Raw genomic sequence first — 72,089 nt, 5'->3', positions numbered from 1 at the left:
AGGATCATGGGACAGGAGGTCCGGGAAGAAAGGCGGGGGGTGGGGGGGATAAGTGCCAGGAGGGAGATCAGTGGGGAGGGATGGGGGGCACGAATGGACAAGGGAGTCGCGTAGGGAGCGATCCCTGCAGAATGCGGGGGGGGGGGGGGGAGGGAAAGATGTGCTTACATTTCCTCCCTTACCACCAGTCAGGGTAAGCGGAACAAGTGCTACACATGCCCTTACACTTCCTCCCTTACCACCATTCAGGGCTCCAAACAGTCCTTCCAGGTGAGGCAACACTTCACCTGTGAGTCGGCTGGGGTGATATACTGCGTCCGATGCTCCCGATGTGGCCTTTTATATATTGGCGAGACCCGACGCAGACTGGGAGACCGCTTTGCTGAACACCTACGCTCTGTCCGCCAGAGAAAGCAGGATCTCCCAGTGGCCACATATTTTAATTCCACATCCCATTCCCATTCCCATTCTGATTTGTCTATCCATGGCCTCCTCTACTGTAAAGATGAAGCCACACTCAGGTTGGAGGAACAACACCTTATATTCCGTCTGGGTAGCCTCCAACCTGATAGCATGAACATCGACTTCTCTAACTTCCGCTAAGGCCCCACCTCCCCCTCGTACCCCATCTGTTACTTATTTTTATACACACATTCTTTCTCTCACTCTCCTTTTTCTCCCTCTATCCCTCTGAATATACCCCTTGCCTATCCTCTGGGTTCCCCCCCCCACTTGTCTTTCTTCCCGGACCTCCTGTCCCATGATCCTCTCGTATCCCTTTTGCCAATCACCTGTCCAGCTCTTGGCTCCATCCCTCCCCCTCCTGTCTTCTCCTATCATTTTGGATCTCCCCCTCCCCCTCCCAATTTCAAATCCCTTACTCACTCTTACTTCAGTTAGTCCTGACGAAGGGTCTCGGCCTGAAACATCGACTGTGTCTCTTCCTAGAGATGCTGCCTGGCCTGCTGCGTTCACCAGCAACTTTGATGTGTGTTGCTTGAATTTCCAGCATCTGCAGAATTCCTGTTGTCTGCTCTGATGGACTTGCTCAATAAAGCTACACTATCCAAGGGATATGTTGTTCCAAATCTCTCCTGTAGGAATCTGCATTTTTGCCTGTACCCTTTCTCATGTACATATATGGTAAGAAAAAGCAATATGGCAGCAATAGCATCAAGCATTGTTTAGTCAGATGCTCCTTACACACATTGAGCTATGCAACGTAAAATTTCAACATGCGCTGTGCTTGTTCTCGAGCCACTGCTTAAATTAAATCTCAATTTTGAGCTACAAGTCAGTTTTGCAGCATATGCTACATAGGTCCCATAGATCTTTGTATGTATCAAAGTCATTTCAATGTGATCTGATAAGTTCTTATGAAATACACTGAAATCCACTGCCAGAAGACCAAGCTTCCAAGGCTTGAAAATAAAAAAAAAGATTGGCAATGTGTTGCATGGCATAACAAAAGGATTGGCAATGTGATGCATGGCATAAAAACATCAATCTCCCTCCCCCACACAAGCAAAAAAAATCCTGCAATGGACAACAAAAAAAGGAGTGAAAACACGTCATATAAAAGCACAAAATCAAAAAACATATTTCACTTCAGCTCAGTGCTCATTATCTGATGGCCACCTTGATTCAAAATCACCTAAACTAGCAGCAAAAAAGGAACCACCAGAAACCAGAAAGCAGAACACAATACACTGTGCATCCAATCTACAAACCACGGTAATTAAACCTACTACCTTGAGGGATCATGGGCTCACGCCCCGTCTCCAGGCTTCCTGGCATCCATGCCTCTTGGTGCCTTCTTTGAGCCAGCAAAGCACCAGATCGCCCAATAGACCCAAAAACACAGCGCCAGAATGTACATAACAGACTCCAACAGTAGCAGAACCTCATCTGAAATAAAAAGAAGGCGTACAAGAAGTGAAAGGAGCTTTGAGTTTTGGGAGCCAGCTTGAGGATGTCACCTATGGTAACATTGTTCTCTGGCGCCATCTTCTTCCGGAACATTGAAGTGATTATGGATTTAATTCATGGAATTATGAAATTACGTGCAAAATTCAGAATGTATATGAGGTATTTAAATCCAATATTATGAGAAATAAACCCGCAAGCAAGTGGTAAAACAACCCTCAGCAGTCAAATATGATTAAAATTTCAGACTTATCTATTCAATTCCCTCTCCATGTATAGATAGTTAAATTGAAATTAATGCTTACAGTTTGACATTCTGTAATAGACAATAGGTGCTGGAGTAGGCCATTCTGCCCTTCGAGCCAGCACCACCATTCACTGTGATCACAGCTGATCATCCACAATCAGTACCTTGTTCCTGCCTTCTCCCCATATCCCTTGACTCTGCTATCTTTAAGAGCTCTATCTAACTCTTTCTTGAAAGAATCCAGAGAATTGGCCTCCACTGCCTTCTGAGGCAGAGCATTCCACAGATCCACAACCCTCTGTGTGAAAAAGTTTTTCCTCAACTCCATTCTAAATGTTCTACCCCTTATGCTTAAACTGTGGCCTCTGGTTCAGGACTCCCCCAACATCGGGAACATGTTTCTTGCCTCTAGTGTGTCCAATCCCTTAATAATCTTATATGTTTCAATTAGATCCCCTCTCGTCCTTCTAAGTTCCAGTGTATACAAGCCCAGTCGCTCCAATCTTTCAATATATGACCTTTCTGCCATCCCTAGAATTAACCCAGTGAACCTACGCTGCACTCCCTTCATAGTAAGAATGTCCGTCCTCAAATTTGGAGACCAAAACTGCACACAGTACTCCAGGTGGGGTCTCACCAGGGCCTTGTACAACTGCAGAAAGACTTCTTTGCTCCTATACTCAACTCCCCTTGTTATGAAGGCCAACATGCCATTAGCTTTCTTCACTGCCTGCTGTACCTGTATGCTTACTTTCAGTGACTGATGAACAAGGACACCTAGATCTCGTTGTACTTCCCATTTTCCTAACTTGACACCATTCAGATAGTAATCTGCCTTCCTGTTCTTGCCACCAAAGTGGATAACCTCACATTTATCCACATTAAACAGCATCTGCCATGCATCTGCCCACTCACCCAACCTGTCCAAGTCACCCTGCATTCTCATAACATCTTCCTCACATTTCACACTGTCACCCAGCTTTGAGCTATCTGCAAATTTACTAATGTTACTTTTAATTCCTTCATCTAAATTATTAATGTATTTTGTAAATAGCTGCGGTCCCAGCACCGAGCCTTGCGATACCCCACTAGTCACTGCCTTCCATTCTGAAAAGGACCTGTTAATCCCTACTCTTTGTTTCCTGTCTGCCAACCAATTTTCTATCCATATCAGTACCCTACCCCCAATACCATGTGCTGTAATTTTTCACTTATTTTGGAGAGAGAGCGCCTGTGGTATGTCAAATTACCAGATGTGTGAGTAGTCTTTAGAGTACTGTAAGTCTGTGTCTTTATTGATGCTTTGCTGCACGCTTGAGTGCCTGATGATCTTATCACTAATAAGATTTTGATTTAAAAATCAATCCCGGCTTTAAGTTAATTCCTGTTACACAATTGATTCTATTTTTGAAATAGGGAGGACAGAAGCAATTGCAGAATTCTATTGCCATTTCTTATTCTACATGATACTCTCTTCTCTTTTGGAAGTGCTCAATTATGAGGCCGGGCAAGATTATCCCATTTGTAACACCCAAAGACCGGTGGCCTCACACATATTCATTGTAAATGAGCTACAAGTGTTAATGTTCATTATTTTCCCAACATTAATATTCCATCAGGCTTATTATTTTACCAAAATTAGAAAAGTATGTTGATTTCTTCATACCAATAGATAATTGATTCCTGCAATTTTGTTTCTCCACTCAGTTGGAACATGACTGGTCTGTAAATGGGCATCTATTGACAGCATCATCTGAAAGAAAACCTCCACTTTAGTGTCATCACCAAAACAAAGATAAATTACTGTTGATGTAATAGAAACAGAAAATGGGGCAGATATGCAGCAAGTTTCAATAGGTATATTTAATGCCAGAGAAATGTATACAATATACATCCTGAAATTCTTTATCTTCACAAGCATCCACAAGAACAGAGGAGTGAATGACAGGTAAATGTTAGAACCCCAAAGCCCCGCCCCAGCCCCTCCCTCCCATGCACAAGCAGCAACAAAGCAACGAGCACCCCTCTCCTCCCCACCACCAAAAAATCATCAGTGCCATCCACCAGGCACTCAAGCGTGCAGCAAAGCATCAATAAAGACACAGACTTACAGTACCCCACAACTCACACACCTGGTAATTTGACGTACCACATGCTCTCTCTCTCTCTCTCCTAAATAAGTGAAAAAGCGATGTCCCTGTTTCACAGCGAGAGGGGAGACATAACAAACAACATTAAAAAAAAAGCTCAGGCAGCATTTCTGAGGAAAGGAACAAAAATGAAAATTTAGGTTAATGACTGCTCAGCACAACTAGAAAAAAGTTAATAATAAACAAGTGCTAAGGGAGCACAGACAGAGGGAAAACTGGAGGAAAGGATTCAAAAGAACGGGTCATCTTTAAGATGGAAAACAAGAGATGGAATAACAAATGGTGTAGGAGATAAGTGAAAGACAAACTTGGATGGCACACTGGTGCAGCAGATAGAGCAACCACAAAGTGGTCCCAGCAACTCAGATGTGATCCTGACCACTGGTGCTGTTAAGTGAGGTCTGCAGAGGTGACTGCAATGGTTTTTCCCTGGGTGGTCCAGTTTTCTCCCAGTCCCAGGAAACTGCTGGCTGTTCAGCTGATTATCTGCTGTACCATCGTCACTATTAGAAAACCTATAGCACATTACAGGACCTTCGGCCCATAAAGCTGTGCCAAACATGTACTTACTTTAGAAATTACCTCGGGTTAAACATAGACCTCTATTTTTCTAAGCTCCATGTAGCTATCCAGGAGTCTCTTAAAAGACCCTATCGTATCCACCTCCACCACCATCACCAGCAGCCCATTCCACACACTCACCACTCTCTGCGTAAAAATCTTACCCCCGACCTCTCCTCTGAACCAACTTCTAAACACCTTAAAGCTGTGCCACCTCGTGTTAGCCATGTCAGCCCTGTGAAAAACCTCTGATCCCTGCCTCTCATCATCTTATACAGCTCTGTCAGGTCACCTCTCATCCTCCGTCGCTCCAAGGAGAAAAGGCCAAGTTCACACAACCTATTCTCATAAGGCATGCTCTCCTATCCAGGCAACATCCTTGTAAATCTCCCCTGCACCCTTTCTATAGTTTCCACATCCTTCCTGTAGTGAGGTTACCAGAACTGAGCACAGTACTCCAAGAGGGGTCTGATGAGGGTCCTATATCAGTGGTCCACAACCTCCGGGCTGCGGACCGATACATTGCCACGAGGTATGCAGTAGTGCAGCGGTAGTCGGAACGCACCCAGCACATCTTTAAGAAAAAAAAGCCAAAATAAACAAGATAATTAATTAGGTGCCGCCCGGCACGTAAATATCAGCCAGATCAGAGGCAATGCGTCACCTCTGATCTGGGCTGACATTTACGTGCCGGGCGACACCTAATTAATTAGCTTGTTTATTTCGGCTTTTTTCTTAAATATGTGCTGGGTGCATTCCGACTACCGCTGCACCACTGCATTCTTCACGGCAATGTATTGGTCCGCGGCCTGGAGGTTGGGGACCACTGTCCTATAGAGCTGTAACATTACCTCTCGGCTCTTGAACTCAATCCCACGGTTGATGAAGGCCAATTCACCATATGCCTTCTTAACCAGACTGTCAAACTGCGCAGCAGCTTTGAGTTTCCTATGAACTGAGAACTCAAGATCCCGCTGATCCTCCACATTGCCAAGAATCTTAGTATTAATGCTATATTCTGCCAGCACATTTGACCGACCAAAATGAACTACTTCACACTAAGCTGGGTTGAACTCCATCTGCCACTTCTCAGCCCAGTTTTGCATCCTATCAATGTCTCGTTGTAACCTCTGACAGTCCTCCACACCATCCACAACACCCCCAACCTTTGTGTCATCAGCAAATTTACTACCCCATCCCACCACTTCCTCATCCAGGTCATTTATAAAAATCACGAAGAGAAGGGGTCCCAGAATAGATCCCTGAGTCACCCCACTGGTCACCAACTTCCATGCAGAATATAACCCATCTACAACCACTCCTTGCCTTCTGTGGGCAAGTTAGTTCTCGATCCACAAAGCAATGTCCTCTTGGATCCCATGCCTCCTTACTTTCTCAATAAGCTTTGCATTGAGTACCTTGTCAAATGCCTTGCTGAAATCCATAAACACTACAGCTATTGATCTACCTTCATCAATGTGTTTAGTCACATCCTCAAAAAATTTAATTAGGCTCATAAGGCATGATGTGCCTTTCACAAAGCCATGCTGACTATTCCTAATCATATTATACCTCTCCAGATGTTTATAAATCCTGCCTCTCAGGATCTTCTCCATCAACTTACCAACCACTGAAGTAATACTCACTGGTCTATAAATTCCTGGGCTATCTCTACTCCCTTTCTTGAATAAGGGAACAACATTTGCAACCCTCCAATCCTTTGGAACCTCTCCCATCCCCATTGATGATGCAAAGATCTTTGCCAGAGGCTCAGCAATCTCCTCCCTCGCCTCCCACAGTAGCCTGGGGTATATCTCGTCCGGTCCCAATGACTTATCCAACTTGATGCTTTCCAAAAGCTCCAGACCATCCTCTCTCTTAATGCCTATATGCTCAAGCTATTCAGTCCACTGTAAGTCATCCCTATAATCACCAAGATCCTTTTCCGTAGTGAATACTGAAGCAAAGTACATATCATTAAGTACCTCTGCTATCTCCTCCAGTTCTAAACACACTTTTCCACTGTCATATTTGATTGGTCCTATTCTCTCACATCTTATCCTCTTGCTCTTCCCATACTTGTAGAATGTCTTGGGGTCTTCCACAATCCTGCTCACCAAGGCCTTCTCATGGCCCCTTCTGGCTCTCCTAATTTCATTCTTAAGCTCCTTCCTGCTAGCCTTATAATATCTAGATCTCTATCATTAACTTGTTTTTTGAACCCTTCATAAGCTTTTCTTTTCTTCTTGACTAGATTTTTCAGCAGCTTTTGTGTAACATGTTTTCTGTACCCTATCATCCTTTCCCTGTATCACTGGAATGTACCTATGTGGAACACCATGCAAATATCTCCTGAGCATCTGCCACATTTCTGCCTTACATTTCCATGGAAACACCTGTTCCCAATTTATGCTTCTGAGTTCCTGTCTGATTGCTTCATATTTCCCCTTACTCCAATTAAACGCTTTCCTAACTTGTCTGTTCCTATCCCTCTACAATGCTATTGTAAAGGAGATAGAATTGTGTTCACTATCTCCAAAATGCTCTCCCACTGAGAGACCTGACACCTGACCAGCTTCACTTCCCGATACCAGATCAAGTACAGCCTCTCCTCTTGTAGGCTTATCTACATATTGAACCTTCCTGAACACACCTAACAAACTCCATCCCATCTAAACCCCTTGCTCCAGGGATGTGCCAATCAATATTGGGAAAGTTAAATTCTTCCATCACAACAACCCTGTTTTTATTGTACCATTCCAGAATCTGCCTCCTTGTCTGCTCTTTGATGTCCCTGTTACTATTGAGTGGTCTATAAAAAACTCCCAGTAAAGTTATTGACCCCTTCCTGTTTCTAACTTCCACCCACAGAGACTCAGTAGACAATCCCTCCATGACTTCCTCCTTTTCTGCAGCCATGACATTATCTCTGATCAGCAGTGCCACGCCATCACCTCTTTTGCTTCCATCCCTGTCCTTTCTGAAACATCTAAAGCCTGGCACTCTAAGTAGCCATTCCTGCCCCTGAGCCATCCAAGTCTCTGTAATGGCCACATCATAGCTCCAAGTACTGATCCACACTCTAAGCTCATACGCTTTGTTCATGATACTCCTTGCATTAAAATAGACACATCTCAATCCATCAGTCTGAGCGCATCCCCTCTCTATCACCTGCCTATCCTCCCTCTCACACTGCCTACAAGCTTTCTCTATTTGTGAGCCAACTGCCTCTTCCCCAGTCTCTTCAGTTTGGTTCCCACACCCCAGCAATTCTAGTTTACACTCTCCCCAATAGCCTTAGCAAACCTCCCTGCCAGGATATTGGTCCCCCTCAGATTCAAGTGCAACCCATTTTTTTTTATACAGGTCATGCCTGCACCAAAAGAGGTCCAAATGATCCAGAAATCTGAATCTCTTTCCTCCTGCTCCAATCCCTCAACCACTCATTTATCCTCCACCTCACTCTATTCCTATACTCACTGTCACGTGGCACAGGCAGTAATCCCAGGAATACTACCTTTGAGGTCCTGCTTCTTAACTTCCTTCCTAACTCCCTGTAGTTTGTTTTCAGGACCTCCTCCCTTTTCCTACCTATGTTGTTGATACTAATATGTAACACAACCTCTGGCTGTTAACCTTCCCACTTCAGGACATCGTGGACACAATCAGAAACACCTCGGACCCTGGGACATGGGAGGCAAACTAACATCCGTGTTTCTTTCCTGTGTCCACAGAATCGCCTGCCTGACCCCCTAACTACAAAGTCCCCTATCACTGCTGCCGTCCTCTTCCTTTCCCTACCCTTCTGAGCCACAGCGTCGGACTCTATGCTAGAGGTGCAAACACTGTTGCTTCCCCCAGGTAGGCCGTCCCCCCCCAAAAGTACTTATTGTTAAGGGGGACAGCCACAGGGGCACTCCCTATCATCTGACTCTTGCCCTTCCCCCTCCTGACTGTTATCCACTTATCTGTCTCCGGAGGCTGCACTGTGACGACTTGCCTATAGCTCCTCTCTATCACCTCCTCACTTTCCCAGACCTGATGATGGTCATTGAGCTGCATCTCCATTTCCCTAACGTGGTCCCTAAGGAGCTGCAGCTCAACGCATCCAGTGTAGATGTGACTGTTCGGGAAGCTGGGAGTCTCCCAGACATCCCACATCTGAAACCCAGTACAGAACACCCGCATCGCAGATGTACTTTCTATTCCTATTCTTCACAAGTAACTTACTTCATCTCGACCCATTGAGCCAAAGCCCTTCTACTCTGACTCCCTCAGCTCTGATGCAGGCTCTATAAAGCTGTCTTCTTTTTAAGTTCTTCCCACCGGTCTAACTCGTTGACATCTATGTACCTGTGCTGCTGTGCCTGGATCAAACTGCTGAAGAAAAAATGCATTCCTTTTAAATTCTTCCCGCCGGTCTAACTCGCTGACGTCCACACACCTGTGCAGATGTGCCTCGATCAACTGCAGCGCCCTGTTCCAATTAGTCCACAGAGTCAGTTGCGACCTGACCTGTGGTGAGCCCAATCCTACTGATAGAAAAGTAAAGAGGGAGTTAATGGACTTCTGTGAAAAAGGAAGGAAATGGGATTGATTGTATTGCTCTGAGAGCCATTGTGTAGTTTTGATGGACTGAATGGCCTGCTTCAATGTTACTGTGAAATATTAAATAAAACATGGATTTAGACAAACATATACTTGACAGGAGCAGGGTCGTTCACAATACAGGTGACCCCCACTTTCCAAACGTTCGCTTTACGACATTTCGCTTTTACAAAAGACCTACATTAGTACCTGCCTTTGCTAACCGAAAGAGGATTTTCACTTTTACGAAAAAAGACGCCTGCTTTAAACTTGTGTTTACCCCGCGAAAGACAACCATGACCATAAAGCCTTGCGTGGGCAGGTATGTGCATGTGCGTGCACATGCGTGTACGTGCCGATTTTTTTCTACAAATCGCTTTTGGCTCAATCTTCCCGATTCTGTTAAGTGAAACTACACAGTACATACATTATTTCTACTTTATATAGGCTGTGTATTTATCATATCATTCCTTTTACTATATGTTAGTGTTATTTTAGGTTTTATGTGCTATTTAGTATGATTTGGTAGGTTTTTTTGGGTCTGGGAATGCTCAAAAATTTTTCCTATATAAATTAATGGTAATTGCTTCTTTGCTTTACGCCATTTTGCCTTACAAATGGTTTCATAGGAACGTTTTACCTTCAGATAGTGGGGGAAACCTGTATATGCAAACTGAAAAATTATTTGGTTAATAACCCGGGACATGACCTCTTCTCATTGTTACCACCAAGCAGAAGTGTAACAAGAAACCTTGATGAGGGTGGTTTGTACACCAATACTGAAGTACCCGAGGCTAGGATCGAGACACAGTTTCAAACTGGATCGAGAATCTGAACTCAAAACTAACACTCGACAAAATCACAAGCAGACTTACAGTTTAGCTCCAAACCTCAGTTCAGGTGCTTCTTAAATGTTGAATCCTTGTCACCCAAAACATGATTGCCAATTAGCAGGAATATCCTGAATCTTCAAAGGAGCCATGCTAGCTATCCATACTCCAGCAATTTATAGTGTTTAAACCTCAAAAGCTGGCATGGATGATTGCATGTTGTAACAAGGAGTTACAGGAGCTTTAGGAAAAGCATCTCCCCACTGCCATCAGATTTCTGATTGGACGATGAACCTATGTAGACCACCTGACTATTTTTTTTCTCTCTCTTTTTGCACTACAATTCTGAATTCTGAAAGCAACTGGCCCCTAGGATTTCGGATAAGGGATTGTGGACCTGTACTTAATTAATTTAATTTTTATTTATATATTTCTAATTGTAATTTATAGTATCTATTGTTATGTATTGCAACATACTGTTGCCACAAACCAACAAGTATCACAACATCTGCAGTGATATTAAACCAGATTCTGAATTATTATTTGAAAATGGATTTCCACATAGGTTACGATTAGTTAAATTTGTAAACTTATTGAGCTCAATTGCTTTCAACCAAATGAGGTCTGAACTCATTTCTGAAAGCCAATTTTCTCTGTAAAAAGTGAGTTACATCCCCATTTCCTTTCCTATTCAACCTCTTTATTTGTTAAATCCTTTAAGAAACTTGAGCCATTGACTCTTCTAATCATAACAGTTAACATTTTATCTTCCATTTGCCTTTCATCTCCGTCTTTAAATATTCCAAGTCTTCATTTTGAATATACCCTGTCACTTGGAGATCTGCACCCATCTTGCCCTAAAGCAGCCTTCTCACAAACACTACCCAGAGTGATAAGCACCTTGCTTCTTGATCATAATCACAGCACTTTATCTTTTGTTGCCCTCATCGAACATCCATGGGATTTATGCTGACTTCTTGTTAATCATTTTCCTCATCTATTATGAGTGGTTCATATTCATCCTTGCCCACCTCTTTTAGCAAGCCCAACATAGACAACATGCAGCCCTTTGCCTGTTTCTTTGTCATTTCCGGACAGAAACTAATTTGATCTCCACGGGAGGAAATTGATCTAACAAATAATTCCAGGGAATGAGAATAGAGAGCCATAGGCTTCCATGAATGCTACGGAAATAGGCATGATTTTATTTTTAATTACCTGTATGAGTTTGCTTTCCTTAAGGACACAGTCAAGAAAATAGCTCCATTTATTTCTTAACATGAACTATGTTTTCATTCTGGATAATGGTTACGACTTGCATTGTGCTCTGGATCAACTATTTCCCCCTGGGAGCAATAAAGTATGACTATGACTATGCTTTTCTGCTCAGGGAATCAATAAGATAAGAATATACAACTTGGGAGTAGGAGTAGGTCACATGGCCAGCATCTGTTTTGCCATTGAGTAAGACCATGGCTGATCTGAATGCAACCTCAGCTTGATATTCCTGCTCACTCATGGTAATCTTTCACTTCCTTGCTCTTTTATTGTATTGAGTACCCCTAAATATATTCTATCAAGTGTCCCAAAAACTTTTAAAGACTTTGCTTCATTGCCCTTTGAAAAAGAAAGTTCATCTTTAAATATGCACACTCTAGATAAAGTCTCACTAATTCTATATATAATTAAAACCGAACAACACTGCATTTGTTTTCAACTCCCTCAGTAATAAACAACAGTACTATTGCCTTTACTTGTGGCTTGCTGCACCTGAAAGCTAGCTTTTTTTGTGAAAGTTGTGTAGCACTAGTACCTTGGAGCTCTGCATTTAGACACAATTCTTTTATATTTATCTTCTAAACTGGACAGTCTCACATTTTTCCACCCTCCCCCTTGGATTCCATTAACAAGATTTTTATCTATTTAATTAAACCCTCTATATCTCCCCATTACCTTTACTTCCTACCCATCTCAGTGTCATGAGCAAATGTATCTTCACTGAAATATCTTCAATGCTTTCATCCAAGACCTTTCTACAAGTTGAGGCTGCAGTACCAGTCCCATGACATGTGGCTGTTTGCTCCATGCCAACAAATCAAAATTTCCTTTTTATTCATACTGCCTGTTTCCTGTTTTCCAGCCAATTTTCCATCCACACCAAGATGTTACCTCCTACTCACATGCTTTTATTTTCAGCAATAACCTTTGATGCAACACATTATAAATGCCTTCTGAAAATTTATGGATAGAATACCTAACCATTCCACTTCATCCACATCATGTGTTACCTCTCCTAAGAAATTCAATGAATTTGTGAAATGTCATTTCCTTTTCACAAGATCATTTGATTTAGCCTATAACATCTATTGTAGAAACTTATAACATTTTTCCTCTGACAGGTACTAAGCTAATTAACTTGTAGTTTCTTTATTTCTGTTTTGCTCCCTTTTTTATATAAATGAGTTACATTTGCTACTTTCCAATTGAATGAAGCACTCCCACCTCAAAATCTAAGGAATTTTGGAAAGTATGACAATGCACCAATTGGCTTTTATTCTACACTCTTGCGATCATGGAATAAAGATATCAGCACACAAAGATCTATCAGTCAGTAACATCAACAATTTGCTCATTTAGAGGGCCTTTGTGACTAGTTTTTCCCAAGTTCCTTCATCTCATCCAATTTCCAATCTACAGCACTGGGAGGTTACCAACGTTTTTTATACTGATGCAAAATTCTTGTTTAATTCAAAGATTCAAAGTACATTTATTGTATGCAGTATGGATGCAGTACACAAGCTGAGATTCGCCTTGCCCACAGACAGCCACGAAACAAAGAAAACCTTGGAACCCATTCAAAAGAAAGCATCAACCCCAGCCCCCATGTACAAAAAAACATGTAAACTACAACAAAATAAATAAGTAAAGTACATGGGATATAAAACACAAAATCAAAAGAGTCCAAGCATAATTCAGTTCAGCTCAGTGTTTGTTATCTGCAGTCCGCCCTGATTCAAAGTCACCCAAAATAGCAACACAAAAGGGAGCAACCAGAAACCAGAAAACATCATGGTAAGTAAAATGAAAGAGCAGATTATTGGAAGGAAAAATAAAAGAGCAAACTATTATTTAAATGGTAAAAAAATGGCATCAATCTACTCTGCGGAGGGACTTGGGAGTGTTCGTGCATGAATCATAAAAGGTTGGTTTACAGGAATTTATTTATTTAGATCTTACATCAATCCCACAATGTGAGGGAGTAAAAATCTTGGTGTAATGACTCTGTTGCAATATACAGACATGTGAATTTAAAAGGCAATGGCTTGTAGACAGAAGCTGTCCTGTAGCCTGTTGGTTCTGGCTTTAATGCTGTGGTGGCATTTGCCAGATGGAGGCCGCAGAAAGCAGTTTATGATTGGGGTGACTGGTGTCCCCAGTGATCTTTCAGGCCTTTTACTGCACCTGCTGCTATAAATGTCCTCAATGGAGGGAAGTTCACATCCACAGATATGCTGGGTTTCTCCATACCACTCTCTGCAGTGCCCGGAAATCAAGGTTGGTGCAGTTCCTATACCAGGCGGTTATACAGCCAGTCAGTATGCTCTCAATGGTGCCCCTGTAAAAGGTCTTATGGATTTGGGGGCCCATGCTGAAGTTCTTCAGTCGCCTGAAGTGGAAGAGACGCTGTTATGCTGTTTTTTGCCACAAAGCCAGAGTGTATAGTCCAGGTGAGATCACCGGTGATATGTATACTGAGGAACTTGAAACTACTCACCCTCTCAGTTGCAGACTCATTGATGTTGATCGGGCCGAGCCTGTCTCCGTTCCTCCTGTAATCCACAATCAGCACTTTTTAGTGTGTCAGGGTGTCAACTTCTCCTTTGCAGGCTGTCTCATTCCCACTAGAAATAAGGCCAATCAAAGTTATGTCATCTGCAAATTTGATCAGCAGATTGGAGCTGTGTGTGGCAGCACAGTCATAGTGTAAAGGGAGTAGAGGAGGGGACTCAGGACACAACCCTGGGGGACACCTGTGTTAAGGGTCAGGGAGGCAGAAGTGAAAGAGCCCATCCTTACCACCTGTTGGCGATCCAATAGGAAGTCTAGGATACAACTGCACTGGGGGTGGGGGTGCAGGCTGAAGTCTCTGAGCTTCCTGTCAAGTCTATGGGGAATTATGGTGTTGAATGCTGAACTGTAGTCCAGGAACAGCATTCTAACATATGTATCCTTCTTCTCCAGGTGAGTGAGGACAGTGTGTAGTGCTGAGGCTATGGCATCATCGGTAGACCGGTTCTTTTGGTAAGTGAGTTGTAGGGGGTCCAGTGTGTGTGGCAGATGTAGTCTTTAACTAACCCCCCAAAGCATTTGCTTATAATTGAGGTGAGTGCGACAGGGCACCAATCGTTCAGGCATGCTACCTTGGTTTTCTTAGGTACAGAGACAATGAAGGATGATTTGAAAACAGGAGGGCACTACACACTGGGAGAGGGAGAGATTAAAAACATCCGTAAACACACCAGCCAGCTGTTCAGCACACACTCTAAGGACACGCACTGGGATGCCGTCCGGCCCCACTGCCTTGCGGAATGTTCTACATACCTCAGCCTCGGAGATGAGGTGCAAGTCTCATTGGTGGCTCTCCTCAGGGGTTCAGTCCAATCAACCTCATCCTATCAGGTGCAGTCGGCTATCAAGAAGACAAATGGAAATGCAAATAAGGTGCTGCATAAAAGACTTATCCATACGATAAGGATGCATAGAGTTGGGGGTGATGTATTAGCATGGATAGAAGGTTGATTAACTAATAGAGATCAGAGAGTTGGGATATATGGGTGTTACTCTGGTTGACAATCAGTGGTGAGCGGTGTGCCGCAGGGGTCGGTGCTGGGCCCGCAACTGTTCACAATATACATTAACAATCTGGAAGGGGGGACCAAGTGTAGAGTGTCTAAGTTTGCTGATGACACTAAAGTGAATGGAACAACAAATTGTGCAGAAGATATAGAGAGCCTGCAGAGAGATATAGATAGGTTAAGTGAGTGGGCAAGTGTCTGGCAGATGGAGTACAATGTTGGTAAATGTGAGGTCGTCCACTTTGGAAGGAACAATGAAAGAGCAGATTATTATTTAAATAGTAAATGATTGCAGCATGCTGCTGTGCAGAGGGACTTGGCAGTACTTCTGCATGAATCACAAAAAGTTGGTTTGTAGGTGCAGCAGACTATCAAGAAGGCAAATGGAATATTGGCCTTCATTGCTAGAGGGATTGAATTTAAGAGCAGGGAGGTTATGCTGCAACTGTACAGGGTACTGGTGAGGCCACACCTGGAGTACTGTGTGCAGTCCTGGTCTTCTTACTTGAGGAAGGACATACTGGCTTTGGAGGTGGGGCAGAGGAGGTTCACCAGGTTGATTCCAGAGATGAGAGGTTAGACTATGAGGAGAGATTGAGTCACCTGGGACTGTACTCACTGGAATTCAGAAGAATGAGAGGAGATCTTGTAGAAATGTATAAAATTATGAAAGAGATAGATAAGATAGAGGCAGGGAAGTTGTTTCCACTGGTAGGTGATACTAGGACTGGGGGACATAGCCTCTAGATTCAAAGAAGTAGATTTAGAATGGAGATGAGGAGGAACTGCTTTAGCAGAGTAGTGAATCTGTGGAATTCTCTGCCCAATGAAGCAGGGAGGGTACTGCAGTAAATATATTTAAGACAAGGTTGGATAGATTTTTGCATAGTAAGGGAATTAAGGGTTATGGGAAAAGGTAGGTAGGTGGAGATGAGTCCATGGCCAAATCAGCCATGATATTATTGAATGGCAAAGCATGCTTGACGGGCCAGATAGCCTACTCCTGCTCCTATTTCTTATGCTCTTATGTTCTTATAATGTGATCTGCAGCTCATTCCACAAACCACAGACCCAGAACTTTGACAGCATCCTCCAAAAGCCTCAAGGGAGAGAGAGACAGACAGACAGACAGAATATTTGAACACGGAGACTTCCCTTTGGGAGCAGCGAGTGAGAGGGAGAGAAAGACCATCACACGCAGACATCTTATGCAGTTCCTGGTTTTCCATTGGTAATTTTGCCAAACATTATCTATAACCCCAGTACTCATTCTACTTACTCCTTTTAAAATATCTGTAGAAACATTTATATCTGATTTGATATTCCTGCCTGGTTTTATCCTATAATGTAATTTTTCATTCCATATAGCCATTTTTTCTTCTTATATTCTGTCTTTGCAAAATAATATTTATTGTCTTTGTTTGATACTGTCTTTGATTTTTTTAGTTAATTACAGATGTTGGGACCCTCCGCTAGGAATTTTATTTTAGCGTTGTATGCATTTATACTGTGTATTCTACAAGATCTCCATAACGCTTACCATAACATCTCAACAGACCAGTTCTGCAAGATAATTTTTTTAACTTATTTATCTAGCTCTCTTTCATTCCCTCATGATTGCCCTTACCTACATTTCAAATACTAATGTTGGATATATTCTTCATTACTTCAAAATGAATGTGAAATTCAATCATATTATGATCATTGCCCAGGATCATTATTTAAACCTATCTCATTGCACAATATCAAGACTAGTACAGACTGCTCAATTGTTAGTTCCTAAACTAGCTGTTCCAAGAAACTATCTCAGAAGAACACCATGAACTCCTTATTTAGGCTAGGTCTGCTCATCTACTTGAGCACTTGATATTTTCTTGAGTACTGGATGTTCTTCCAAATAATAATCTCAGATATTTTATTTCATTCTCTGTTGTGAGGTGCTACACGGTCATATGATAAAAATTCCAGCAAACTCAATAAGTTTAAGGGGAACATGTGAAATGATGCCATGCTGAGCTTAAAGGGAGGATGGGATCAGCATTGGTGAGCCAGGTACCAAACCAGCAGGATATCCAAACAAGTGAAAGTGCATTATCAAAGTTAACCTGTATTTGCTCAGACTGCAGAAGCAGCTTGACACAGAGAAAGAAAGGCACCACCTGAACAACAATCAGTTAAATGCTTCTTAGTCCTACCATGTCCAGTCATGAATGACAGTAGACAATTAAGCAGCTTATGGGATAGAACATAGAATAGTACAGCACAGTACAGGCCCTTCGGCCCACAATGTTGTGCCGACCCTCAAACGCTGCCTCCCATACAAGCCCCCACCTTAGATTCCTCCATATACCCGTCTAGTAGTCTCTTAAACTTCACTAGTGTATCTGCCTCCACCACTGACTCAGGCAGTGCATTCCACGCACCAACCACTCTCTGAGTAAAAAACCTTCCTCTAATATCCCCCTTGAATTTTCCACCCATTACCTTAAAGCCATATCCTCTTGTATTGAGCAGTGGTGCCCTGGGGAAGAGGCGCTGGCTATCCACTCTATCTATTCCTCTTATTATCTTGTACAACTCTATCATGTCTCCCCTCATCCTCCTTCTCTCCAAAGAGTAAAGCCCTAGCTCCCTTAATCTCTGATCATAATGCATACTTTCTAAACCAGGCAGCATCCTGGTAAATCTCCTCTGTACCCTTTCCAATGCTTCCACATCCTTCCTATAGTGAGGTGATCAGAACTGGACACAATACTCCAAGTGTGGCCTAACCAGAGTTTTATAGAGCTGCATCATTACATCGCGACTCTTAAACTCTATCCCTCGACTTATGAAAACTAACACCCCATAAGCTTTCTTAACTACCCTATCCACCTGTGAGGCAACTTTCAGGGATCTGTGGACATGTATCCCGAGATCCCTCTGCTCCTCTACACTACCAAGTATCCTGCCATTTACTTTGTACTCTGCCTTGGAGTTTGTCCTTGCAAAGTGTACCACCTCACACTTCTCCGGGTTGAACTCCATCTGCCACTTCTCAGCCCACTTCTGCATCCTATCAATGTCTCTCTGCAATCTTTGACAATCCTCTACACTATCTACAACACCACCAACCTTTGTGTCATCTGCAAACTTGCCAACCCACACTTCTACCCCCACATCCAGGTCGTTAATAAAAATCACAAAAAGTAGAGGTCCCAGAACAGATCCTTGTGGGACACCACTAGTCACAATCCTCCAATCTGAATGTACTCCCTCCACCACCACCCTCTGCCTTGTGCAGGCAAGCCAATTCTGAATCCACGTGGCCAAACTTCCCTGGATCCCATGCCTTCTGACTTTCTGAATAAGCCTACCATGTGGAACCTTGTCAAATGCCTTACTAAAATCCATATAGATCACATCCACTGCACTACCCTCATCTATATGCCTGATCACCTCCCCAAAGAACTCTATCAGGCTTGTTAGACACGATCTGCCCTTCACAAAGCTATGCTGACTGTCCCTGATCAGACCATGATTCTCTAAATGCCTATAGATCCTACCTCTAAGAATCTTTTCCAACAGCTTTCCCACCACAGACGTAAGGCTCACTGGTCTATAATTACCCGGACTATCCCTACTACCTTTCTTGAACAAGGGAACAACATTCGCCTCCCTCCAATCCTCCGATACTATTCCCATGGACAACGAGGACATAAAGATCCTAGCCAGAGGCTCAGCAATCTCTTCTCTCACCTCATGGAGCAGCCTGGGGAATATTCAGTCAGGCCCCGGGGTCTTATCTGTCCTAATGTATTTTAACAACTCCAACACCTCCACTCCCTTAATATCAACATGCTCCAGAACATCAACCTCACTCATATTGTCCTCACCATCATCAAGTTCCCTCTCATTGGTGAATACCGAAGAGAAGTATTCATTGAGGACCTCACTGACTTCCACAGCCTCCAGGCACATCTTTCCACCTTTATCTCTAATCAGTCCTACCTTCACTCCTGTCATCCTTTTTTTCTTCACATAATTGAAGAATGCCTTGGGGTTTTCCTTTACCCTACTCGCCAAGGCCTTCTCATGCCCCCTTCTTGCTCTTCTCAGCCCCTTCTTAAGCTCCTTTCTTGCTTCCCTATATTCCTCAATAGACCCATCTGATCCTTGCTTCCTAAACCTCATCTATGCTGCCTTCTTCCACCTGACTAGATTTTCCACCTCACTTGTCACCCATGGTTCCTTCACCCTACCATTCTTTATCTTCCTCACCGAGACAAATGTATCCCTTACATCCCGCAAGAGATCTCTAAACATCGACTACATGTCCATAGTACATTTCCCTGCAAAAACATTATCCCAATTCACACCCGCAAGTTCTAGCCTTATAGCCTCATAATTTGCCTTTCCCCAATTAAAAATTTTCCTGTCCTCTTTGATTCTATCCTTTTCCATGATAATTATAAAGGCCAGGGAGCGGTGGTCAATGTCCCCCAGATGCTCACCCACTGAGAGATCTGTGACCTGACCCGGTTCATTACCTAGTACTAGATCTAGTATGGCATTCCTCCTGGTCGGCCTGTCCACATACTGTGACAGGAATCCATCCTGGACACACTTAACAAATTCTGCCCCATCTAAACCCTTGGAACTAATCAGGTGCCAATCAATATTAGGGAAGTTAAAGTCACCCATGATAACAACCATGTTATTTTTGCACCTTTCCAAAATCTGCCTCCCAGTCTGCTCCTCTGTATCTCTGCTGCTACCAGGGGCCCTATAGAATACCCCCAGTAGAGTAACTACCCGCTTCCTACTCCTGACTTCCACCCATATTGACTCAAAAGAGGATCCTGCTACATTACCCACCTTTTCTGTAGCTGTAACAGTATCCCTGACCAGTAATGCCACCCCTCCTCCCCTTTTTCCGCCCTCTCTATCCCTTTTAAAGCACTGAAATCCAGGAATATTGAGAATCTATTCCTGCCCTGGTGCCAGCCAAGACTCTGTAATGGCCACTACATCATAATTCCATGTATGTATCCAAGCTCTCAGTTCATCACCTTTGTTCCTGATGCTTCTTGCATTGAAGTACACACATTTCAGCCCTTCTACCTTACTGTCTTTACACCGTTTATTCGGCTTCTCTTTCCTCAATGTAGAGGTTTCATCCTGAACTATGGTGGACCTCAACATGCAAGTGTCAAGGTCAAGGTTGAAAACCAAGCTGCAGATACATCCCCATTTCCTCCAGTAGTTCCCATCACAGCGGTTATTCTTCAGCTAATTCAGTTCACTCCATGTGATATCAAGACTTTCATGAGAATTCTGGTTAAAGGAAAGGCTATGGGATTATGTAATATCCCATCCGTGGCACTAAAGGCACTTCTCTCTCCAAACTGTAAAAGTGCAGATACAATACTGGCATCTAGCCAGCGTTTTGAAAATTATCCATTTAAGCCTTATTCTAAAAAGATGAAAGAGAACAATTAGACTAATTACAGCTTAGAATAAAGTGATGGCAGGTGTTATCCACAGTGCTGTCATGGAGCACGTATTCACTCGGAACCTGTTCACTGATTCTCAACTTGAGTTTCAGTTACTTGGCTTCAGATCTCATTACAATCTTCAATCAAACATGAACAAAAGAGCTCAATCCACAGATGAAGTCAAGGTATCAGTTAACCAAGTGAAGCATTATATAACCCAGGTAAAGCTGAAGTCAATGGGAAGCAAGGGAAAATTTTACTTTACATTCAGAATGATACTTGTGGTTGTTGGAGGTTTCTCAGTTCACATCTAGGATTATGCTGCAAGAATGCTTCAGGGCAGTGTCCTTAGCCCAGCCAATTACAGCAGCTTCATCAACAAAGTTGTTTTAATCACAAGAAAGAAAGATATTTGCTGATGATTGTACAAGGTTCAATTTCATTTTCAATTCAAGTCAATTCAAGCTATATGAAGTACATGTGTATCATCAAACAAGACAATGTTTCTCCGAACCGGGGGTTAAGCAGAGAAGTACGCATAACACACATAACATAAAACAAATTATGAAATTAAGAATAAGATCTACAGATGAATTTGGCATAAGTAAACAAATTGAAGTGCATACATTAAATATTGTAAGGTACAGAACAGATTAATCAGTGACACTTCGAATGTGATGCAGCAGGGAGTTCAGAAGCTGAATGGCCTGAGGCAAGGAATTCTTTCTCTTCCTGGCCGTTTTTGTTTTTATGCATTAGAGTCTCCTGCCTGATGGTAAAAAGTCAAAAAGGATGTTGGATGGATGGGCAATACTAAGGAGCCTGCGTACACAGCACTTCTGATAAAGGTCCCTGATCGGTAGTAAAGAGACCCAAATGATCCTCCCTGTTGTTCTCACAGTCCTTTGTAGGGACTTCCAGCTCATTGCTTGGCTGCTCGCATATGAAATGGAGATGTAACTTGCCAGGACACTCTCAATGGTGTTCCTGTAAAATGCAGTTAAGATGGGTGTAGGGGGGGGCTCGTTTGCCTCAGACTCCTTAGGAAGTGGAGACACTGCTGTGCATTCTTGTTCAGGGAGGTGATATTGAGGGACCAGGTGAGGTCATCCATGATGTAAACTGCTGGGAACTTAGTGCATTTGACTCTCTGTATGGAGGAGCCATGTATTTGCAGAGGGGGATGGTTCATCTGCACCTTCCTGAAGTCCACAATGATTTCCTTGGTCCTCTCCATGTTCAGACTTATCACCCAGCCACTCTGTACTCTGACTCATCATCGTTGTTGATGAAGCCAACCATTGTGTGTCATCCATAAACTAGACGACATGGTTTGAACTGAATCCTGCAACACATTCCCCACCTAATGGAACTGCTCAACACCTCCAAGCAGCAAGACCTAGACAACATTCAGACATCGTTTGCCGGGTGTTAAAGATAAAGTCGCTTCAAATGAATCACATGTGGTGACAACTTCCAATCAAGAAATGTCTAAGCACCAATCTATGGCATTCACCTGCATTATCAAGGCCAGATCTCCCACCATCAATATACTGGGAATGTTCTTTGATCACAATTTTAATTAAACAAGCTGCACAAATATTGTGACTATAAGAGTAGATCGGAGAATGGATATTCTGAAGCAAATGATTCAATTACTACTATCTGAATGAAGTGTTTTCACCACCTACAAGGCACGGGCATGGAATGTGATGGAATACTTTCCGTAAATGCTGCTTCAGTTTCATTCAAGAAGCTTGACACAGTCCAGAACAGAATCACGTTACTGTCTGGTAAACTCCATGCATCATTATAAACATTCATTACATCCGTTATCAATACGGCTCATCTGCATGTTTATCATCTACATGCTGTCTCACACTCCATACCTTTACTCTGACTATCCCATTCTCCTCTCTCTGAAAACAAAAGAGCAGGTACTACGTTGTGGTATCACAGAGCTGTGGCTGAAAGAAATTCACAGCTGGGACACATAATATCAAAAGGATAGGCAGGAGGGCAGAAGGGTATAGGGTGGCTCTGTTGATAAAAAAAACTGAAATCAAATCCTGAGAAAGAAGTGATATAGGATCAGAAGATGTAAAATCTTTGTGGGTCGAGTTAAGAAACCGCAAGAGTAAAAAGACCCTGATGAGACTTACATACAGGCCTCCGAACAGTAGCCAAGATGTGGAATATAAATTACAAAAGGAGATAGAAAAGGATGTAAAAAGAACAATGTTATGATGGTACTGAGGGATTTCAAAATACAGGTAGATCGGGAAAATCAGGATGGTGCTGGATCCAAAGAGAAGGAATTTGTAGAATGCCTACAAGATGGCATTTTAGAGCAGTTTGTGGTTGTGCTCACTTGGGAAAAGGCAATTCTGGATTTGGTGTTGTGCAATGAGCCCTGCAGTTTGAGAGGGAAAAGCTAAGATTGGATATGTTGGTATTACTGTTGAGTAAAGGTAAATACAGAGGCCTGAAAGAGGAGTTGGCCAAAGTTGATCAGAAGGGGACAAGAGCAGAGATGATGGTAGAGCAGCAATGGCTGGAGTTTCTGAGAGTACTTTAGAAGATGCATGATTATGTCATCCCAAAGAAGAAGGTATTGTAAAGGGAAGGTGAGATGTCCATCAACTCCATTTCAAATCATTCCCCTGGTGGAGCAACATGTAGATGATGATAGTGTCTCTGACAATCTTGTCCTTATTGGTGACAGAAATAGAAAGTTTGTGAAGTTGTGTTAGAATATTGTCTCTGCTTGCTCCTGTCCCAAGAAACTTGTGTCCACATACCTCAACTCCATCCTATCCCTCTTGGTTTAGTGCCTTCCCACTTACATCTGTGACAATTCACATGCTCTCAATCTCAATGACTTTCAATTCCCTGGTCCTGATCACCTCATTTTGACCATGGATGTCCTCTCCCTATACACTCTATCCACCATCAAGAAGGCTTGAAATCCCTCCACTGCTTTATCACCAAAAAATTCAATCAGTTCCTCTCCACCACCACACTCCTCACTCTGTCTGACAGAACTGGCCCTCAGCCTCAGAAATTTCTCCTTTGGCTGCTCCCACGTCCTCCAAACTCAAGGCGTAGCCATGGGCACCTGCATGGGTCCCAGCTATGCCTCACTTCATTGGCTATGTAGAACAGTTCATACTCCAAACCTTCTCTGGTAATACTCCCTGTTCTCTTTCTGTACTGTATCAATGACTAGATTGGTGTTGCTTCATACACCCATGCGGAGCTCATCAATTTCATCAACCTTGTCTCCAATTTCCACACTGCCCTTAAATTTACAGTCTATTTCCGACACCTTTTTCCCTTTCTCAGTCTCTCTGGTTCCTTCTCATGAGGCAAACTGTCTACTGGCATCTTTTATAAACCTACCAACTCCCATAGGTATCTTGACTACCTGTATACCTCATCCCTTTCCGTCTTCTGTAAAAAGCCTATCCCTTTTCTCCATTCTTTTGTCTCCACACATCTGTTCCCAGAATGAATCTTTCCTTTCCAGGATATCAGAGATGTCCTCCTTCAAAGAATGAGGTTTCCCACCACCTCCCCATTCTCTATTTTCCATACATATCACTCCATCCATGATTCCCTTGTCCATTCATCCCTTTTGACTAATCTTCCTCCTGGCACATATCCCTGCAGATAACAGAAATACTACAGCTGCCCATTCACTGCCTCCCTTACCTCCATTCAGGATGCAAAATAGTCCTTCCAGGTGAGGCAACAATTCACCTGTTAATCTGTTGGGATCATCTATGTGTGGCCACTGGGAGATTTTAATTCCACATCCCATTCCCATTCTGATATGTCTATCCACAGCCTCCTCTACTGTAAAGATGAAGCCACACTCAGGTTGGAGGAACAACACCTTATATTCCGTCTGGGTAGCCTCCAACCTGATGGCATGAACATTGACTTCTCTAACTTCCGCTAATGCCCCACCTCCCCCTTGTACCCCATCCGTTGTCTATTTATATACACACATTCTTTCTCTCTCTCTTCTTTTTCTCCCTCTGTCCCTCTGACTATACCCCTTGCCCATCCTCTGGGTTCCCCCCCTCCCCCTTTTCCTTCTCCCTGAGCCTCCTGTCCCATGATCCTCTCATATCCCTCTTGCCAATCAACTGTCCAGCTCTTGGCTCCATCCCTCTCCCTCCTGTCTTCTCCTATCATTTTGGATCTCCCCCTTCCCCTCCCACTTTCAAACCTCTCACTAGCTCTTCCTTCAGTTAGTCCTGACGAAGGGTCTCGGCCCGAAACGTCGACTGTACCTCTTCCTAGAGATGCTTCCTGGCCTGCTGCATTCACCAGCAACTTTGTTGTGTATTGCTTGAATTTCCAGCATCTGCAGAATTCCTCGTGTTTGCGAGACTCTACAAATGTATGTCATTGCCCAAACTATCCTGTTTTACCTTCCTTAACCTGTCTTTAAACAGAATTTTCAAATAAAATTACCTAATAATTCTTTCCCTTTCTAAACTTTTATTATTCAGAGAATTCATTGTTTGTATGTAAATAGATAAAACACATTTAAATAATTTAGATTAGAATTTGAATCTAGAAAATGTGAAGACCTGGATTGATTTTCTTTTTCTTATCTCCGGTAAAATGACATGGTCTTCACAGCAGAAGATTGAGTTATCTTCAGATACCTGGTATGCTATACTCCTGTTGCCATAAAGTTGAACACAAAGCAACATACAGTATGCTCTATGTTTGTTGTCGTTATTATAGAGCTGTAAAGTTTCATGTATTAGTGAGGAAGATGAATCTCAATATATACTTTGATAATAAATGTACTTTGAATCCTTGAATCCTTTGAATTAGTCATGAACTTAATGGTTACCTATTTACTTCTGATTTTTTGTTGTTGCAGATCCATGCTATTGAAAAACTTGTCAAATTAAGCCAGTCACTATACAGCCAAGAAAAGATCAGAATGGCATTGATCCATTGATTGGCCCAATGTCAGATAATGGAGTGAAGAAAATACTGCATATTATTACATATGCCCTTATACATCAAAATTCATGAGAGAAAGCAAGTAACTATTTTATATGCATTCCCTTGGTAAATGCACCATTCTGTTAAAAAAGCTTGAATGCAATTTATTATGAACATAACGATAAATTTGGTGAATAATTTGTGAAAATTCTTCTGAATAACATCAGCTTGCATTTATATTGTACTTCCAATCGTCAAAACAAAAATCCAAAGTCACTTGATATCAAGTCACAGGATGAGATATTCAGAAATCTAGGCAGGTTATCTCCAGTATCTTCTCAACAATGTTTGATTGGTAAATTGTCATAATCTGTGCTTTGAGAAAAAACAAGAGATGCTCAAAATGCTCTCAAAACCTTGATCTACAAGCAAATTTTGTTGAAATTCATTTTCAATAATAACATCTTTAACATTTAAGTTGTTAACTGGGCAGTAAATTAGAATGGGCAAAGAAGTGGCAGATCAAATATAGTGTAGTGTATGGTCATGCACTTTGTTGGAAAAACTCGAGGTTAGACAGTTTTCTAAATGAGGAGAAAATTCAAAAATCTGAGGTGCCAAGAGACTTGGATATCCTACTACAAGATTCCATAAAGGTTAATGTGCAGGTTGAGCCGGTGGTTAGGAAAGTAAATGCATTATTAGCATTCATTTTGAGGGGACTAGAAAACAAGAGCAAGGATGTGATGCTAAGGCTTTCATAAGTTATTGGTCAGACTTTGAGTATTGTGAGCAGTTTTGGGCCCCTTATGGAAGAAAAGATGTACTACTACTGGGAAGAGTACAGAGGAGGTTCACAAGAATGATACTGGGAATGAAAGGGTTAATGTAAAACAAGCATTTGAGTTCACAAGAATGAGGAGGATCTCATTGAAACCTATTGAATATTGAAAGGCTTCGATAGAGTGGATGCGGAGAGGATGCTTCCTGTAGTGGGTGAGTCTATAACCATGGAACAGAGCCTCAGAATAGTGAGATATCCATTCAAAACAGAGATGAGGAGGAATTTCTTTACCAAGAGAAATCTGTGGAACTCATTGCTATGTACGGCAGTGGACGCCAAGTCATTGAGTATATTTAAAGCGGGTGTTAATTGGTATTTGGTTAGTCTGGGATTCAAAGGTGACAGGGTGAAGACAGGAGAGTGGGATTGAGAGGGATAATAGATCAGCCACAATAGAATGATGGAGCAGACTCGATGGGCCAAGTGGCCTAATTCTGCTCCTATACATTATGGTCTTATTATGGTCTTCTCTGTTTGTGACCCACGGCGCTGCAAATATTCTCACCCTAATGTCCATTCAATTCTCCGCTGAAAGTTCTGATAGTTTAGTTCCAATTCCCTCACCAATTGAAAGTGGTAAATTATAGATTCTAACCATTCTCTGTAATAAGAAAGCTTTTACAATGTTCATATTAATGCCTCTATGCCTAAAGGGGAAAAAATAATTGGAACAGATCACAAACCAGTGCAATTGGTGGAATCTTGCATTACAGTTTGGAGACATTAGTTCTTTTGAGAAGGACCAATTTGAGGTGATTTATATTTGGGATGTCGCTAGAAAAAATATTTCACCGGAATATTCACGAATGAGGCTGCTTGTGGAAATCAACTAATTTTTCAATTCCTCAACACTTTGCACTGTTTCTACAGATACCAAAAACAAATTTCTGGAGTCTCAGGAATAAACTAATAGATGCATGCAGATAATTACTATCAATGAAATGTTAATTTGCCAATTAAGAGGAAGAGCGGGTTGATTGTTGAAAAACCTTTGTATTCTGCACAAACTGTGAGCTGTATCCTTCAAGCATTCACTATGAAAGGGGGAAGGTTCTAGCCAAGTTAAAGGGAGTAAAGTTCAAAGACAAACTTTATCTTATTCAGGATGAATAATTGATTAGTGAGCATTAGACTCCTGTGATTCTAGAGTATGTTATGACAGCAGGTTGATAACCAATTAAAACCTTCAGTTGCTGCCCCACTTTAAAGAGTAATTTATTCCAATCAAGAGTCTGCTGGAATATAAATGGATTATGCTGAGACTATTCAACAAGTTGAACAGCATTTGCCAATTTATCATGCTAACCTTTCTTCAGAACCTGCAACAGATTTAAAGCAAATATTAAAGATGGGGAAATAAAGGAAGTGGGTAAAATAAAAGGAAAAGTCTTTGTTAAAGGGGAGTGCAGGAGAGGTTAGCAAAAAATTTGCAACACCATTTGTTGTTGACTGGGATAAAATATACCCAAAATAATGGTAAAATCAGCTGTTGTTTGCTGCAAAGTATAACATCTGTGGTATCTCTTCACCCCAGTAGCTATGATGGCAGTGTAGTCAATCATGTGAAAAAAACTCCTACAGTAAGAAACACACACAGAATGCTGGAGGAACTCAGCAGGCCAGGCAACATGTATGGGAAAAAGTACAGTCGACGAAACCCTTCAGCAGGACTGGAGAAAAAAAGCTGAGTAGTAGATTTGCAAGGTGGGGGGAGGGGAGAGAGAAATGCCAGGTGATAGATGAAACCTAGAGGGGGAAGGATGAGTAAAGTGCTGGGATTTCATATGGTCAAAGAGTTGGAGAGCAGCAGGGATAACAGCAGGGGTGCAAAGAGAGAGAGTTTTACTGAACTCCCATGGAAGGGAAGATTTAAACTTCTTCAGGGTAGGCATCCCTGGAAGAGACTTCACACAGTAGTAGTCAAATCACAAACAAGAGAAAATATACAGATGCTGGAAGTCTGAGCAACACACACAAAATGCTGGTGGAACTCAGCAGGCCAGGTAGCATCTATGGAAAAAGTACCACAAATTAAGATGAACTTTAATTAACATTTGGAGATTTTAGTGCTAAATAAACATCATAAATAACTTAAAAGCTGAAATATCATAAAAAAAACAATTTAAAAGTCATGAGACCATAAGATATAGGAGCAGAATTAGGCCATTTCATCATGGCTGATCCATTTTTCCTCTCAAACAACAGGAATTCTGCAGATGCTGGAAATTCAAGCAACACACATCAAAGTTGCTGGTGGACGCAGCAGGCCAGGCAGCATCTGTAGGAAGAGGTGTAGTCGACGTTTCAGGCCGAGACCCTTCGTCAGGACTAATCGAAGGGTCTCGGCCTGAAACATCGACTGCACCTCTTCCTACAGATGCTGCCTGGTCTGCTGCGTCCACCAGCAACTTTGATGTGTGTTGCAATTTTCCTCTCAGCCCATTTTCATGCCTTTTCACTGTATCCCTTCATGCCCTGACCAATCAAGAATCTATCAACCTCTGCCTTAGATATATGTAAAAACTTGGCCTCCACAGCTGCCTGTGGCAATGAATTCCACAGATCCAGCTCTCTCTGGCTTTAAAATCCAATCAGTGTTAAAGTATTTATGCAAGGAAATTACAATGCAAATGCATAATATCACTTCTTTTTAATGGCAAGATAGTTTCTTAGGTGACAACTGTGTTTAGAATATCATGCAAAAGATACAGACCACAGAAACTATGTGAAATTTTGTAATGTATTTTACTTTAAGGCTAATTTGCAAGAAACACAAATCCATGTCAGTTCAAGTGATTTTAGCTTGACTGTGCTAGAGAAGTCTAAAAACAGTACAGCCTTTGAAGGTGTACTAGATTGTGACAACACAGATAACAATATATGCACATAAATCTCTTGCTGTAGTTACACAGAGCAATGATGAAGTATTACTCATCATTACTCAGTAAAGTTTACTGCAAAATCTAGGTCATTAAAAATAATAGCCTTCATGGTGCAGGCAAAAAAGTAGTTGGTAAAAATAGCAAATAAAGGAGCAAAAGATAAATTGAGATAAGTTGAATAATTACCAGTGTCTGCTTTCTGAAAATATTGCAGAAGTGATGATGATCTGGAAAAGTTTGGTAAATTGCTTTTGTTTTCTAGGATATTTAGCAGGTAATTTCTAGGATAATTCTTTCCAAAAAGACATGAGGAGCACATTATTGCATTACAGTATGCTATACAACCTAACTTTGATTGCAAATGAAAGGTATTTGAAAATCGGGGACTTCACACAAGTTACATGGAATGTGAGTTTCTTTTTAGTTCGCTGCATGTCCTACACACTAGTGTACAGAAGACCAGAGTCTTGTGCAATAACATTCAGCAGCATAACCCTTCTATAACTTTAGTCATACTGTGCAGCCCATACCAATCACAAGCTGCAACTGCAGCTTTCTCAACACCTCTGACGCATACATCTACGCAAATTAAACAAACTTGATTAAACAAATACCAGTGTGGTATTCACCTTAACTTAATATCTTCCTATTTGCAAACTTACCAACTCTCCTCACCCCACCCTTGGCCATCTACGTTCAAAGGTACTACTAGATTTGAACCAAACAGAAAATACTTCAACATACGTATATGTCCATTCAGCAGGGCATGGTACTATGACTTTAAAATTCCTTTCAATATCAATAGGGCCATGAACATTTTTTTATATGTTCTGAGGATTATCTGATTAAAGCACTGATAATTTTGAAATGTCAGTTTGAATTCTATCTTATAAATGGGAAGGAATGAAATGTCAAGCTCTGTAATAAAATAGGCCTAAATCATTTACCATTTTTTAAAGTTTAACAATTTCGCTTTGGAGAAGAATGCAGTAGAAGGTGACTTACTGATGTTAGGCAAACTGCTTTAGTACCTTTTGCTTTCTGAAGGTTTGAACCTCTGGTCAGCCTCCCAGGAGTCAGTTTGAAGTGGCAGAGAAGAGTGCCCGCGTAGTTTCAATTCAGTCTGCAAACGCCAGGGTATCCTTCTTTTGTAAGTGGTGCAGGCCATGATTAAATGACATTTCTGATGTCTAATTGTCATCACTACTCCCAAATTACAAACTACCAAGCTGCCAATAAACAACAGAAATTACAATGGTTGCTTGAGCAATATTAAATGAATGAGGCATGAGCACAAATTTCTCATAGCCTCTCCCTCCTATATTCAAGTCATGATGCACTTTTGATCCAGAAATGAGTGTATGTTAAATTTCTTTTCCTTTCTTCTTCTAATACCATGAGAAATTCAATAATATAAGCAGTGATTGAATTTACAAACAGATTATTTTAGTGAAGTACTACTGCACTTTTGAATAGCAAGTGTTCATACAGTTGCTAAGTCTCACTAGTAAGCCTCGTGTTTACTTTGAAGTGAAGCAAAAAAGCTTAAAGAAAATAGCATTTTTAAAGATCATGGAAGCTAAGGAATTAAGGGAAATGAATAGTATTGGAACATATCCAAATTACAGTGTTGGAAGAGATTGATTGAGATAGAGCATGAAACAGCCCCTTCCAGCCCTTTGAGCCACACCGACCAGCAACCCCTGATTTAACCCTAGCATCATCATGTGACAACTTACAATAACCATTTAACCTACCAACCACTGACAGTCTTAAGGCATAATAAGGTGGATAAATCCCCAGGACATAATCAAGTGAATCCAAGGGCATTATAGAAAGCCAAGGAAAAAATTGACAGAGTTATTTGCAAAATCTTTAGACACCAGTGAGAATTGGAAAACTGGAGGATTGCTCATGTTGTGCATTTATTTGAGGAGGTCTGCAGAAATAAGCCTGGGAACAACAGGCCAGTGATGGGAAACTTAGTGCTGAGTATTCTGAGGGATATGATCTATCAGCACTTGGTAAGGCAAGGATAGTCAGCATAGCTTTGTGCATGGAAAATTGAAGACTGTGTGCCTTCTGGACCTTAGTGAGATCTTGATAGACTACATGAAAGGCTAATCTGGAAGGTTAGTTCACATCGGGATTCAGGCTAAGCTAGTCAAATGGATCTTAAAAAAATGCTGGTGGAAGGAATCTTAAACTATAGGGCATAGATTAAAGGTGAGGGGAAATATTTAAAAAGGACCTGGGAAGCAACTTTTTCACACAGAGAGTGTTGGGTACGTGGAACGTGCTCCCAGAGAAAACAGTAGAAGTGGGTACAATTATATTTAAAATGTTATACATGGATAGAAGCATGTAGAGGGATATAAGCTAAGCACAGGCAAATGGAACTGGCTTCCATAGATATTTTGGTCAGGATGGACAATTCAGCTGAATATCCCATTGCTGTGGTGGAAACTATATACCAGCTCAAGATGCTAATTAGAACATTTGTTCTTCTATATATTTGGAATATCTATTTAAAAATTGTAGGAAGTACAATATTTTTCCATTAATTTATGCCATGAGTTGAACTATCATAACCAATAGAAGCAATGCGAATTACTAAGAAGCCTTAATGTGCATTAAGATTTTTGATGATGAGGAGTCTGCACACTAATGTTACAGAATTTTCAAAAAAAAAAGCATGTGTTTTATGGCAGCAGTACAGTGCAATACATAACCAAATTACTGTAAGTTAGAATAGGAAATGTATAAAAAATAAAGTGGATAAAGACAGCAGACTAAAATAAGACTATGGTGATGATATCAATTATTAATCCACTAGTAGCAGTGGTTTACGGCAATCAAGGATGCAGAGATGCAAATAGTGGTATGCCATCCATGTATTTCAACTGACTTAGACTTGGAAGACAGGGAATCAGTGCACTGCTCTGCAATTGCATCAACACCCTAAATTTAGCACCTGTGCAATGCCAACAGAAATTGTTTCCTGCTTTTCACAAAGCCCTACAATGCCATTTTATACTCATTTTGATTTCTTTTCATTGCATTGTTTGTGTTTGCATCATACTTTAATCTCCAGATTTTTAAAGTATTTTCTCAGTTCAGTTTACCAGTCAGAAGAATTTCTCTGTGACATGCAATGGCACCTCAGTAAGAAGAACACTCATTTTGAAATTCTTTTTTCCTCTCAGGAAGCAAGAGGCCAAAGAAGATTTCTAGCAAATTTTTCAATAGAAATACTGCCGACGCTAAAGGTGCATCGGCAGACCCACCATTATCCAATTAGACAGTCTACAGACCTTGCAATATTTCACTGAAGATATGTTTTCCCCATGTCATGCCAGGGAATGCTTTAACATATGCCATGATTGTCCCTCTATTCAAAACAAAGTGTAATTATTGCAATTGAAGGGTCAGCTAGAGAGCTTGGAGAAAGTGAAATAGTCTGCATTGACAAGAATGTACAGAACATAAACACCCAAATTGGATGTCACTTTGTATCAACATATTATGTATTTAGGTCTCTCTAAAATTAGCAGGTTATTCTTACATGCTGCAATATACTTGCAAAGCTGAATTTTACTTCTACAGTGTAAATGGAAAATGTGGCCTCATTAGGAATAGGCATTATAAGATACAAAGGAATACCCTTAAGTTTTATAAATCTTGTGACACATTCAATAATAGTCTTGGCAAGGTTTATTATTTACATTAATAATTGTTTATTTTACCTTCCATTCACAGATAGATGAAAGGAATATTTTCAGAGTTAATAATGGGAAGTTTTTTTATAGGCATCCGTTAGTCTCGTGAGACCATGGATTTGCGCCTTGGAAGGTTTCCAGGGCGCAGGCCTGGGCAAGGTTGTATGGAAGATCGGCAGTTGCCCATGCTGCAAGCCTCCCCTCTCCACGCCACTGATGTTGTCCAAGGGAAGGGCATTAGGACCCACATAGCTTGGCACCGATGTCGTCGCAGAGCAATGTGTGGTTAAGTGCATTGCTCAGGGACACGACACGTTGCCTCAGCCAAGGCTTGAACTAGCGACCTTCAGATCACTAGACGAATGCCTTAACCACTTGACCACGTGCCAACGATGGGAATTTATTCATGTGTATATACCTGTACTTCAGAAAACTGCAAAAGACTTACGTTGTGATTTTTTTCCCTATTTTTTCTCAGGATTGTAGTTTTAATGCAAAATAGCATCCGGCTGGAATATATATATAATATACATAATTTGTAGATTTAGATAGTAGTTTTGTAAAACTTCTAATGGCATACTGTCACTGATAAGTTGTATGTCTCTACACTTCTAATTTTAGAATCTAGCAGATTTAAAAGAAGTACCTAAAACTTAGATCATTTCATCCATAAAATACCCTTGCAATATGTTGCATGCAAAGCTAGGCAGAGAGTTGAACACCTTCTCAAAAATCATCTGAGCTGGAAAGTTTCTTGAGTGTTTTTAATAAGAAAACTTTTTTGAAAAGATATTGATGATTGAAGGGCAAGTAAAGAGTGGATGGAGATTGATGCCTTTCTACTACATGTGCTATAGGGTGAAATCCATATTAACCCATATAGGAAATGATAACAGCTTATGAACAGGAAGTGATATTTGTACAAAATGAACCTGCATACAAAACGAATAGCGCCTCTAGAGGCAGAACACTGAATAACGAATGCACAGAAGGTAAGCATTGCTTTTCAGTAAATGAAAATCAAAATCTGTACATGCTGGAAATCTTGAGATCAAAATGGAAATATCCAGCAAGTCAGGCAGCATCTGTGGAAAGATATACAGAGTTAACATTTCAATTAGATATTTCGAAGACTAGAGTCTGCGTTGCACACTTTGTGTATATTAAAGCCTTTCATCCATTAGCTCTGCTATTGTTTGGGCGATGCTCAGTAAGTCTGTGGAATGAGTCAGAAATTCATTTAAGGATGTATGAGGATCTTGAGGCTGGATTGAACTGTCAGAGCTTGTGTGAGGAAAAGCGACTGGCTGGTTGAAGGAAGTGAGGTCAAATTCAAGACCAAGTCAAGTGGGTAAAGGATCTTGAAGAAGACCTCAATGTGCCTGTGTGTAGGACAATGGTGTTCGATGAAAGAATGAAGTAGAAAACCTATCTGTATGTAAGTCTTATATGCAAAGAGAATTCAGAATCTGTTTGATATCCTACTTGTTTAGTAAGTGGTTTTTTGTCTAAAAGTATCCTTTGAGAGTATTTCTAGCCCCTAACTCTTACGTTTTAGCCGGCTGGTGGTGTAGTGGCATAGTGGCTGGTGGCAACTCCAGGGCAAGTAGTCCCAGGTTCGAATCCAGCCAGCTCCTTGCATGCTTTCTATCTGTGCTGGGTTGAGCTTTGAGCTAGCAACTTGGCCTTGTAAAAACTGAAGAAATGACAGGGTTGCCACCTGGTGCACAACAAGGCACGGAAAGGAACAACAATACGAACTTTTACATTCTAATCATGTTGTGATAATAGTTAACATACCATTAGCCTTAATACTTGCTTTATGCCTTTTATCTAATCCTCTACAGTTTTGTACAGCAGCTAAATTCCACTGAGTTAAAATGTTTTCTAGTTTCTTAATGTTTCTGCCAAAAATATTCAGCTTTTCTTTTAAAGTGGAATATTTTACATCTGCACATTACATTCCTTCTTCCAGCTTATTGCCTGATTATTTAATTAATTTGTATCCAATTACAAAACGTTCATATCTTTCTTTTCCATTTAACTTTGTGCTATGAGCAAGTTTGATATACCATCATCGCCCAAGCTTTCAAATCATTAAAATGGATGGCTGAATTCAAAAGAAAAGTTAGCCTGTTAGGTCTTTAGTTTTCTTTCCATTAACAAATTGCCAATAATACTAATATATTAATCCCAAATCTGGCAAGCATTAATTTTGTGAACAATGTGCTTTGCACCAATCTATCAAATGTCTGAAAAATCCTAATTTACTATACTCATTGATTCTTCTTCATTTGTCCTGCCCATTAAATTCTAATAGATTGTTCAGACTCTATTTCTCTTCCATAAAAATATATCAATTCTGCCTCAATGTACTTTGATTTCCAAATAGGCTGTTGTTAAATTTATCATTTTCCTTATTGTTCAGGTTGGAGGAACTGGCCTAGAGTTTACTATTTACCATTTTTTCTTGAACTTTGGGGTAATTGTTTAATTCTCCAATCAATGGACACTTGCAGAAATCTGAAAGTTTGAAAGAGGTGCATTTAATATTTATTTATGTGTGGAATTGGCCCTTCTGGCCACACAACCCTAAATCCCCCAATTTAACCCTAGCCTATTCATAACACAAAATTGCAATGACCAACAACCTACCAACCAGTACATTGGACTGTGGGAGGAAACCAGAGGACTCGGAGGAAACCCACTGGGTCACGGGGAGAACGTACAAATCCCTTACAGACAGCGGTGGGAATTGAATTTGAGTTGCCTGTTCTGTAAAGCACATGCTACCTCTATGCTACCATATATCTCAGGAATATTTTGTTTGTTAATCATCTCTATCATTTTCTTATCTCCCATTATAATTTCACCTCTGTCCATGATAAACAGACCCATGTTTATTTTTGTTAAACTTTTCCTTTCTTACATACTTTCAAGTGTTCTTTCAAATTGTTTTTATATTTTTTGCTAATTTATTTTCAAAGTCTACTTCCGCTTTATTAATTTTCGGTTTTTGTTTCCAAACATTTATTTCCAAACTTCTGGCTTATCTAGGCAACATGGCAAGCTTTTTCTTTCTCTCCATTTCTGTGTTCAATTTCTTTTATCTGATTTGTTCCGGTACTTTCCCAGTGAAGTTTATATTCCTCAGAGAAAAGTGTCTTAGTCAACAGTTACATCTTCACACAGTTTCATCTAATTACAAAATCTATCTCTGAAAGTCATCTCATACATCCATTGGTTGCTTTGTTTGAATTAAAAGGCCCTAGTTTCAGATTTAACTACATCACTCTCAAACTTAATGTAACTGGGTGACCGTTGGATCTTATTCAGTATCATTAAAAGTGTACTTAGGCATCCATCCGGGTAATACTAGAATAGTTGTCTGTGCCTTTAAGGGAGATGGTGATGTCACTATGCACACGCGGGATAGTGGGGAGACCATTTTGCTTTCTGCTGAAGACATGGTAAGACGTTGGAATTGAGTTCTTCCCAAAGTGTGCTGGGCATGGTGAGGAAAGGTGAGCATTAATTGACAATATCCATGTGAATTCGTTTATGTTTGTTGGCGGATTGAGAATATCAGTAATTTGACATGTTTTACATGTGGATGCTTTAGATTTCCATGAGTGAAGAAATCAACGCTGGGTAGCATGGCTTATGCAAAGTTCCTCACCATCCAAGAAAGTCAGTCTTCCTGTAATTTAACTACCAGGCAATCCCTTATAAAGGTTGTGCCAAAGTGAACCTTTTGTCTAACTTTCTTGTATCGGGACTGATTGTGCATGTAACTGCGTAATGTGAATGTTTCGTCTCTGTTCGGAAGTTCAGCACATGTGTACGTCTTAGATGAGACGTATCCGCTTACATTTTTCACTGTTATGTATAAGATGCAGGGTGGGTAGGATTCTAATGTTGTTTGTATTGTGTTCCTACAGAACTGCCACTACCGTATTAGTTCTGGTATTTTTCTACTACATAGGCAATTCTGTCCATACACGAGGGTATGGATCGAAAGTTAAACTGAGATTGTAATGGCAAGAACTGGTTGTAAATTTGTTTGTTTGTTTCGCGACCCTCTTCTGGCACTTAAACATCTAAAACAGATAAAGGAATTAAAACTCGAAAAAGTCTTTGTTGTCCTGAGCGTGTACTTTTCCCCAGGCTACAAAATCTACAAAACCAGGAGTGGGGCTAATTCCAAGCCAGTTGAGAGGGTCTCTGGTTGTTGTATGCAGTATAACATACGGTGGTGGTGAAGACAGGACCAAGTTCCCTTCGGGCAGAAGGAGAGAGCGCGGTAGAGCCTCGTGGAGAGCACGCTGGAGCCTGAGAACTGGCCGGGACGTCAGCGACTGACGTCAGGACGGAAGGTGGTGACGTGGGCCCAGGGAACTGCGGGCCGTGAAGTCATCATGTTTGCAGCAAAGGACAGCAGCAGCTCCCTTTTGCGGGATTGTGTGAACTTTAAAGACTTGAGGTTTTACTATGTCACGTCCAGAGGACACACTTGATTTGAATGAACAAATTAGGGAATTGCATAGTAGGTATGATGAAGCCTTGGCAACCATAGAAAAATTAAGCAGAAGGTCCTATGTATATGTCCCAAGGAAAAGACACACTGTTCCATTTATGGGAGATGTTGAAAAAGATGGGAGGTCTGTTGATGACTTTATTGAAGAAGTACAATATGCACTTAATAGTAGAAATCAGTCTGACCAGGATCAGTATGACTTTGTTATGTCCCTGCTCAGGGGTGCAGCCTTAGAGGAAGCATGTATGTGCAGTGATGCTGGGGAAGACCGCACTGATGACTTGTTCACCTATCTCAGGGAAGCTTTTAGAGACAAGCCTAGTGCACCCCAGCTGTGGCATGGCTTCTACAGTCACAAACAGCGTGAGGGTGAAGATGTAAGAGAGTTTTCACATGGCTAGCCCACGCTCTTAACATGATACTGAAGCACTCCTCTGATGCCGTGACCAATGAGAGGGTGGTGCTAAGAGATCAATTTATAGAGGGAATCAGAGATCCTTCCCACAGAAGGGAGCTCCACAGATTCATGCAGGACACCCTGAGTTCTCAACGATAGAAGTGAGGGAGGAGGCTCGTCTGTGGCTTGTAGAAGAGCCCCTGGGAAATACAAAGTCTGGAAAGTCAAAGTGTAGCAGAGGGATTTTACACGCGCTACTAGTGGAAGATGTAATTTACAGCCCAGGTTCACAGAAGATGGGCAACCAATATGTTTCGAGTGTCAGGTGGGAGGGCATTTGGCCAAGAATTGCCCACGGAAGCGGGGTGTAAGGGAAGGGGAATCTGCATTCTCCTCCCCTCAAGAGGTTGGGAGTCGGGCAATTCAGCAGAACCTCATAGATGCAGATAATGTACAGCTACCCCGTGACCAGTTGCTGCAACGCACCATAGGGACACGTCCAGTTGTGGAGCTTGAAATATCAGGTGTCGCTGTCCTTTGTCTGTTGGACACAGGTAGTCAGGTGAGCACCCTGACCGAGCAGTTATTTTGAGAACACTTGAATGGAGAGGACGAGGATATGTTGGACACTGCTGGCTGGCTTAGGCTAACAGCTGCAAACAGATTTGATATTCCTTACCTTGGGTATCTAGAGCTAGAGGTTCAAGCAATGAGCATGAAGATACCAAATTGTGGCTTTCTAGTAGTCAGTGATCATGTTAGCACTGAATCACCTGTCCCATGTATTGTAAGCATGAACATTATCAGCCAGTGTAGGTAACTTGTCTACGCAGTGTTTGACACAACCCTAGAAGGGAAGCTGGATTCTGATTGGGGACATGTTTTCCAGAAAGTGCAGATGCACACTACCGAAAAGAAAGCAGTAGTCCAAGTATTGGGAAAAGACACTGAGCACATTCCTGCTGGATCTGTAGTCACTATTGCGGCTAGCAAGGCCACTGGCAATGCTGGTAGTGACCATAAAATGTTACTTGAGCCATCTCCTGGTATCATGGATTCTTGATTACCTGACTGGCAGACCACAGTACGTGTGCTTGCAACACTGTGTGTCCGACAGAGTGATCAGCAGCACTGGGGCTCCACAGGGGACTGCCTTGTCTCCCTTTCTCTTCACCATTTACACCTCGGACTACAACTACTGCACAGAGTCTTGTCATCTTCAGAAGTTTTCGGATGACTCTGCCATAGTTGGATGCATCAGCAAGGGAGATGAGGCTGAGTACAGGGCTACGGTAGGAAACTTTGTCACATGGTGTGAGCAGAATTATCTGCAGCTTAATGTGAAAAAGACTAAGGAGCTGGTGGTAGACCTGAGGAGATCTAAAGTACCGGTGACCCCTGTTTCCATCCAGGGGGTCAGTGTGGATATAGTAGAGGATTACAAATACCTGGGGATATGGATTGACAATAAACTGGACTGGTCAAAGAACACTGAGGCTGTCTACAGGAAGGGTCAGAGCCGTCTCTATTTTCTGAGGAGACTGAGGTCTTTTAACATCTGCCGGACGATGCTGAGGATGTTCTACGAGTCTGTGGTGGCCAGTGCGATCATGTTTGCTGTTGTGTGCTGGGGCAGCAGGCTAAGGGTAGCAAACACCAACAGAATCAACAAACTCATTCGTAAGGCCAGTGATGTTGTGGGGATGGAACTGGACACTCTGACGGTGGTGTCTGAAAAGAGGATGCTGTCCAAGTTGCATGCCATCTTGGACAATGTCTCCCATCCACTACATAATGTACTGGTTGGGCACAGGAATACATTCAGCCAGAGACTCATTCCACCGAGATGTAACACAGAGCGTCATAGGAAGTCATTCCTGCCTGTGGCCATCAAACTCTACAACTCCTCCCTCGGAGGGTCAGACACTGTGAGCCAATAGGCTGGTCCTGGACTTATTTCATAATTTACTGGCATAATTTACATATAACTATTTAACTATTTATGGTTTTATTACTATTTATTTATGGTGCAACTGTAACGAAAACCAATTTCACCTGGGATCAATAAAGTATGACTATGACTATGACTATGACTTAACACCCCTTTAGCAGGATGTATCGGAGTCATTCCTACGCTCATTGACTCGGGTAATCGTATAGTGCCAGTACAGATTTTAAACCTCCCTCGAGAGGATGTATGGCTCGCACCTAGGACCCGGCTGGATATCCTGTCAAAGGTGGAGTGCGTGGACAGTGATCCACAATGTGCAGTAAGATTTCTGTGGATTTCAGCGGATCTCAGCTGGTGTTGATCACGTGACAGTGGGTGTAAAGGAGGAGTGTAATAATCACAAGTTAAAGTCAATTCTAGACAAGCTCGATATTCGGGGTAGTGAAGGACAACAAGCTCAGCTAAGAGGTTTACTGGTTAAGTACCTGGCTATCTTTGCAGTTGAAGAGGAAGACCTTGGGTAAACTGACAAGGTTAAGCATGAAATTCAGTTAATTGATGACGAGCCTGTTTCACAGCCATACCGTCACATTCCTGCCAAATCAGTACAATGAAGTGAAAGAGCACATCTCAAAGTTGTTGAAGAAGTGTGTGATTCAGGAGAGCAATAGTGCGTATGCCTCACCTGTGGTGTTGGTCTGGAAGGCTGATGCTGGCATAAGACTGTGTGTAGATTATCGGAGACTGAATCTTAAGACCAGAAAGGACGCGTTCCCGCTCCCGTGTATTGATGAGAGTTTTGTCGACAATAGACCTCGCGAGTGGTTACCACCAAGTGGCGGTGGAGGAGCGTGATAGGCACAATACTGCTTTCTCGACCCCGTTTGGTCTGTATGAATACCTTCGCGTGCCGTTTGGGGTCTGTAATGGACCGGCAACTTTTCAAAGGCTCATGCAGGCAACCATAAATGACTTAGTTTTCTAAATCATGCTTGTGTACTTGGATGATATTCTGGTGTTTTCACAGACTTTCCAGGAACACTTGGAGAGGCTGGACACTGTGCTTAAGCACCTCAGGGAGACTGGTCTGAAGGTAAAATTGGAGAAGTGTCACTTTCTGCAGTCAGAGATCAAGTTCTTCAGACACCAGATATCAGCCAAGGGGACAGGCACCGATCCTGAGAAGGTCTCAGCTGTTTAGCAGTGGCCAGTACCATCGACAGTTAAGGACTTAAGATCGTTTCTTGGCTTTTGCAGTTATTATCGACGATTCAGCAGCAAGACCCTGTGTTAGGTGTCCTAAGAGACTTATGAGATCAGAAAAGAAACCTGAGTGGCCAAGAGCGTAAAACTTTCCCTAAGCCCGTTTTGTTAAGGCACTGGGACAGTATCAGGGAGCGTAAAGGGTTACTGTATAGGGTAGTTGAGGATGAGAAGCTTGGGGAGTGTTACCAGCTTCTGATAGCTAACAGCTTGAGGAGCAAAGTGTTAGAGTATGGACATGATTCTATGGGCCATCAAGGCATAGAACGTTGTTGAGAAGCCAATGTTTTTGGGTGGGCATACACGAGGATGTGGCACGGTGGGTCAAAAATTGTCCACGTTGTGTACTAACTAAGATGCTGCAGCCTAGGATCCGCCCCCACATGAGGTTATTTCTGGCTCCTAGGCCACTTGAAGTTGTAGCGGTAGGTTTCACTGTGTTGGAGCCGGCAACTGACGGGCATGAGAATGTCTTAGTGGTCACGGACGTTTTCACCCAAGCATTTCTGACTCGGGATCAAAAGGCGGATACCACAGCAAGGGTGCTCTTGAGGGAATGGTTCATGAAGTACGGTGTTCCTGAGAGATTGCATTCTGACCAGGGCCGTAACTTCGAAAGTGAGGTCATAGCGGATCTTTGCAACCTATACGGGGTAAAGAAGAGCCGTACCTCACCTCATCATCCTACTGGAAACGCGCAGCGTGAGCGTTTCAACAGGACGATGCATGATCTGTTGCATATGTTGCCTCCCAAAAAGAAGTGCAGATGGCCAGAACATCTACCCGAGTTGGTGCTTGCATGTAATGCGACACCTCACGCAACCACTGGGTATTCACCTTACTATCTGTTGTTTGGGGTGGATCCCCACCTGTCCGTGGATGCTCTGCTGGGGCAAGAACAGACGGTGGACCAGAAACATGACAGGCTAGCTGTACACCAGAGCCGACTGAGGGATGCGCATGCCAGAGCAAAAGAATACTCTGAACAGAAGGCAGCAGAATGCATTGCCTGGCAAAAGGACAAAGTGTACTCTCCCAAAGTTGATGTAGATGCGCTGGTTTACTTGAGGAACAGACCATTAGGCCATAATAAGATCCAGGATGCTTGGAACTCAACCGTCTCCAGGGTGGTAGAGGTACTGGGCAACACCTAAACTGTGGAACCTTGGGAGGGTGGGCCTAGCAAGAGGATGAACAGGGTAGACATCAGGCCCTGTGAGAACCATCCCCCTCCAGCTACCCGAAGGAGACTGCAAACTCCAGTGACTCAGCCCAGCTCACCTCTGGGGTATGAATCAGATTCTGAGGATTCAGAGAATGGTGTGATAGTGGTCCTCCTGCCTGTCATTCCACCAATTGAACACGGGAGGGCAGCACCAACGGGAAAAGATAGACCCCAACCGAGCATGGGTGCCACGCTACACCGCCTCTGACATCTCCTCACCTGGACTGCAGCAGCAGGCAAGCCTGCTGCTTGAGGCCTAGTCCCCACTACAGCTGAGACCATGTAGCTCCCACACAGCCCGTCTCGCCACCAACAAGGGAAACGGGCTTTCTGCATCTTACATTATCACTGTCCAATGGGGTCTTGTGCTTGCAAGAGAAATGTCCAAGACAGTTACTCACAGTTACACTGCACGCTACCTTTGCACACCAACTCCAAAGCCTTCAAGTAGTAGACAGCAGCATGGTCTGCACCCAGGTCAGTTCCTCTGACCCACTAGCCAGCTCCTCCAACCTGCCGGCTGGTTCCCCCTCCAATCCACCTGCTCCCTCCTTCTTCAAAACACCGGCTGGCTCCTCATCCGACCAGCCAGACGGCTCCTTTTACACTCCAGCCAGCAACTCTGATCAACAGACTGCTTATTGATGCCGCAGACCTGCAGCACTCAAAGTTCTTTGAGTCAAGTATAGTCTTGTGATCATAAAAAACAGATTTAACAAAGAAAAAAAGTAACTTTGGTTTTCCTCCAAGAGGCCACTGGGTCCAAAAGCACCACCATCTTTTCGGAAGTGCTTTTTATTCCATCTGGTTGGCCCACAATCTGATGGCATGATGGATTTCTCTTTCCAGTGAACAAACTCACCCCCACCCCCATCCTCTATTCCCGACTCTGATTTCTTTAACTTCTTCTCATCTGCCTATTACATCCTCCGGATCCTCTCCTCCTTTCCTTCTCCCGTTGTCCACTCTCCGCTCCTATCAAATTCTTTCTTCTCCAGCCCATGACCTACCCTACCCACCAGGGCTTCACCTATCACCTCCCAGCTAAACCTCGGTCACCTCCCCCCACCTTTTTATTCAGGCATATTCCCCCTTCCTTTCCAGTCTTGAAGAGTCTTGGCCCGAAATGTCGACTGTTTACTCGTTTCCATGGATGCTGCATGACCTGCAGAGTTCCTTCAGCGATTTGTGTGTGTTGCTTTGTCCTGTCGATGCTGTTAAATATTTTCAGAGTAGAATTTATCCTCTTTGTCTGACCTAAGAGTACAATCTGAATTCATGATACATTGACTTCAATGGAATTTGTTTATCTGAAATGGAGTTTAATGTGCATGTGTATCCTGTTGCATCCTTATCTCATACCACAGGATGAATTTCTTCTTTGGTTTTCACCTCAGGTTGCTTAATCTTACCTGTTGTAGAGATACAATTGTTTCTGTAGATTTCTAAATTTGTACTAAATTGAAACTTTCTTTTATAGTACTTCAAAGCTCGATATTTCAGTACTTCAGTGCTACTTTTTGATATGCTAAATCTTGCACTCAAATTTCAGTTTCACTTAATCACTGATTTGGAGTTCACTCGCTCGGTTTCAGTAAGTTCTAAGCTTCATACTCCATTAGTGTTATGTTCTGTGGCATAGTTTGAAATGTGAGAAATGTCCTGCCTGTGCATGATAAAGTATATGACGCAGTGGAAATGCTTAGACAGGAAAATATTGGCAGTTGCAGCAGAAAAATAGACATATTAAAAAATAATCTATTCACACTCTAGTCAGGTCATTGAAATGATTTTCCATGGATTTCAAGTTATTAATCTAAGAACTTACAGGTTTTGCCAATTCTTGCTGCTGCTTTAAAAACTCCATAGAATTGAAATCAAATGTCCCTCTAGGAGATCCTGAAACTTTTGATGAGTTTATGTTTAATATTCACATCTTTCCAGCATACTTGCACGTGAACTATCCATGCAGAGATTTCAGTACCCTGATAACTTGATAATGTGACTGCAATTTCCCACTAAGATGTGCAGCAACACTTTAAGGAATATGTAATGTATACTGAAAATTTTACTCTACAGTTCTGTCTACTGGCCATCACCAGCAGAATTGAGTAGAGAGTTTGCTACTGAAATGACAGTAAGTCCCAGAAGATAAAATGATTACATTTTAGTAATTATATCTCCTACTAACATTCCAGCCAGTTAAAATCCACCCTTGCATAATATCTTTCAAAATAATTCAATGACCTGGCCTGTTGCCACCATTGCTCAATAAATACCAATTAATACGTGTGATCAGCCTCAATATGGTAAAACTAGTTATTGATAACATAGTTCAACACATATTATTAAAATAAGTTTGAAAGCTTATCACATTGCACATTGCAATCAGATATAATTTCTGAGCAATATGATTTATTTAAACATTAAATTCATGCTGTGATTTAAAGGAATTCATTAAAAATGCTATTTTTAGATTAATGATTTTCTTTTTTTAATTGCTATAGAAATTTAAAGTAATTCTTTTTCATGATACATCACTACCCTGAGTGTTAATTAACTGAATTTTAAATGTAATTATAAATTCAAGGAAAATTCACAACATTATAGTGTTGTAGCAGAAATTCTACTTTACAAAACTTTAAACTTAAAGTTAACCTTCTCCAGCAGTTGCATTTAGAATTTAGAATTTCACATTTAAACTTTCTGTGTAATGAGACAGGAGCATTTGGGTATAAATAAACATCACATCAAGAAAGAATATTTAGATAATGAAATGTGAAAAATAGAAACTAATTTCAAAGTATGGAGAAAGAAATGCCTCAGATTTGTTCAGGTGTACTGAATCATTCATCAAAGGCAGGTTTGTGATTTAGGAAAACAGCAGTTATTTTCATAGAAGGCAAGATGTTATGGTTATTAATGAGACAAATGATTGGTTACATCAGAATAACGTTGCCTAAGACAACAAAAATATAAAGCAGGAAGATATAAAAAAAAGCTAAAATGGATGCATAAAAGGAATCTAATAGAACCTAAGAGGATCAAGTAGATTTTAAAAATATTTTCCATTCTTGCTATATTAAAATATCATTGAATAGTTCAGAAGTGCCGAATAATTTCTGCACATTAGGACTAGTATTTTAAGTGTATAAGATGATGAGAGGCATTGATTGTGTGGATAGTCAGAGGCTTTTTCCCAGGGCTGAAATAGTTGCCACAAGAGGACACAGGTTTAAGGTGCTGGGGAGTAGGTACAGAGGAGATGTCAGGGATAAGGATTTTTACACACAGAGTGGTGAGTGCGTGGAATGGGCTGCTGGCAATGGTGATGGAGGCAGATACGATAGGGTCTTTTAAGAGACTTTTGGATAGGTACATGGAACTTAGAAAAATAGAGGGCTATAGGTAAGCATAGTAATTTCTAAGGTAGGGACATGTTCGGCACAACTTTGTTGGCCGAAAGGCCTGTGTTGTGCTGTAGGTTTTCTATGTTTCTAAGTTGTGACCTCACTGTAATAGTTCAGAGAAGCTATTTTTAGTAATGCTTTCATAAAAAGGAAGCAGCACCACTTCCTTTACTTCCAATACTTCCTACTTGCATTTTGTGCAACTGCCACTTTAGTAACACAGCAAGTTATCGTTTTTAACATTCGGCCATAGTCAGGTGAGCTTGCCCAATGTGCAGGCTCCATCAGGAGTGAGGGCCCCTTGCCATACATAGCAATACTGCAATAAGCATCCTGCTGCCCCTAGAAACAAGGTGAAACTTCTAACACTTTAATCACCTGCTCAAATATCTGGCCAGGCATAAGCATAAAAAAATTCTCAAGCCCGTCCCTATTGGATAGTATGGAACATGGATCTCCCCATTCAGTCACAAGATGAATAGGGAAGCATAAGAACACAAGAACATAAGAAATAGGAGCAGGAGTAGGCCATCCAGCCCATCGAGCCTACCCCACCATTCAATAAGATCATGGCTGATCTGTCCGTAAACTCAGGTCCATCTACCTGCCTTTTCCCCATAACCCTTAATTCCCCTACTATGTAGAAATCTATCCAACTGTATCTTAAATATATTTAGTTAAGAAGCCTCAACTGCTTCCCTGGGCAGAGAATTCCACAGATTCACCACTCTCTGGAAAAAAGTTTCTCCTCATCTCCGCCCTAAATCTTCTCCCCCGAATCTCGAGGCAATGTCCCCTAGTTCTAGTCTCACCTACCAATGGAAACAACTTTTCTACTCCTATCTTATCTATTACTTTCAAAATTTACCCCTCTGCTGACTGTCCCTGTGGTTCCTCCCACAGAGTCCTGTATAAAGGTGTTCGCCTTGCCCCTCCCCCTCAGTCCGGGGGCAGACACTGACTGTGGAGGTTGTATTGTACAGCGAATAAAAGCCTTTCAGTATTTTACCAAACCTCAGTCATTTGGAGTAATTGAAGGTGCTTCAATTTTATTCGCTGTACGTTTTAAAACATGGAACAGGCCCTGAGACCAGAAAAATTAGACCTCAATCCGCAAACACCTGAAGCTGGAAACGCTTTCGAACTCTGGCTGGCCTGCTTCAAAGCGTATCTAGAGGAGATTAAAGCAATCGACCCCTTAGCGAAGCGCAGAGTTCTACTCTCCAGGGTCAGGCCACGGGTCTATTCGCTGATCAGAGACCAGCCGAACTACGACGACGCGATGAACACACTCAAAAGACAATACCTGCGGCCGATAAACAGCGTCTATGCTCGGCACCGTTTAGCGACACGGCAACAACGGTCCGGGGAATCGAGTGCTGAGTTTGTCCGGGCCCTACGGACGCTCCTGCGAGCCTGCAATTGCCAGGAGCTGACGGCGGCGCAGCATGTAGAACTCCTAGTGAGAGACGCCTTCGTCACGGGGACCAGGTCAGTGTACGTGCGCCAGCGGCTGCTGGAAAAAGCCAATCTTACCCTAAGTTCGGCGATCGAGCTGGCGATTGAGCTGGCTCTGCATAACTCCGAGGCTCTCCAGGCACGCGATCCCCCGATGGCCTCGTGGGTGCCGCAGACCCCGCAACCTGCCGGCGAATCGACCTCGGCTGCCGCCAGTCGTGAGTCCACGAAGTGCTACTTCTGCGGACTGGAGAAGCACCCCCGGAAACGCTGCCCGGCCCGACAAGCTACCTGCTCCAGCTGCGGAAAGAAGGGCCACTTTGCCAAAGTCTGTAAGTCAAAACCGCGAGCGGGATTGAGCAGCGCCACGTACGAGACGTGGGGGCCGCCATCTTCCCTGCACGCCACCACCACGTGCGAGACATGGGGGCGGCCATCTTGGTCGGTGCCACCTGCCACCGCCTACGACCAATGGGTGCTCACGGGGCACCCCACCGCGCCAGACCAAGACACCCTGGCTTCCGTGACCCTCGACCAAAGCGCTCCCCACCAGCTCGCAAGGTCAATGATGGACATCCTGGTGGAGGGGCACAGGACAAGCTGCCTGTTTGACACAGGCAGCACGGAGAGTTTTATCCACCCTGCCATGGTGCAGCATTGTGGACTCATGATACGGCCGGTAAGTCGGAGGGTCACCATGGCCTCCGGGTCGCATACAACAGACATCCAGGGGGGTTGTGTAGCGATGCTAGTGGTGCAGGGCACAGAATATCGGGACTTTAAGTTACTGGTCTTGCCTCAACTGTGTGCCCCTGTGCTGTTGGGGTTGGACTTCCAGAGCCACCTGAAAAGCATGACAATGAAGTATGATGGGCCCCTCCCACCAATACTGTCATAAATCCCCTGTTTTGTAGAGATATGTCACGTACCCCGCTACTGACCACACACACACACCGACCCGCGCATCCCACCCAACATCATGCCAACTGCCACACTACCGACACCACTTGCGGCCTCTCCACCCTCAGGATCCCTCCCCCACCGCTGTTCGTCAACCTGATCCCCGACTGTAAACCTGTGGCAACTAAAAGCAGGAGGTACAGCGCGGGGGACAGAGCTTTCATTAAGTCAAAGTGCAGCGGCTGCTCGGGGAGGGGGTCATTGAGGCAAGCACAAGTCCTTGGAGGGCGCTGGTGGTGGTTGTTCGGAACGAGGAGAAGAATAGGATGGTCGTGGACTATAGCCAGACCATCAATAGGTTCACGCAGCTCGACGCGTACCCTCTACCCCGCATCGCGGATATGGTCAATCAGATAGCACAGTACAAGGTGTACTCGACCATAGACCTAAAATCCGCTTACCATCAGCTCCCCATCCGCCGGGAGGACCGCCCTTACACTGCCTTTGAGGCGGACGGCAGGCTTTATCAATTACTGCGCGTCCCCTTTGGTGTCACGAATGGTGTATCTGTCTTCCAGAGGGCAATGGACCTGATGGTGGACCAGTGCCAACTGAAGGCCACATTCCCATATCTGGATAACATCACCATCTGCGGTCACGACCAGCAGGATCACGACAACAACCTCCAAAAATTTCTCCAAGCAGCCAAATCTTTCAACCTCACCTATAACAAGGACAAGTGTGTATTTGGGACCACCCGACTTGCTATCCTTGGGTGTGTCGTGGAGAATGGAGTCATTGGCTCTGACCCCGACCGTATGCGCCCCCTGTTGGAACTCCCTCTTCCCAATACCCTCAGAGCCCTCAAAAGGTGCCTGGGCTTCTTTTCATATTACACCCAATGGGTCTCTAACTATGCAGACAAGGCCCGCCCCCTGGTCAAGTCCACCACATTCCCCCTCTCTGCCGAGGCCCACGCGGCCTTCAACCGCATAAAAGGGGACATTGCCAAAGCAGCAATGCATGCGGTGGATGAGGCCATTCCCTTCCAAGTAGAGAGTGACGCCTCCGACTTTGCGCTGGCTGCTACCCTCAACCAGGCAGGAAGACCAGTGGCGTTCTTCTCCCGTACCCTTCAAGGCCCTGAAATTCGGCACTCTGCGGTAGAGAACGAGGCCCAGGCCACAGTGGAAGCTATAAGGCACTGGAGGCACTATCTTGCTGGCAAAAGGTTCACCCTGCTAACTGACCAGCGCTCAGTCGCATTCATGTTTAATAATCAGCAGCGGAGCAAAATCAAAAATGATAAAATTCTGAGGTGGAGAATCGAACTCTCCACCTACAACTATGACATCATGTACAGGCCTGGGAAGCTCAACGAGCCCTCCGATGCCCTATCCCGGGGAACATGTGCCAGCGCGCAGATCGACCGGCTATATGCCCTACATGTAGACCTTTGTCACCCGGGAGTCACCCGGCTTTTCCACTTCGTGAAAGCCCGGAACCTGCCTTACTCCCTTGAGGAGATCAGGACGATGACCAGGGACTGCCAAGTCTGCGCAGAGTGCAAACCGCACTTCTACCGACCCGAAAAGGCACCACTCATCAAGGCCACCCGCCCCTTTGAGCGACTGAGTGTTGACTTTAAGGGCCCCCTTCCCTCCACCGACCGCAATGTGTACTTTCTTAACGTAATTGACGAGTACTCGCGGTTCCCCTTCGCCATCCCCCGCCCCGACACCACTACCACGTCAGTTATAAAAGCCCTGTGCAAGCTCTTCACTCTGTCCGGATACCCATGCTATATCCACAGTGACAGAGGGTCCTCGTTTATGAGTGATGAGCTGCGCCAATATCTACTGGCTAGGGGAATTGCAACCAATAGGACCACGAGCTATAATTCCCGGGGGAATGGACAGGTAGAGAAGGAGAACGACACAGTGTGGAAAGCCACACTCTTAGCCCTCAGGTCAAAGGGACTGCCGGTCTCCCGCTGGCAGGAGGTCCTTCCCGAGGCACTGCACTCCATCCGCTCCCTGTTATGCACAGCCACCAATGCCACCCCTCGTGAGCGGCTCTTTTCTTTTCCCAGAAAATCGACCACTGGAACCACCCTACCAACTTGGCTGACGTCCCCGGGGCCAGTGCTGCTCCGGAAACATGCAAGGACCAATAAATACTCCCCGATAGTCGAGAGGGTTCACTTACTTCATGTGAACCCCCAGTATGCCTACATGGTTTTACCTGATGGGCGGGAGGACACAGTCTCCATCCGCGACCTGACACCCGCAGGAGCTCCGGGCCCCTACCCTGAACACTCCGTGGTGACTATTGACCCCGTACCCACCAATGTATGTACCTACGAGACACCGTGCACCCCAAACCCTATACAGACACCACACGACACTCCCATACCGGGCGCGACGCACACGCACGAGGGATTACCGACGCCTAACGTGCTGGCACCTGAAGTCAGGCCGGAGGCAGCACAACCGCCATCGCCGGTGCAATCACCGCCAGTGCTACGTAGATCACAGCGACGGACTCGACTGCCTGATAGACTTGACCTGTAAATATACTTCTTGTAAATATTGTCAGTCACTTCACCCCGCGGGACTCTTTTAAAAAAAGGAGGGGTGAATGTGGTAAACCATGTATATATGTTGTAACTCGGTTACCTGTCTGGACACACCCCTCTGCTGACTGTCCCTGTTGCTCATCCCGCAGAGTCCTGTATAAAGGTGTTCGCCTTGCCCCTCCCCCTCAGTCCAGGGGCAGACACTCACTGTGGAGGTCGTGTTGTACAGCGAATAAAAGCCTTTCAGTATTTTACCAAACCTCAGTCTTTTGGAGTAATTGAAGGTGCTTCATTTCTATAAGATCCCCTCTCATTCTTCTGAACTCCAGTGAGTACAGTCCCAGGCGACTCAATCTCTCCTCATAGGCTAACCCCTTCATCTCTGGAATCAACCTGGTGAACCTCCTCTGCACTGCCTCTAAAGCCAGTATGTCGTTCCTCAAGTACGGAGACCAGAACTGCACACAGTACTCCAGGTGCGGCCTCACCAGTACCCTGTATAGTTGCAGCATGACCTCCTGCTCTTGAATTCAATCCCTCTAGCAATAAAGGCCCTCTAGCAATTCCGTTTGCCTTCTTAATAACCTGTTGTAGCTGCAAGCCGACTTTTTGCAATTCATGAACAAGCACTCCTAAGTCCCTCTGCACAACAACATGCTGCAATCTTTCACCATTTAAATAATAATCTGCTCTTCTATTTATTCCTTCCAAAGTGGATGATCTCACATTTACCAATGTTGTATTCCATCTGCCAGACCCTGGTCCATTCACTTAACCCAGGGATCCCCAAACTTTTTCATACTGCGGACCGGTTTCATATTGACAATGTTCTTGCGGACCGGCCGACCGGGGGGCAGGGGGGCCGGGGGGTAGGGTTGCCAACTTACAAGAGTAGCAGTCAAATACGTTGGGTTTACCCCAAAAAAGACTACAATGACCATGACGAAGGGTCTTGGCCTGAAACGTCGACTGCACCACTTCCTACAGATGCTGCCTGGCCTGCTGCGTTCACCAGCAACTTTGATGTGTGTTACAATGACCATGAAGCCTTGCGCGGGCACCAGTGTGCATGTGAAACTTGCACATGCGTTTGCGTGCCGATTCCTTAAAAATCGTTTTTGCCGATTCGGTTGGTGGCGGCGGCGGGTGGCGTGTGTTAATCACGACTGGAATATAGGTGATAAGTGGGTAATACACTCAATTTCATTTCTAAAAGGGTTTATCGTACGAATTTAATATTAAACACACAGCGCATATTTTCCTCGCATGAATATAGCGATAAGGCAATTATCAGGGGAGGACAGGGGAGCTTGAAGTGTTGAGTGAACTTCCAGTGGAAGTGGTAGAGGCAGGTTTGATACTACCATTTAAAGAAAAGTTAGATAGGTATATGGACGGGAAAGGAATGGAGGGTTATGGGCTGAGTGCAGCTCGGTGGGACTAAGTGAGACTAGCGTTCGGCACGGACTAGAAGGGGCGAGATCGCCTGTTTCCATGCCGTAATTGTTACATGGTTATGTAAGTCACTTATAATAGCATCATAACATTTTAAGTGACATTTGGATATCAAACACACAGCGCATATTTCCTCATATGAACATATAAAGTCATTGCAACGCACCAATATCGCTGAATCAGTGGGAGCCCTGGGCTTGTTTTCCTGCAACAAGACGGTCCTATCAAGAGGTGATGGGAGACAGCGATACTCGAAGGGGGTTCCTTATGTCCAGTCTATTCCACAATTTATTTTTCGTTGCATTCAGTGCTTTCCTGACTATCACAGGATACTTAGCCTTGACTTTGATCCGGAATGCCGGCAGAGATGTTATGCCAAACATACTTTTCAGCCCACCGTCATTTGCAAGCTCGAGGAGTTGATCTCCTTCCCGCGCCGACATGGATGACGCGTAGGTAATGACCTCGCATGCGTAATGGCTCAACAGTGGGTGTGACAGGGAATGAGGAAAGGTGCAGCTGACTCATATCGCCAAATCATATCGTTTCCTCGCGGCCCGGTGGTTGGAAACCGCTAACTTAACCTATATATATCCCTCTGCAGGTTCTCCACATCCTCTGTACAATTTGCTTTTACACTCAGTTTAGTGTCATCAGCAAATTTTACTACGCTACACTCAGTCCCCTCATCCAAATCATCAACGTAAATGGTAAACAGCTGCGGGCCCAGCACCGACCCCTGCAGCACCCCACTCACCACCGACTGCCAACCGGAGAAACACCCATTTATACCAACTCTTTGCCTTCTATTGGTTAACCAATCCATTATCCATGCCAATACACTTCCTTCAATTCAATGCATCCGTATCTTATTTATAAGTCTCTTGTACGGCACCTTATCGAACACCTGGAAATCCAAATATATGACATCCACCTGTTCCCCTCTATCCACTGCACCCACTATGTCCTCAAAGAACTTCAGTAAGTTTGTCAAACAGGACCTGCTCTTTCTGAATCCATGCTGCATCTGTCTAATGGAACCCCTCCTTTCTAAATGTTTTGCTGTTTCTCCCTTAATGACAGCTTCATGCATCTTCCCGACTACAGATTTTAAGCTAACTGGCCTATAGTTGCCCATCTTTTGCCTACATCCTTTTTAAAAAAGTGGCATGATACTTGCTGTTTTCCAAACTGCCAGGACCTGCCCAGAGTCTAGGGAGTTTTGGTAAATGATTACCAATGCATCTACTATAACCTCTGCCAATTCCCTCAGCACCCTGGCATGCATCCCATCAGGACCAGGAGACTTATCTACCTTCAGGCCCACTAGTTTGCTCATCAATATCTCCTTAGTGACAGTGATTTTATCAGTATTTATAAAAGCTTTTGCTATCTGTTTTTATATTTTGTGCTAATTTACTTTCATACTCTATCTTCCCTGTCCTTATTTCTTGTTTGGTTGTTCTTTGTTGCTTTTTAAAGTTTTCCCAATTCTCCAGACTCCCACTACTCTTTACAACTTTGTACAAATGAGCTGATACTATCGTTTGATTTTAAAATAACTTGATACTACATTTTATTTCCTTAGTTATCCAAGGCTGGCTTTCCCCACACTTACTGTCCTTACTTTTGACTGGAATATACTTCTGTTGAGCACTGTGAAAAATCTCTTTGAAATTATCCACTGTTCCTCAACTGTCCTACCAAATAGCCTGTGCTCCCAATCTACATTAGCCAACTCCTCCCTCATCCCGTTATAGTCTCCCTTGTTCAAGCATAATACACTAGTTTTAGATCTAACTATTTCATCCTCCATCTGTATGTGAAATTCAATCATACTATGATCACTCTTTCCAAGAGGATCACTGACTACAAGATCGTTAACCTTACCTGTCTCATTGCACAGGACTAGATCTAAGATAGCATTTTCCCTTGTATGTTCACTAACATGCTGCTCAAGAAAGCCACCATGGATGCATTCTATGAAGACCTCCTCAAGACTTCCTTGACCAACCTGATTCACCCAATCTATGTGGAAGCTAAAATCCCCCATGACAACTGCCATTCCATTCTTACAAGCCTCAGTTATTTCTTGGTTAATCGCCTCTGCCACTGTAATATTTTTATTAGGTGGCCTATAGACAACTGCCACGAGTGATTTTTTTCCCTTTACTATTCTTAATCTCTACCCAGAAGAACTCAACATTCTGCTCCGTAGATCTTATATCGCCTCTCACAATCACCCTGATCTCATCCCTAATCAAGAGCGCCACCCCACCTCCTCTGCCTTCCTGCCTATCTTTCTGTATTACCTGATACTCTTGGATATTTAATTCCCAGTCATCTCCACCTTGCAACCAGGTTTCTGTAATGGCCACTAAATCATATGCCTTGGTACTAATCTGTGCCACAAGTTCACTAACCTTGTTTCTAATACTACGAGCATTTAGATAAATTGTCCTTATACTCATTGTCCTTTTAGAATCTAGTGACCTATGCGATTTTTGCTTTTTACTTTTATACACTGTACTTCTTTCTTCACTAACTCTAGCTTTGGTCTCTGTATCACTTCCCTCTTCTTTTCTGTGTGGGTTGCCATCCACCTGCATGTCAAGGTATCTGAAACAAAGAATCAGGTTTAATATCACTAGCATGAAGTATGTTGTGAAATTTGTTGTTCTGTGGCAGGAGTATGGTGCCATACATACAAAATTTTTAAAAATATGGAAAAATACTATATATATATTAATTTAAATTAAATTAAATAAGTAGTGCAAAGAGATAGCAAAAAAAGAAAATAATAGTGAGGTAGTGTGCATGGATTTATTATCCATTTAGAAATCTGATAGCAGTGGGGAAGAAGCTATTCCTAAAATATTGAGTGTGTGTCTTTACACTGCTGTACCTCCTCCTTGATGGTAACAATGAGAAGAGGGCAGGTCCAGGCTGATGGGTGTCTATCATGATGGATTCATCCTTTTTCAAGCATTGCTTTTTCTCGATGTTGAGGAGGACAGTGCCCATGATTTGCAACTTTCCACAGCTTTTTCTAATCCTCTGGTGATGCAACCAGTGAGGATGCCCTTCACAGTACATCTGTAGAAATTGGTGAGTTCCTTCTGTGATATACCAAGTCTCCTCAAATTCCTAATGAAATATAGCTGCTGCCTTGCCTTCTTTCTAATTGCATCAACCTGTTGGGCCCAGGGCAGATCTTCAGAGATGTTGACACCCAGGAACTTGAAACTGCTCACCCTTTTCACTGATGATCCCACATGATGACTGGTGTGTGTTACCTCAACTTCCCATTGCTGAAGTCTACTTACTGACATTAAGGGCAAGGTAGTTTTGCAACACCACTTAACCAGTTGATCTGTCTTGCTCCTCATCACCATTTGAAATTATGCCAACAGTAGCTGTGTCGTCAGCAAATTTATAGATGGTATTTGAGCTGGGCCTAGCCACACAGTCGTAGGTGCAGAGAGAGTAGAGCAGTGAGCTAAACACACATCCTTGAGGTGTGCCAGGGTTGATTGTCCACGAGAAGGGAGATGTTATTTCTGATCCTAACCGACTATGGCCTCCTGGTAAGGAAGTCAAGGATCCAGTTGCAGAGTGAGATACAGAGGCCAAGGTTTTGGAGCTTGTTGATTAGAACTGAGGGTATGATTGTGTTGAGCATTGAGCTGTAATCAATAAACAGTAGCCTAATCTGGGCATTGCTCTTATCGAGGTGATCCAAGCCGAGTGGAGAGTCAATGAGATTGCACCTGCTGTGACCTATTGTGGCGATGGACAAATTGTAGTGAGTCCAGGTCCTTGCTTAGGCAGGAGTTGATTCTGGGCATGACCAACAATGCACTTTGTCACAGCAGATGTGAATGCTACTGGGTGATAGTCATTGAGGCAGCTCACCCTGTTCTTCTTGGGGTCACACATTCTGGCTGACTAGACTGAATGCAAGAAAAGCAAAGGAAGGTAATGTGCACTCTTTAACTGGTTCTGTTAATACTTCTATTATTCATCAGGTGATATCTTTGTTAAAAGTTCTATCAAGGTTTGGATGATGATCATTCAAATCTCCAGCAGAGCCTGCTGTCACAAGAAGACAAAGGAATACCACCCACGAACAGATCATTGCTCTGCATAAGCATAGAAATGCCAAGAAGTGACATAGAGGTCATCAGTGGGAACAATACTACGGTTCAGGGAGAACAAAGAGTTGACTTTAAAAAAGCACTCTAATACTCAGAAAGCAAATAGATGATCTGTCATGGAACGGTCATGGGGCTTGATATGGTTTTGTGGATACGGTGGCAGATATACGATCTGGCTCACAGTAATTCTATGCACTGGAGGAAAAAACACTAGGATATTGTGGTGCAAGTTTTTGGAAACTAGGCTAATATGGTCCACGCTTATTTTCCATCCCTTAATTGTTCTTGTGAAAGTGGTGGAGAACAAACTTAAACAAGAAAAAAATCTGCAGATGCTGGAAATCTGAGCAACACACATAAAATGCTGGAGGAACTCAGCAGTCCAGGCAGCATCTAAGAAAAGAGTACAGTTGATGTTTCGGGCTGAAACCCTTTGGCAGGACTGAATAGCAAACTTCTTTGAACAGCTATGGAGATGGCACCAAAGGCTTTTGCAGAAGAGATCAAGAATCCCAGATGGTCTGTTGCCTCCCTGGTGCCAGGGTCCGCAATATCTTGGATTGAGTTCTCAGTATTCTCAAGAGGGAGGGTGAGCAGATGGATGTTGTGGTCCATGTAGGGACCAATGACGTGGGTAGGAAGAGTGAGGAGGTCCTGAAAGGTGAGTTTAGGGAGTTAGGTGCCAAGTTAAAGGACAGGACCTCCAGGATATCAATCTCAGGATTGCTACCAATGCCACGTGCAGGAGGGTTTAGAAATAGTGAGATAGAACAGATCAACACGTGGCTGAAGACATGGTGCAGGATGGAGGGCTTCAGATTTATAGATAATTAGGCAGTTTTCCAAGGAAGGTGAGACCTGTTCCGGCAGGATGGTTAACATCTGAACTGGAGGAGGATAAATATTCTTGCAGGTAGGTTTGCTAGAGAGGCTCCAGTGGATTTAAACTAGATACAAGGGGGGCGGGGAACAAGAGTGTAAGAACAGATGAAGGGGAGAAGGAAGAAAAAGAAGATAGTAAAGTTGTTTGCACCGTTAGTGATAAACAGAGAGTAAGAGGTGGAGAATTTCTTAAATGCATTTATTTTAATGCTAGGAGCATTGTAAGAAAGGTGGATGAGCTTAGAGCATGGATTGATACCTGGAAATATGATGTTTGGAGCTATTAGTGAAACATAGTTGCAGGAGGGGTGTGATTGGCAACCAAATATTCCTGGATTTTGTCACTTCAGGTGTGATAGAATCAGAGGCACAAGAGGGGGAGGTGTTGCATTGCTTGTCAGAGAAAATGTCACAGCAATGCTCTGGCAGGATAGATTAGAGGGCTTGTCTAGGGAGGCTATTTGGGTGGAATTGAGGAATGGGAAAGGTAGACAACCTAATGGGGAGCAAGAATAGGAGGAGCAAATCTGTAAGGAGATAGCAGATATTTGTAGTAAGCACAAGGTTGTGATTGTAGGAGATTTTAATTTTCCACACATAGACTGGGAAGCCCATACTGTAAAAGGGCTGGATGGTTTGGAGTTTGTAAAATGTGTACAGGATTTTTTTGCAGCAATACATAGAGGTACCAACTAGAGAAAGGGCAGTTTTGGATCTCCTGTTAGGGAATGAGATAGGTCAGGTGACGGAAGTATGTGTTGGGGAGCACTTCGGGTCCAGTGATCACAAAGCTATTAGTTTCAATATAAATATGGAGAAGGACAGGTCTGGACCCAGAGTTGAGGTTTTTGATTGGAGAAAGGTTAACTTTGAGGAGATGCGAAAGGATTTAGAAGGAGTGGATTGGGACATTTTGTTTTATGGGAAGGGTGTAATAGAGAAATGGAGGTCATTTAAAGCTGAAATTTTGAGGGTACAGAATCTTTATGTTCCTGTTAGGTTGAAAGGAGAGGTTGAAAGTTTGAAAGAACCATGGTTTTCAAGGGATATTGGAAACTTGGTTCGAAAAAGAGAGATCTCTACAATAAATATAGGCAGCATGGAGTAAATGAGGTGCTTGAGGAATTTAAAGAATATGAAAAGAATCTTAAGAAAAAAATTAGAAAAGCTAGAAGAAGATACGAGGTTGCTTTGGCAAGTAAGGTGAATCTAAATCCAAAGGGTTTTTATAGTTATATTAATAGCAAAAGGATAGTGAGGGATAAAATTGATCCCTTAGAGAATCAGAGTGGACAGCTATGTATGGAGCCAAAAGAGATGGGGGAGATTTTGAACAATTTCTTTTCTTCGGTATTCACTAAGGAGAAGAATATTGAATTGTGTAAGGTAAGGGAAACAAGTAGGAAAGTTATGGAAACTAGGATGATTAAAGAAAAGAAAGTACTGGTGCTTTTAAGGAATATAAAAGTTGATAAGTCTCTGGGTCCTGATAGGATCTTCCCTAGGACATTGAGAGAAGTTAGTGTAGAAATAGCAGGGGCTCTGACAGAAATATTTCAAATGTTATTAGAAACAGGGATGGTGCCGGAGGATTAGCGTATTGCTCATGTTGTTCCGTTGTTTAAAAGGGGTTCTAGGAGTAAACCTAGCAATTATCGGCCTGTAAGTTTGACGTCAGTGGTGGGTAAATTAATGGAAAGTATTCTTAGAGAAGGTATATATAAGTATCTGGATAAATAGGGTCTGATGATAGGAACAGTCAACATGGATTTGTGCGTGGCAGGTCATGTTTGACAAATATTATTGAATTTTTTGAAGAGGTTACGAGGAAAGTTGATGAGGGTAAAGCAGCGGATGTTGTCTATATGGACTTTAGTAAGGCCTTTGACAAGGTTCCACATGGAAGGTTAGTTAGGAAGGTTCAATCGTTAGGTATTAATATTGAAGTATTAAAATAGATTCAACAGTGGCTGGATGGGAGGTGCCAGAGAGTAGTGGTGGATTACTGTTTGTCAGGTTGGAGGCCGGTGACTAGAGGTATGCCTCAGGGATCTGTACTGGGTCCAACATTGTTTGTCATATACATTAATGATCTGGTTGATGGGGTGGTAAATTGGATTAGTAAGTATGCAGATGATACTAAGACAGGTGGTGTTGTGGATAATGAAGTAGGCTTTCAAAGCTTGCAGAGAGATTTAGGCCAGTTAGAAGAGTGGGCTGAAAGATGGCAGATGGAGTTTAATGCTGATAAGTGTGAGGTGCTACATTTTGGTAGGACTAATCAATAGGATATACATGGTAAATGGTAGGGCATTGAAGAATACTGTAGAACAGAGGGATCTAGTAATAATGGTGCATAGTTCCCTGAAGGTGGAATCTCATGTGGATAGGGTGGTGAAGAAAGCTTTTGGTATGCTGTCCTTTATAAATCAGAGCATTGAGTAGAGGAGTTGGGATGTAATGTTAAAACTGTTCAAGGCATTGGTAAGGCCAAATTTGGAGTATTGTGTACAGTTCTGGTCACTAAATTATAGGAAGGATGTCAACAAAATAGAGAGAATACAGAGAAGATTTACTAGAATGTTACCTGGGTTTCAGCACCTGAGTTATAGAGAAAGGTTGAACAAGTTAGGACTTTATTCTTTGGAGCATAGAAGGTTGAGGGGGGACTTGATGGAGGTATTTAAAATTATGAGGGGGATAGATAGAGTTGACGTGGATAGGCTTTTTCCATTGAGAGTAGGGGAGATTCAAACAAGAGGACATGAGTTGAGATTTAGGGGCAAAAGTTTAGGGGTAACGCGAGGGGGAACTTCTTTACTCAGAGAGTGGTGGCTGTGTGGAAAAAGCTTCTAGTAGAAGTGGTAGGGCAGGTTCAATATTGTCATTTAAAGAAAAATTGGATAGGTATATGGACAGGAAAGGAATGGAGGGTTATGGGCTGAGTGCAGGTCGGTGGGACTAGGTGAGAGTAAGCGTTCGGCACAGACTAGAAGGGCCGAGATGGCCTGTTTCCATGCTGTAATTGTTATATGGTTATATGGTTATATCTGGGCAACTTCTTGCAGTTCGGACAAGGAGATAACATGAGAAAGGGAAAAGGGGATAGGAAATGTCGAAATGGGGGGTAGGTATTACTGGAAGTTAGAGAAATCAATGTTCATGCCATCAGGTTGGAGGCTACTCAAATGGAATACAAGGTGTTGTTCCCCTGACCTAAGCGTGGCCTTATAATGACAGTGGAGGTGGGAATGGATGGATATATCGGAATGGGAAGTGGAATTAAAATGGGTGGCCACTGGGAGATCCCACTTGTTCTGGAGGACAGGATGTAGACGCTCGATGATTTGATTACTACCATCTTGATTTGTGTAAAATATAACTACAACCATGTTCTGTTTTCCCTTAGTTGCCCATTGTTCCTTGATTTCACACTTAGTCCAATGATAGTTAATGCTCAATGTCAAGGGCAATAACAGTCAGACCACTTCTGGAATTTAGCTCCATGGTCCACATGTAGACGCCACAGCTGTGATTGGAAAATCCAAAGCTGGTTATTGCTGAGTAAGTTCTGCTTGTTCACATTCCCATTAACACTTCCCATCCACATTATCATGAGAAGTATAACTGAATGTATCTTTTTTTTGAGCAGACACTTACTGGGCAATTTTTCAGAAAGATGGGGACATGCCATTGTTGTAACTGTTTTGAAACAACCAGGTTAATGCCACAGCAAGGCTGAAAGCTTTGGTCCTCAGTTCCATAGCAGAATTTTGTCTAGTCATATCCGTCAAGTGCTCTTGGCCATTTCTTAATATCCTGTGCCGTGAAGCAAATTGACTGAAGAGTGGCTTCCGTATGAATGCTGATCCCAGGGGGAAGTTGAGATGGATAATCCACTTGGCACTCTGGTTGCAATTGCTTCAAAATTGTCATTTGCACATATTATTAGGAAGTAAAAATGATACTTAGATAGAAAAAATTTTTCTTCAGTCTTAAGTGAATTAAAGTGATATTGTTTAGACACTTAATTACATTAATTGGTAAATAACCTAATTCAGATAATTAAATATCAGTGAAAGTTTAAAGAGCAATAATGATAATCTGAAATTACTGAATTACTGAGATGCGACAACCAATTGCCTCTCTCCTCTGAGGAAAAGAGAAGCTTTAGTTGTCGTTGTTAAACTGAGTCATGTATTATAAACGTTCTGGGTATTCACTGAAGTCAGTGCACATTGCTGGTTAATCTCGTCACATGATCAGATAACCTGATAACATTCTGAATAGATGAATGGTGAGTCAGTATCATACTTACCATAAAGGTGCAAGCACAATGAGAGGAGAGAATCAGTGTGGCTCCTCGTCGTTTCGTTATTTAAAAATGAAGCAATGAGAAATTGAACCTTATAGGGAAATAAGAGCTAGAGTAGGCTGGCAGGCTCTTCAAGCATGCCTCAGTACTTAATATGACCATGCCTGATCTATGTTGGTCTCAACTGCTCCTCTGTGCTGTTTCTCTATATCTAACTTATCCTTGGTCGAGCAAATAGTTATCCACCTCAACTTTAAATACTTCTGGTGATCAGGCTCTCACTACCTGGGATAGACAATTCCAAAGATTTGTTGCTCTGTGTGAGAAGGAATTTTTATGATCTGAGTTTTAAATGACCAGCCTCTTAACTTGTATTTAGAGTATGTCCCCTTATTCGAGACCCTCCCACCAGTGAAGACATTACAACATTTACCCTGTTGTTTCCCTCCCCGCCACACCACCAGGATCTTGTATGTTTGAGTAAGGTCACTCCTCATTCTTCAACACTCCAACAAATACAGGCCTGAACTATTTAGGTTCTCTTAGTAGGACAAGAGAGATGATAGAGAGCTCTCTTCCCAGGAATTAGCTTGGTTTGTCCCTTCAATATGTGGATTAAATTCTCCCTTGATAATTGCAATTTCCTTCAGACATGCCCTTGATATTTCTCCGTTTATGCTCTAACCTTCTGAGAGGTCACATTTTGGGGTCTATAAACTCAGCTATGCAGCATTTCAACCCAAATCCACACCATGTCACTATCCACCACCTTTATATCATTATTCAGTCCTTCGCTGGTACCTTGATTCATTAATACTGCTACCCCGTCTCCTTTCTCCTTTGGCTTGTCCTTTAGGAACAGTGTATAACGTGGAGTATTGAGCGGCCCATCCGAGTCACCCTGAAGCTAAGTTTTAGTTACAGCTATGTTGCTATCTGTGCAATCAACTCATATATCTTGTTGTGAATGTCACATGCATTCAAATGAAGAACATTAAGCATTGATATTTTAGGATTACTGGACTTTCTCTTGTTGTATATTTTCATTTGTATCTTCTGTCTTGGCCTATTACTCTATGACAGACACCTTCTCCCTCACTATCCTGCTCTGTCATTTGTTTCTCATTTTTAAACCTTCTGTTCCTGAAGCTTTGCCTCTTCCTGGTTAGTTTAAAGCCCTATTGACAACCCAAGCTGTGCATTTCACCAGGACTCTGCTCCCAGAGCAATTCAGATAGAGCCCACCTCATTGGGTCAGCCAATCATAAATGCAGGAGATTCTGCTGATGCTGGAAATCCTGAGCAACACACACAAAATGCTAGAGGAACTCAGCAGATCTGACAACATTTATGGAAATGCATAAAGAGTCGACATTTCAAGTCAAGATCCTTCACCAGGACTGGAAAAAGGGGAAAGATGCCAGAATAAAAAGGTGGAGGAGGGAAGGAGAACAAGCTAGAAGATGATAGGTGAAGCCAGGTGGGTGGGAAAGGGTTGGAGAAGAAGAAATCTGATAGGAGATGAGAGGGAACCGTAGGGGAAAGGGAAGAAGGAGGGGCATGAGGAGCAGGTGATAGGCAGGTGCAGAGAAGTGGTAAAAGGCTAGTGTGAGAAATAGAAGAAGAGGAAAGGGGGAGGGTAAAAGAAGATAAAGAAAAAAAATTACCATAAGGAGAAATTAATGTTTAGATTCTTTGTTTTAAAATTGTGATGCAACTCATGTCTATGCATATTTTCAGTGTGCATGATACTTTTAAATAACACAATACAACTATATATAAAGGAAATCTGGTTTACTTTGGGTTAAGCCCTGAGACGAGTGCACTTTGGACCGATGTGACATAATTCAACCAGAAAGGCTGTAAAACTGAATTGCATAAGGATAAACTTTCATTCTATGGAACTTAATGTAGAAAGATAACGTCACTGGGCAAGAACTGGAAGGTCCAATACTTACAATCTCTTGTATGTCCAAGAACTAAAAGTTATAGAGTCATAGAAAAGTACACCACAGAAACAGGCCCTTTGGTCCATCTAGTCCATGCTGAACCACTGAAACTGCCTGGTCCCATCGACCTGCACTTGGACCATAGCACTCCATATCCCTCCCATCCATGTACTAATCCAAACTTTTCATAAACATTGAAATTGAGCTCTGATTCTCACAACCCTCCGAGTGAAGAAGTTTCACCTCATGTTCCCATTAAACTTTTCACCTTTCACCCTAAACCCATGACCTCTAATTGGAGTCCCACTCAACCTCAGTGGAAAAAGCCTGCTTGCATTTACCCTATCTATACCCCTCATAATTTTGTGTACCTCTATCAAATCTCTCCTCAATCTCCTATGTTCCAAGGAATAAAGATCTAATCTATTCAACCTTACTTTATAACTCAGGTCCATCAGTCCGTGCAACATCCTTGTAAATTTTCTCTGTACTCTTTCAACTTTATCTTTCCTGCAGGAAGGTGACCAAAACTGCACACAATACTCTAAGTTTGGTCTCACCAGTCTCATACAACTTCAACAGAACATCCCAACTCCCGTTCTCAATATATTGATTTATGAAGGCCAATGTGCCAAAAGCTTTATGTGCAAACCTATCTACCTATGCCACCACTTTCAATGAATTATGGACCTGTATTCCCAGATCCCTTTCTTCTACCGCACTTCTGAATGCCCTACCATTCACTGTATGATCCTACAGAAGTGCACTTGTCTGCATTAAATTCCATCTGCCATTTTTCAGCCCATCTTTCCAGCTGTTCAAGATCCTAATGCAAGCCAAGATAGCCTTCCTCACTGTCCACTACACCTCTCAATCTTGGTTTCATCCGCAAATTTGTTGATTCCGTTAACCATATTGTCATCCAGATCATTGATATAGATGACAAACAACAATAGACCCAGCACTGATCCTTGTGGCTCTCCACTAGTCACAGGCCTACAGTCAGAGAGGCAACCATATACTACCACTCCCTGGTTTCTCCCATAGAGCCAATGTCTAATCCAATGTACTAGCTCATATTGAATGCCAAGTAACTGAAACTTCCTGACCAACCTCCCGTGCAGGTCCTTGTTAAATGCCTTGAAAAAGTCCATGTAGACAATATCCACTGCCTTGCCTTCATCAACTTTCCTGGTAGCTTCCTCTAAAATCTCTATAAGATTGGTTAGACATAACCTATTATGCAAAAAAAGCCATGCAGACTATCCCTAATCAGTCCCTGTCTATCCAAATACCCGTCCCTTAGAATAACTTCCAATAACTTTGCCACCAGTGATGTCAGGCTCACTGACCTATAATTTCCTTGTTTATTTTTAAAGCTTTTCTTAAACAGCAGAACAACATTAACTATCCTCTACTGACCAATCACTAAGAATGATTTAAATATCTCTGCAAGGGCCCCTGAAGTTTCTGCACTTGCTTTCCTTGTCAGGCCCTGGGGATTTATCCACCCTAATTTGCCTCAAGACAGCAAAAACCTCCTCTTCTGTAATCTGTATAGTGTCCATGAAGTTGAGGCTGCTTTGCTCATTTCTACACCCTATCTTCGTTATATGTGCCTTCAGACAGTACGGATTCACAGTTATGCGAGGAACCTATTTCTACCAACGTCTCCTTATATGGTGCTGTGGCATCAGTGTCGAACTTCGTGATGAAAGGTCCCGGGTTCGAATCCAGCCAGCCGACTCCACTGCATGCTTTTCATCGGTGCTGGGTTACGAGTTGGTGATCTCTTTGGAAACTCACCTGGCAGAAGGCAATGGCAAACCACTGCTGTAACTTGTCTCATATGCGATTCTCTCCTATGTCAGAGAGACGTGGAGGGAAATTGTCCACTAACCGGAGAAATTCCGGATGCGACGTACCTTTCCTTTTCCTCCTTATGTGCGTCCAAAACTCACAGTTATGTGAGGAGCACTGCTTTCCCACCAATACAAGTCACGTGCGCACGCCTCACAGTCTCACTCCCGCCAGTCTCGCATTGGTTTTGGCAAGGTGTGGATGAGCGATCTTGCGCTCTTAAACTTTTGTTGGTTTTACCTACGGTGCAGTGATTTTGTGCTTGAAATATTTAACTATGCCTCCTAAGCATCTGATGTCATGTCCTGGACCATCAGCCAAGTGGCAGAGAACCGCTTTAACGCTTGAAAAAAAAGTTGGAAATTATAAACAGCGCGGCATCAGCTGAAGGTAACACAGCTCTGGGACACTACTGCTGGGAACAGAATCTTGCCTTTAAAGTTCTTTCGTTGCTTGACAATGCGCCGGCCCATCCTAAACATTTGGACAGCATTCATCCTAACATAACAGTGCGTTTCCTGCCGCTTAACACAACATCGCTGATTCAACCACTCGACCAAGGTGTAATCCACATTCAAGGTGTACGTATTTTTTTTACGGCGAACTATCTCCCAGACGCTGCAAGCAATAGATGATTTTGCAAATCTCATGAGTTTACCAATGGTGAGGGAATGATGGAAGAAAGAAGACTTGGCACAAATGGCGACGGACATGGACTTAAGTTTAGAACAGAGTCAGCATTCCAGTTGTTTCCTGCCGTCAACCCTTTTCCCCTACAAGCAAATTTATGCTGAAAAACAAAATGCTGCCAAGCAATCAACCCTCACCACTTTCTTCAAACCAGAGTCATCTTCTGCTGCCGGCAGTTCTAAGAGTTCTGTGAGTCTTCCTTCACTCCTTGCTGTGCTTGATATGATTCTGATGACCACAACCATCCACTTTATCCAATAAAGCTGCCCGACACCACAACAACCACTCATTTCCCGGAGCAAACACACCTGCCACTGTTGGTGAGTACTGTACACCCTCGAATGTTAAATTTCTATGATTTATTATATTGAACATTACCTCGAATTGATGAAATATAATACAAATGTTGTCTTGTGGTACTGCTTTTGTGTCATATTGGTATGAAAATGTGAACAAATTACAGATAAAACATATTTAGGAAGCCCTCTGGAATGCATCCCTATTTTCTCTATTTAAATAATTATTCACATTATGCGATTTCACATTATGCATCAACTTTGAGGAATGTATCCCCTGCATATAACGAGGATAGGGTGTATATAGAATCAGTGTCCGTCTCCCGCATAAATACAGATGCATTCAACATCTCCTCTATCTCTTCCGGCTCCATGCATGGATTACCATTCTGATCTTCCAGAGGACCAATTTTGTCCCTTGCAATCCCTTTGCTCATAACATACCTGTAGAATCCCTAGGATTCTCCTTCATATTGTCTGCTAGGACAACCTCATACCTTCTTTTAGCCCTCCTGATTTCTTTCTTAAGTGTTCTCTTGCATTTATTGAGTCCATAACTACCTCACTTATTCCAACCTGCCCATACCTGCTATGCACTTCCTTCTTTTCTTCACCAGGGCCTCTATATCTCTTGAAAACCAAGGTTCCCTAGACCTGTTACCTTTACCTTTCATTCTGACAGCTTGGTATTCTCAAGTTTTCACATTTAAAGACCTTCCACTTACCAAGTACACCTTTGTCAGAAAACAGCCTGTCCCAGTCCACACTTGCCAGATCCTTTCTGATACAATCAAAATTGGCCTTTCTCCTACTTAGAATCTCAACCCACAGCTGAGACCTGTTCTTTTCTGTACTTACTTTGAAATTAATGGTATTATGATCAATATATGCAAAGTGTTCCTCTTTACAAACTTCTGTCACCTGTCTTATTTCATTCATAAATAGGGGATCAAATATCGTACACTCTCTCATTGGGACTTTGATGTACTGATATAGGAAACTTTACTGAAAACATTCGACAAACTCTATCTCATCTAAATCTTTTACAGTATGGGAGTCCCAGTCAATATGTGGAAATTTAAAATCACCTACTATAACAACCTTAAGTTTCATGCAATGGTTTACGATTTCTGCAAATTTGTTCCTGTAAATCCTGCAGGCTATTGTGTGGTCTATAATATGGCCCTGTTAACATGGTCATACCTTTCTTATTCATCAGTTCCACCACAAAGCCTGACTAGAGACTTTTCCAGTCTGTCCTGACTGACCACTGTCATTTTCCCTGACTAGAAACTCCACACCTCCCCTTTGAAACCCTCCCACTCTGTCATGTCTAAAACAACAGAACCCTGGAATATTGATCTGCTAGCCCTGCCCCTCCTGCAACCAAGTCTCCCTAATGGCTACAAAATCATACTTCTATGTGTTGATCCATCCCTTGAGCACATCTGCCTTTCCTACAATACTCCTTGCGTTGAAATATAGGCAGCTGAGAGCATTAGTCGCACCATGCTCAACATCTTGATTCCTGACTTTGTCTGAAGTCTTAATAATACATCTCCACAACCTCTCCACCATCTGTTCTGATACTCTGTGCTCATCCCCTTGCAACTCTTGTTCAACACCTTCCCCCCCCATGCAGCACCAGCAAACCTTCTATTGTGTATTTAGTATTACAATAATATTTGAGTAATCTTGTATACATATTATTCAATGAAGCAATACGGGTTATATGTTTAAATACGTTAATTTCATATGTCAAAGTCAGCATGGTTTCTGTGAAGGGAAATCTTGCCTGACAAATCTGTTGGAGTTCTTCCACGAAGTACAAGCAGGGTGGACAAAGAAGAGGCAGTGGATGTCAAGCAACACACATCAAAGTTGCTGGTGAACGCAGCAGGCCAGGCAGCATCTGTAGGAAGAGGTGCAGTCGACGTTTCAGGCCGAGACCCTTCGTCAGGACTCAATGTCCTTTACTTGTTGTTTACTTGGATTTTCAGAAGGCGTTTGATTAGGTGCCAGATGTGAGGCTGCTTAACAAGTTAAAATCCAATGGCATTACAGGAAAAATACTGGCATGGATAGAGGAATGGCTGACGTGCAGGAGGCAGCTAGTGGGAATAATTCTGGTTGGCTACCAGTGACTAGTGGTGTTCCTCGGGGTTCAATATTGGGACTGCTACTTTTCACATTATTTGTCAATGATTTAGATAATAGAACTAATGGGTTTGTGGCAAAGTTTGCAGATGATACAAAGATAGGAGGGGTAGGTAGTACTGAGGAAGTAATGACATTGCAGCAGAACTTAGACAAATTGGAAGGATGGGCGAAAATGTGGCAGATGGAATACAGTGTTGGGAAATGTGATAATGCCTCTTACTAAAAGGAACAATAGTGTGGACTGTTATCTAGATAGGAAGAAAATTCAGACATCAGAGGTTCAGAGAGACTTAGGATTCCTTGTACAAGACTCTTAGGAGGTTAATTTACAGGTTGAGTCTGTGGTAAAGAAGGCAAATGCAATGTTGGCATTTATTTCAAGGGAAATAGAATATAAAAGCAAGGAGATAATGCTAAGTCTTCAAAAGACACTAGTCAGGCCGTACTTGGAGTATTGTCAACAGTTTTGGGCCCCATATCTCAGAAAGGATGTGTTGTCATTGGAGAAAGTCCAGAGGAGGTACATGAAATGAGAAGATTTACATAAGAGGAGTTTTTGGCAGCTTTGGGCCTGTACTCACCGGAATTTAGAAGAATGTGGGCGGGGGGTGGGAAACCTACCAAATATTGAGGTGGAGAAGATGTTTCCGCTGGTGGGGGTCCTGGTATCCAGAACTAGAGGGCATAGCCTCAAAATTGAGGGGTGCCTTTTAGAACAGAAGTAAGGAGGAATTTTTTTAGCCAGAGGGTGGTGAGTCTGTGGAATGCTCTGCTACAGTCTGTGGTGGAGGCCAAGTCTGTTGGTATATTTAAAGCAGAAATTGATAGTTTTCTGATTGGTCAGGGAATCAAAGGATAGGACAAGAAGATGGCAAGGAAACATGGGGTTGAATGGGATCGGGGATCAGCCATGATGGAATGGCAGAGCAGACTCGATGGGATGAATGGCCTACTTCTGCTCCTATGTCATATGCTCTTTTGGTCTTATGTCATCATGGTATCATGTGATACATGCATGACTCACTTAAAGTAAACTTGAAGGTACAACCATATCCCCAGACTTTTGCATCTTCCTTGAAATTAGTTTAATGTTTACTGAGCTACTGGAACAGTGGTTTGAAGCAAATGAAATAGCCAATGAGAAGTGAGTGCATGTTTTGCGTTGTATATTGGGTTTAAAGGCATAGAGTTTACTTTGAAGTTTGACTGCTCCAACCAAACCATCGGAAATGAGCTTTCATGCTATTGTTTAAGTGATGCAGGAACACTTAGAACCAAAACCAATATTAATTGCAGAATGCTTTAGGTTTTATAAGCTGATTCAACAGGAAGGGAAATCCACTTCAATGGCTGAATTGAAGAGATTGTCTGAGCAACGTCAATGTGGTAATAGGCTTAATGATACACTAAGACATCATTTAGTTTGTGGAATCTTAAAAGAAGGCATTCTAAAATGGCTGCTAACTGAAGAACAGCTTACACTCAAATGAACAAAGGAAATCACTATTCCAATGGAAACCGTAGACAGAGATACAATTGAGTTGCCGTCAGGAATGAAAGAGAGTGTGAACAAAATTAGATCATTTGAATAGAAAATGGCCTGGTTGAACAAATTGTGTTATCACTGTGGCAGGGACTCACATGAACCGAACAAATGCAGATTTCAAGGTGCCAGTTGCAGAAAATGCAACAAAGTAGGACATATACCAAGAGCATGTTGGGAAGACAAAAAAAATTAGTCTGCACAGAGAAGAGAAAAAGATAAAAGTTCAAGTTCCAGTTTCCAAAAGAGCTCTAATCTGCATACTGTTGATGAAAAGTTTGACAATGATAAGTGGCACAAGATTGTGTATCCTCGAGACTTACAATGTGACAGTTGGAGACCCTGCCCTCAAGTTTACCTGGTCCATTTCCGACACCTCCCTCCACTTTCTTGATCTTTCTGTCTCGATCTCTGGAGGCAGCCTATCTACTGATGTCTGCTATAAGCCTACTGACTCTCACAGCTATCTGGACTATTCCTCTTCGCAATTCCTCCGTCTCCGCCGCATCTGCTCTCAGGATGAGGCTTTTCATTCTAGGACAAGGGAGATGTCTTCCTTTTTTAAAGAAAGGGGCTTCCCTTCCTCCACTATCAACTCTGCTCTTAAACGCATTTTCCCCATTTCACGTACATCTGCTCTCACTCCATCCTCCCGCCACCCCACTAGGAATAGGGTTCCCCTGGTCCTCACCTACCACCCCACAGGCCTCCGGGTCCAACATATTATTCTCCGTAACTTCCGCCATCTCCAACGGGATCCCACCACTAAGCACATCTTTCCCTCCCCCCCCTCTCTGCATTCCGCAGGGATCACTCCCTACACAACTCCCTTGTCCATTCGTCCCCCCCATCCCTCCCCACTGATCTCCCTCCTGGCACTTATCCGTGTAAGCAGAACAAGTGCTACACATGCCCTTACACTTCCTCCCTTACCACCATTCAGGGCCCCAAACAGTCCTTCCAGGTGAGGCAACACTTCACCTGTGAGTCGACTGGGGTAATATACTGCGTCCGGTGCTCCCGATGTGGCCTTTTATATATTGGCCAGACCCGACGCAGACCGGGAGACCGCTTTGCTGAACATCTACGCTCTGTCTGCCAGACAAAGCAGGATCTCCCAGTGGCCACACATTTTAATTCCACATCCCATTCCCATTCTGACATGTCTATCCATGGCCTCTTCTACTGTAAAGATGAAGCCACACTCAGGTTGGAAGAACAACACCTTATATTCCGTCTGGGTAGCCTCCAACCTGATGGCATGAACATCGACTTCTCTAACTTCCGCTAAGGCCCCACCTCCCCCTCGTACTCCATCTGTTACTTATTTTTATGCACACATTCTTTCTCTCACTCTCCTTTTTCTCCCTTTGTCCCTCTGAATATACCTTTTGCCCATCCTCTGGGACCCCCCCCTCTGTCTTTCTTCCCGGACCTCCTGTCCCATGATCCTCTCGTATCCCCTTTGCCAATCACCTGTCCAGCTCTTGGCTCTATCCCTCCCCCTCCTGTCTTCTCCTATCATTTTGGATCTCCCCCTCCCCTTCCAACTTTCAAATCCCTTACTCACTCTTCCTTCAGTTAGTCCTGACGAAGGGTCTCGGCCTGAAACGTCAACTGCACCTCTTCCTAGAGATGCTGCCTGGCCTGCTGCGTTCACCAGCAACTTTGATGTGTGTTGCTTGAATTTCCAGCATCTGCAGAATTCCTGTTGTTTTTATTCCTCTTCCCACCCTGTCTCTTGCAAAAATGCCATACCCTTCTCGCAATTCCTCTGTCTCCGCCGCATCTGCTCTCAGGATGAGGCTTTTCATTCCAGGACGAAGGAGATGTCCTCCTTTTTTTAAAAAAAAACGGGTTCCCTTCCTCCACCATCAACTCTGCTCTCAAACGCATCTCCCCCATTTCACGCACATCTGCTCTCACTCCATCCTCCCGCCACCCCACTAGGAATAGGGTTCCCTTGGTCCTCACCTACCACCCCACCAGCCTCCGGGTCTAACATATAAT

Source organism: Mobula birostris, chromosome 7, assembly GCF_030028105.1.
Source record: "Mobula birostris isolate sMobBir1 chromosome 7, sMobBir1.hap1, whole genome shotgun sequence".
NCBI classification, from domain to species: domain Eukaryota; kingdom Metazoa; phylum Chordata; class Chondrichthyes; order Myliobatiformes; family Myliobatidae; genus Mobula; species Mobula birostris.
The sequence above is the reverse complement of the archived record's forward strand: the minus strand, read 5'-3'. Positions refer to the sequence as shown.